The sequence below is a fragment of the Callorhinus ursinus genome, unplaced genomic scaffold (genome assembly GCF_003265705.2).
Source record: "Callorhinus ursinus isolate GAN/ISIS: 27379988/994484 unplaced genomic scaffold, GSC_fseal_2.0 scaffold2, whole genome shotgun sequence".
Lineage (NCBI taxonomy): Eukaryota > Metazoa > Chordata > Mammalia > Carnivora > Otariidae > Callorhinus > Callorhinus ursinus.
The window spans coordinates 99495511-99566044 of record NW_027397064.1 but is presented as its reverse complement, the minus strand read 5'-3'; the positions used below and the strand labels follow the sequence as shown (position 1 = coordinate 99566044).

The window sequence follows — 70534 nt, the reverse complement described above, 5'->3', positions numbered from 1 at the left end:
GCCAGGCTAGTGTGACCTTGAACTTGCAGTACCCCCTGGGTTTCTTTGTACACAAAGCAAGAATCTGGGCACCGGATTATGAGTATTCTTTTTTTTTTTTTTTCAATTAGCATGCTAATACAAGGCTACATTCCCCTTCTCCCAGGACTTCCCAGTACACTTCAGTTTTACCCTGATCTCCACCCAGCTGGTTCTGCACGTCCCAGACTCCGTATGTTATTACCTTGTTTTCCTCGGTACTGCAAATGATGTCTGCACTTTGCCCTTCGGTCTTGTTCAGTCTGAACCCGAACCCCACCCAGAGTTTGCCAATCAATATGTCTGTCTAGCAGCTTTTGGGCATGGAGAGGCCCCTGAGGCTCTCCTTCAGCCTCTGGTTTCAGCCCTGAAGGGTGCACCCGCCCCTCTCTTCTCGCAAACTGGGCCAGGACACCACCCAGGCATGGGTCCCATCCCCAACCAGAAAGCAACAAAAGACAAATACTTCAAAGAGTCAAACTCCTTACCACTGCCAAGCCCTTTACCTTCTGTCCTGCCTCCCTCTCCCACTTCACCCCCAAGCACACTCTTCCTGGCCCCCTTGCTCAGACACAGCAGCCCTCTTTCCAAACCCAAGGACAAGCTTAGAACTTTCTTCCTCAGACCTACTGGCCCCTCCACCTAAAAGGTTCTTCTTCAGGCTACCTCCTTTTCTCCATTCCTCATGTCTCCGTGGAAATGTCCCTTCCTCAGAGATCTTTCCTGCCTCCCCAACCCCATCCAAACCAGGCCTCCTCCAGTCAGGCGCCCTGTTTTCTTCACTCTTCTGACCACCAGTTATCCATTCCCTTTTGACTTGAACTTATATATTGCCTATTGCATGCAGACACTGTGCTCTCCAAGAGGGCAGGGCCTCCCAGTTCGGCACTGCTGCATCCCTGGTGCATGGTACAGAGCTTGACCTGGGCACTCAGTGACTGCTTGAGCAGAGCCGTGGGATGAATGAATGGTCATTGTGTCACCACTGTCACTGCTATCGGAAGCTCCCTCTCAATGAGTCTCCTACCCAGTCATAAATTACCCCCTTTACAGTGTGTACGGAAGCAGCCCAGGTTACACCCCAGTTTGGGAGGCAAGCAAAGCAGGCAACTCATGCGCGTCTGTCACCACAGGGGAAACCGAACAAGGACTACTACGGGGTGCACCCTATACCATGTGCAAATGGAGCCTTCCAGAGGCAAGTCGGTGGTAACACCTCTCAGGGACAGAAAGCAAAGCCATGCTCCTGGGAGACTCCTGTGGTCAGAGCCCCAGCAGGAACATCAGGCTGGCTGCTAACCTGCCCACCTGAGCAGGGGCTACTGATAAATTTCAGCCCGAGGGCTATGTGAATAAGGACCCGGTTTGCTTTCAGCGCTTCTGCCTAAGCAGGGCCCTATTTTCCTCAAACCTGTGAGGTTCATAAGAGTAGGGAGCTCCAGCAGGGTTGTATAAAGAGGGAAACTACGTCATGCAGAGGTCAGATGACTTCCCCAAGGTCACTCACCTAAATCACAGTAAAGCCTGTTACAGCTGCCGGGACAATTGTATAATGTGCTGGGCATGGGATGCATCCAGCCAATGCATACCTACGGGGGCCTTCCAAGTTCGGGGACTTCGTGTTAGGGGCTCAGTATGACTGACGAGGAAAAGGAGTAGAGTGCAGAGGGATGCCTGAGGCGGGGTCAGGGCCCCAACTCACATCCCCAAAGGTAGCCTGGGGCGTTACAAAGAACACCCCAGTGGAGTCAGCTGTGGTTTCTCAAACTGTGACCCCCTGCCTCCTCAGCGGCTTCCAGGTGCTGAAGCGGGGGGCGGGGGGGTAGGGGACCCTGAGCTGGCCAGCTAGGACGCTTCCCCACTTCAACCACAACAGGCCCTTCTTACCTGCTAGAGACACTGGTGGCCTAGGAGTCTGTCTTGGATTCCATCAGAGAAAAAAAACAAAAAACAAATCAAAAAAAGGCTTTCCTGCTAAGAAACAGACTAAGGAAATCTTGAAACCTCTGCTTCTACAAACCATTAAAGGTGTTTGTCCTTGGGTGGCTTCTGAACCTCTTTGGCCCTGGGTTTCTTTCTCATCTACAAGATGGAGTTGGCGACCCCTGCAGGACAGCAGGGGCCATGAAGTTACCTGGCCAGGTTACGAGGCCCCCAGAAGTTGGTTGGTAAGGTCCTAGGATGGGAGAGCCCCAGATGCAAGGCCCCAGTCAAGTCACGAAACCCAGGACCCAGGACCTAGAGAACAGGTACGTCCCGTCCCCGGCTTGGCCCCACCTGCCTTGGGCACAGACTGGACTTTAGTCTCCAGCCCTTCAGACACCACACTGGGATCAAAGAGAAGACAGCTCACATCAGTTCATTTCTTTCCCCTCCCCCCTCAACGCAGGGCTTCGTGCACCAAGAAAACTCCCAAAGATTAAATGAGATCACGTCCATAAAGGTGCTTGGGGGCTGCTGACAATATGAGCAACAAGATGAATGCATATTGGAGTCTTCATTCCTAACCACCCTGCCCCACACTCAAGCTGCCTGCACCTGTGCTGACTTCCAGTGACCCAGGGCCTGAAACCTTCTCCTGGAGGGCAGCCCGCCGCAGTGTGGTCAGCGGAGGGCCAATGGACAAGAAGGAATGAAGGCTGCTAGTCCTGCCCCTGCCCTGGCCGCCTCCAGCTGTGGGACCTTGGCCAAGGCACTCTAATCTCTTTTCCTCCGCAAAAAAATGTGTTTCTCTTTCCCATCTCTAAACCTGAATGATTTCTATGATCTCCAGGACAGGGTCACTCGACACTCCTGGGCCACTGAGTCCAATGCCAAGGTCTTCTTTTCCTCTATACCCCAGGACCACCCCCCCCCCCCCGCTCCCCTCAACCCCAGAGGGTCTGCTCACAATTCAGTCCTCATATCCCCAACATTACCTCCCACCCCATGCATGCCTCCAGACTCTGCCCACTCTGGGCAGGCCCAAGTCAGGCCCCCATCATGATTAACCAGAAATTTCTTGGCCAGCTTCCTGAAGAGTTGGCCTGCACGACCCCAGCCAGCCTGCTTTTTGCACGCATGTCTGTCCTCTGGCACGCATGCATCCCTTTTCTCTGGGTTTTCTCGCCTACGAAGGAAAATACAGCATCTTCCTCCCGGTGGTTGTGGGTGGAGCTGGAATGAGTTATCACAAGATCTTAGAACAGCCCCTGGCACGGCTTTAAGGGGCTCCTGAACAGCAGCGACGATTGTCGGACAGGGACAGCACCCACCCCGCAGCCGCGCCCCACCCTCGCGGCAGAGCCTGGGGTTGAGCTCCTCTCGCCCACGCGCGCCCCACGGCCCTCCCCCGCCTCCCCCGACGCTAACGAGGACCCTCACCTGCTACCAGTCTTCTGCACCCCCGCCCCGGGGCCAGCACACAACGCCCCCGCCCCGTTAATCCAGCCTGCCGATTTTGCACCTCTTAATTTAGCACTCACTTCCCCACACGTCTTCTAAATCCTTGTTTACAAGTCTCTCTCCGCAGCTGGACCGCGGGGCTTCCGGAGGGGAAAACCACACCCTGTCCCACCCTTCTCACGGTGGGTCCCCCTGTTCCCAGGGCCTGTCCCGGACGCTCCCTCCTCAAGACTCAAGGTGCTGATCCAGAACAAAAAGGAGGGACTCGCTGCAACCCGCCCCTCCTCCCCCAAGCGGCTGTGTCCTGGCCAGATGGGGTTTGGGGGGTGCCCGGCGGGTAAGGTTAGTAAAAAGCAGAAAGGGCAAGTAGGATTCGGAGCCAAGAAGTCCTGCTTTGAATCTCGATTATGTCACTTAGCCGGCTGCCGTGGGCTGGCTACTTCACCTCTGAGCCTCAGTTATTTTGTCTATAAACTGGGCGGAACAGCATCTACCAGAGTCAGTGTTGGGGTGCGGGGGTTTGGGCACTTGCATGCAAAGTCAACGAGCCTCTGTAATCGTTAGGACGGTCGGGCCAGTCGGGACGAGGCGAGCTGCTGAGATGCCTCCGTGGAGAAGCTCGCTCGCAGGGTAGCTAGCGGTCCCGCCACCCAGTTGCCTTCGGACAGCAGCGCGCCCGAAGGGAGGGGGCAGGAACGGGGTAGGTTCTCAGCCAATAAAAACATCTTTCTCCAGTCTGAGAAATCAAACCTTTGGGGATGCGGATCCCCCCTCTCGCTACAGCCTTCTCTAGTAAGTATCCGCGCGCCCCAGCACCCGAGACGCGTCTAGGAGATGGTCTTTCTAGCCCCTGCCCAAGAAAGTTCTGGCTTTCCCCGGAGACGCATCCTCACGTTACATAAGACATGCCTCACTTTGCAAGCGGACTGTGTCCATCCCTCCACCCCAGACGCGCCTCTCCTTTTTAAAAAGGAGGCGCCCCTCTGGTGAGCCTAATCACGGTTACTGGTGACCCCCCAAGAGAAAAGCAGACAAATCCACCCAAGAAGCTTGGGAGCCACGGGTGCTTGCAGGGCCGCAAGGAGACCGCGCGCAGGAGCAGCACTGGGGGGGGGCGCCCCCAAGTTGCTTCCGGCCCACCTTCCTCCGAACCCCGCAAGCTTGCAACAGAGGGCGGGCACACGGGGCACTCCCGGCACCCCCGTCCCCCCGCGGCTGGATCTGGTGCTCCGCTCAAAGTCCCCTCCCGCCCTCCGGTGGGGCAGAAACCCCGGGCCGCTCGGGGGCAGCGGGCTCAGCGCCCCGCCGGGTCCCCGGGGTTACCTGCACGGCGATGGCAGTCATGCTGCGCCCGGACTCGGCCGCGCGCTCCTCCTCTAGCCCTCCGGCAGCTCGGCTGCGGGCGCCTGCTCCCGGCCGGGCCCTCTCCCCGGGGGCGGAGCAGGGCGGCTGGAGGGCGGGGGAGAGGGACGGGGCAATCAAAGCGCAGCACTGGAGCCCCGGGGCGGGCGCGTCTGGCCCCGCCGCCCTTCGCGGCTCGGTTTACGCTGAGTCAGCGCTGGCGGCCTGGAGGAGCCCCCGGGCAGGGGCGGGGAGGGGGGGCTCGGGACAGCGGGGGCGCGGACCAGGCCTGAGCCGGCAAGGGTCCCCCACGGTCTGAGGGAGGAGGATCCGGCACTCGCGGGAGCGCTGATCCGGCTGACTTCGGCGCCGGGAGTTAACTTCCTTGCTGCCGAACCTGGGGGGACGACTTCTCCTGGGGCTTATTCCTCAAGGGAGGGCCAGGCCGGCGCCAAGAGGAGTCAGTTCCAGCCCCAGCTTGTCCGGAGGAGGCAGTAAAGTCCAGAGAGACGAGGCACGCTCCCGGCCTCTGCTGTCTTCCTCACCCGCTGTGTGGCCTTGGGTTGCTTGTTTAACGTCTCTGAGCCAGGGTCAATAAATAATATCTGAAAGGTCGGGGCCTTGCGAGGCCCTCAGTAAGTATGAACGGAGTGGAACTTTCTGGGGCAATCCTTGCATCGTTTTCTCTCCCCCAAAGGGGGATGTACAAACCCGCTCCCTTCCTGGCCTCAGGGACCACTGAAAAGGCAAACAGGACAAAACAAAAGTCATTGTTCTTCCTTGACTTTTTTTTTCCTTGATAACTCTTCCTTGACTTTTGATGGGGCCTGAGTTCTAGAGGAGGCAGCCCATAAAGTCCCAACCAAAAAGAAGTGGGAGTGGGGAGAGGGTCCAAGGGCAACAGATTCCAGCTAAGACCCTCCTTTTCCCTCCTGGGCTGTAGGGAAGTGCGTGTGGATTAGGAGGGGGACGTCTGCTTAAAATAAAGCAAGATCCTCTTTCTCCATAACTAAGTGGGATCAATTAAATTATTTGGCTCAATTAGGCAGGCAGGCAGCTTCCCTGTGACTTTACCCAAGGACATTCCAAATAACCACACTTCTCCTGGACCAGAGAATTTCCAGATGCTAAGAATGAAACAAAACCAAACACAAAAACAACAACGACAACAAAACCAGGGCACTTCTCTCTTTTCCAAGAGCCGTGCACGATAGGGGGAGAGTTACAGTAGGTAGTCTGCATCTCCCTGTTAGATGTTCATCTGACTCCCATCACTGGCAGAGAGACTTTTTAAAATCCTTTCACCCAGTCCTTGGGCGTAGGCACAAGAGGGCCTCGCTCAGCCTCGCATACTGAAGTTCAGTGGAAAGCCAGGCCTGGGCTTAACTGCCCATGCCAGTCTGGGTTTCACCCCTTTCCACCGTGCTGCACCAAAATCACCTGGGGGGACTTATTAAAACAGCGATTGCTGGGCCCCACCCCTGAATTTCTGATGGAGTAGGTGGAGGGCAAGGCCCCACTGTGTGTGCGTGCGTGCGCGCGTTTCCAGCAGGGGACTGTGGCCGCTCCTGGTCTGGGAGCCCCGCTTGGAGAACCACTGAGCTAAGGCGAAGGGCAGCTGGCCAGGCCCAGCCAGGTCGGCCCCTCTCTGCTGGAGGCCTTCCCTTCATGGCTCTCACTTGCCTTCTCTCCCACTTACGGCTCCCAGAAGCCAGGGCTCTAGAGGGGGGGTTTCACACAGGAAAAGAGGACCTGGCCCTGTTGGGGTTCCCTTTCCAGAGCCCTAGGATGCTCTGTGGGAGCGCCTTTCTGGGGTTTCTGGGGCCTGAAGAATTTCACATGACCCAGAGGGGAGTGCCTGGACTCGAAATCAGGAAGAACTGTCAGGTTGGCTGATCCGTCCCCACCGTGTGCTTTCACATGCCTTCTAAGATTCCATGTGTGGTCAGGCATGTTTGGGGATCCATTGCCTGTTATGCTTCCCTGGTAAGAATAGAAAGTCTTGAATCAGTGGAATTTAGAACATGTCTTGTCAGCCAGACTGCTGAAGAAGCAGAAATGGCTTAGAAATCATAAGGAGGAAGTGACGGTCATTTTACCGTCATAGGAAGGCCCAGGCACAGCCAGGAGTCTGCGTGGAGTTTGTGCTGAGAACCAGGCGTCAAAGTCTGGGAGCTGGTCACCTGGTCTGGTCCTTTGCATTCTAGAATCCCAGAGTTTCTTAGGTACCTCCTTGGTGCCCAGGGCTTGGAGCCGAGTGGGCGCACAGCATCCCCTTGGTGTACCCTTAATCCCTGGAGATGGTGAGAGAGGCAAATAACTCTCCAGGATGACCATCTGGAGGGGCGAGGGGTTCCCCATGCCATGGGGGCCATGGCAGGGCCAGAGGCGAGGGGTGGGGTGATGGGGTGGGACCCCCAGGAATTAAAAGCAGAAATAGCATGGGGGTGAGTGATCGCCTCTGGGACAGCACAGAACCCGCCCTAGTCCTTAACTTTCTCTGCCTTTCCTCCGGACCATGTGACAGCTTCAATACCCGTCCATCCCACTTCCCTGCTTTTAGGCCTGGCCCGTGCTGGGAAAAGAGGGATGGCATAAAGAAAGGAAGGAATTGGCTTCCATTCTGCCCTTCTGACCACTCTTTCGGTGGAAAAGACGCAGGCATTGTTCTCAGAGTCTTCCAAGGCAGAGACACAGGTACTGATTAATGAATCAACAAGTAAAGATCTACTGATTGGTCAACAAGCACTCCCCCAAACCTCTGGGCCTTTGTACTTGTTGCTTTCTGTCTGAAATGTACTTCCTCAAGATACTCACATGTAAGGCTCCCCACCTCATTCTTTTCTTTTTTTTTTTTTTTAAGATTTTATTTATTTATTTATTTGACGTAGAGAGAGATTACAAGCAGGGAGAGTGGCAGGCAGAGGGAGAAGCAGACTCCCGCTGAGCCGAGAGCCTGACCTGGGGCTGGATACCAGGACCCTGGGATCATGACCTGAGCTGAAGGCAGATGCTTAACCGACTGAGCCACCCAGGTGCCCCCCCACCTCACTCTTTTGAGGTCTGGGCTTAGAGATCACCTGCTCAGAGAAGCTTACCATGACCACCACATCTAAAACTAGCCCCCTCTAGTCACCAGTCACACACACGCACCCACAAGCACGCATGCACGCACGCACCTGTCCCCTCTCTCTCTATAGTGTAAGCTCCAAGGGGCCAAGGACTGTGCCGTGCTCACTGGTATATCCCTGGTGCCTAGGACAGAGCCAGGCATATAGTGGGCGCTCAGTAAATATTCACTGAATACACCAATATGTTGATTGAATACCTACCATGTACCCACCACTGTCCTGGCCAATGAGGGACAGGGAACAAAAAGACAAAGTCTCCGTCAGTGGTAAAATGCTTGGGTTTTAGGGTCAAATTCTGCTTCCCCCCCTTTTTTTTTCTGCTCCCTCTCTGGCCTCCCCAGTTCAGGCCACATTCTCCATCTCTCTAGTCCCTCACACCTTGGGTCCAATCCATCCTCCCTACCATAGGCCCTGTCATCTCTGAGCCTGATGCCTGTGGACTAGCCTCCTACCTGGCCTCCCTCCTTCCACTCCTGCCTCCTCTATTCCCTCTTGCAGCTTCCCATCCCCTTTCCCCAAAGCCCATGAGGCTGGAGTTATCTGATTCCCTGCCCACCCCTCTGTGCTCAGGTCCAGCTCCCCTCGCCTGCTTGCCACTCTCGGGCCCAGGGCAGGAAGCTCCAGCTGGTCTCAGGGCTTCCGTGCTCACTGTTCCCTCTGTGCGGGAGGCCCTCCCACTTCCCTACTTCTAGGGTGTCTGCTGGGCAGGGGTGTCTGCTGGGCTGGGCTGGGGCCTCCCTTGACTTCCCAGCCTGAGCCGCAGCCTCGCCAACACGCTTGCCCCTCTCTATGACCTTTGTCTGCTCTTCATCATTAGCTCAGCTTCTATTTGCTTCTTGGATTTTCTGTCTTCCCCTCTAAAATACCAGAAGCCCCCTGAGGGCTGGGACTGTCTCTCACTGCTGCATGCCCAGTCCTAAAAATAGGGACCCTCAGTAAAGCTCGCAGAGTGCAGAGCGATGGACCAGGCTTCACATGCTTCTGGGCCCATTACTTCCCTTCTGGAAGCCTCTCTTTGATGTCAGATGGGGAAACTACCCCTCCTGGTGTCATGAGTGTCACAGGAGGCAACTGTCGTGAAGTGCCCTGCAGACTGCTTGGCATACAAGTGCCTGACAATCTGTGGTCCGGACCATCCAGTGTCCCCAACCCCAGGGACGCTTAGATGGGAGAAGGGGCTCCAGCCCCGCTGTTAGGGAGCTTCAGCCTGCGGAGGGAGAGCCCTGCCCTGGAGTTTTCTCCCTTGAGGGGTTGGGGTTGGGGGGCAGGGGCTCCTGATCTAAGGCACAAGACAGGCAGACACTCCAGAGACTCGAAGGCACTAAGGGAGGCTTCCAGGAGCACCACGGTTCACAGGGCAGCTTGAAAGCTGATGACTAACCCTGCCTGCATGCACCTCCGCGTGTACTTCGGACCTCTCCAACTCTTGCCTGCTTTCTGGCCTTGGAGACGGAACAGCACCACCCACCGCCTCTCCCCTCTCCCCTCCGTGCCGCCTCCACACTGTCCTGCCTTCACCCACTGGGTCTTCCTCTTCTCCCAGCTCCCTCCACACCAGGCCACCTCCTGCCCTTTGCCTCCTCCTCGGCTCTGCACTCCAGCCCCGCATTCTGACCTCCCCATGGCAGGCGCCACAGTTGCGACACACAGACCTTGTTTACCGCATTCTAGTGCGGCTGGGGGCCAAGGGGCTCGCCTCTGTCCCTCCTTCCTTCCAGGCAGGCCGCAGGTGTAACGTTAACTCTGCAGCTTTAGCAAGTCCCGAGGCACCAGCTTCTGCTGGGGGTTGGTGGGGAGACCTGGCTGTGGTCGGAGCCCTGAGTGAATCAAGCAGGAACCACACACACACACACACACACAGATGCACATGCGTTTTGAAGGTGGTGGGGAGTGATGTCGATGGGACTTCTGATGGCGACCTTTCTATGGGTTCTCTGCTTTCTAAAGCAAGTCCTTCCTTGAGATGGGAGGCCTCCAGGGCACCGGGACTCAAAGATTTCCAGGCAGACTTCATACCTGTGCTGGGGACGCTTCTAGCACCTTCTTTTCAGACCCGGACACTGGACTTGTCGGCATACTCTGAGACAGCCGGTGTCTTGGGGACGGTCCCCTACTAACCAAGTACACTCAGAGGTTGTATAGAGCAGCCTGCCAGCCCAGCCCTGAGAAAAGTGTGGGGTTCTGCCCTAATCAGGGCACCCCACTGAGATCAAAGTGCCCAGAAATCAAGATTAGGCCGCAGGAATGGTTGGTGAGCACAGACTGATGACAAGGGGGAATTAAATGGTTTAGACAGGGCTTTGCCTAAGCTCTGGGGAAGCCCAGGAAATGCCCCTCCGCCCAGGTTATTAGATTTGATGTTTACAAGAAAAACTGGCTGGGTCAAAGGATCTGGGAGGAGTGATAAGGGAGACAACAATCTCTAGGGAATTCACAAGGGGAGGATCGTGTCCCCAGGAAGGGGCAATAGCCTCTGTGGACTGGCTGCTCACCATCCTCCTGTGGACACGTTTCATCCGCAGTGTTTTCTAATTAAAAGCAAAAAATGTCCGTTCAAAAATTGGGAGGCTTTCTACTAAATCCTTGATTTCTGGCTTTTCTACAAAATGTACTACCTTGGAACCCTGAGGGTCCTTCTCCCACGTGGGAATGATGGCCACTTTGGGAGGATGTTCTTTGGACAGACGGCGCTCTGCAGGCCCCACCGATCTTACCCCGGGTTCTGTCCACTCCCGTGTGTTGCCTGCCTGGCCCTCCTCGTAAGATTTCAGTGTGTAAGCCCAGCTCTGCGTTGTGCTCGTAAAGTAGCCCAGCCGTGTTTTCAGTGTTTACATATTTCTACCCCCCCACCACTGCCTTCTCTTGCGTGGCCCTGGGTTTGTTTCCCTGTAACTCTGGCCTGCCTGAGACCCACCCCAGTCTCTCCTGCCCAAATTCATGACCGTCCTGCAGCGGTTCTCACTCTTATGGCAGTGATCTCTCTCGTTTGTGCTCAGGATCTGGAGACAGAATCCCCTTAGTCCAGGAGAGCCAAGCTGCTTAGTTTAAAGGGAACCTGACAGCCTAGTGCTGGTTACTCTGGGGCTAGGGGTTAATCCAGTCCAGAAAAGCTGTGACCAAGGGCTGGGGACAGGGTCACAGGATATAAGATATGGCCTCCTGGGCAGCAGAGGCTGTGGGTAAGGAAGGGATGGGAGCAAGGCAGGGTATATATACTGACCAATCATGCCTCTGATTCTCCTCTATGCAAGCTTCCAAGCCCATCGCCTCCTTTTCAGAGGGCATCTCCTTGTTGATGGTGAAGGGCCCTTCTTCCTCATTTCCAAGTGTGCCCTGGATGATATTTTGTCTCTGACCCTTATAAACTGATTTTATTAATGCATTTCAAGAATTCTAAATTTAGGGCGCCTGGGTGGCTCAGTTGGTTGAGCGACTGCCTTTGGCTCAGGTCATGATCCTGGAGTCTCGGGATCAAGTCCCACATCGGGCTCCCTGCTCAGCGGGGGGTCTGCTTCTCCCTCTGACCCTCTTCCCTCTCATGCTCTCTGTCTCTCATTCTCTCTCTCTCAAATAAATAAATAAAATCTTTAAAAAAAAAGAATTCTAAATTTATGTATTTCTGGAGATTTATGTGATTCTCCAACTTTTCCGGCAAGAGACCTACTCCCACCCCAGTTCTGTTTTGTCAGACCCCGGTTGAGGGGCACAGTCAACCATTCTGCTCCAAGCATGGTACAGTGGCATGATCCTTGCACTCAAGATCCACTTGGCATTTACCTTCTTTTTGTTCATTTCCCTATTGCCACCCCCTTTAATGTGTTTGCTATGTATCCTTAACTACGTGCGGATCTGTGTGCATGTGCGTGCGCACAGATGCGTGCTTTTGGCTTTCCTAAGTGGCATTGGGCTATAAATCTTGTTCTGTTTTGGGTGCCTGGGTGGCTCAGTTGTTAAGCGTCTGCCTTTGGCTCAGGTCATGATCTCGGGGTCCTGGGATCGAGCCCCGCATCGGGCTCCCTGCTCAGCGGGAAGCCTGCTTCTCCCTCTCCCACTTCTCCTGCTTGTGTTCCCTCTCTCGCTGTCTCTCTCTCTCTGTCAAATAAATAAATAAAATCTTAAAAAAAAATCTTGTTCTGTTTCCTATTTCTTTTCTTTTTAAGATTTTATTTATTTATTTATTTATTTGAGAGAGAGAGTGAGTGCACAAGCAGGGGGAGCAGCAGAGGGAGAGAGAGAAGCAGACTCCCTACTGGGCAGGGAGCCCGATGCGGGACTCAATCCCAGGACCCTGAGATCATGACCTGAGCTGAAGGCAGACGCTTAACTGACTGAGCCACCCAGGGGCCCCTGTTTCCTATTTTTTTTTTTTCACCCAGCAGCTTGATTGAAGACCATCCCTGTTAATATAGATCTAATTCAGTGTTTTCCAAATGGTAGGTTAGGTTCCAATAGCGGCTACTGGAAACAATTTGGTGGAGGCATAACCAGCATTTATAAGAAACGAATAGAACTTAACCGAGGATGTCAGAGTGCCTCAGACAAAATTAGGAGAAATTTTGCTTCGTGAATTTTTTTTTCAAAATAGGCAGACAGACAGATAGTTACGAATTACAATGGGAAGAGTATTTCTTACTGTGGGTCTCAGTAAAAAAAAACCTCCTAACGCTCCTGGCTGAGGAGAATACGGAGCGCAGAATCCTACCCCTCCACCGCATTGCATTGATCTCCTCGATGAGCAGGTCACTTCAGAGCCCCGCCCCCTGCCGGCCACACTGATGAATATCCTGATTCATGTTCTGTTGTGTGGGGAATTACCTTTATGCCATGTAAACCTCCAAGTACACTACCAAGCATGTTGAGCCAAAGATCACCAAATAGAAAGGTTCACAGACCAAATTAGGATGCCCGCATCACAGGGAGTATTAAATCAACTGAAAGCACACAGAGAGAAGACAGGAAGAGATGGAGTGCGTTAACCTACCTAGGACAGGGTGTGAGAAGGCTGGAAGGCATGTACTATCTGGATCCTGAGTAGGCAATGCTCATTTGTCTTATCTCTCCCTCTCTCTCTCTCTCTCCCTGACATTAGCCTTTTCTACTGAAGGTGAATTATACTGGCTAGAGTTTAGAGGCTTGAGCAAGGGGCCCAGTGGACAGAAGGTGCCCTGGGGCTAACTAACACATACCCTTGCTCTATTGGAGTCAAAAGAATCGTGGGCCTGACCCAGCTGTAACTCACCAAGAGTCTGACAAACAGCCCTGGGCTTTCTCTGGGAGAGGACCCCTGGGGCAGAATGGGTCACCAGTGGGAAGCCCCATCAAGATCGTGAGAATCAGGTGCCTTGTGTGCTTTGTGTATATCTAGGTTTATAAACAGTCTGTGCCCCTGGGGAAATGTAACATACCGGGAATAGCTAGCATCCTCCGCAGCTTCAGCCCCTCTCCGTCTATATTCATAGTACCATCTTTTGGTTTGTTTGTCAGGTCCTATTGCTCTATACTCAACACCTTCTGAGTTTCATCCTTCCCATTTTTCTGGCAGAACTGAATGTTCTCAAATAACTTAGCAAACGCGCGTGACCTGTTCTCAAGATGCCGGGGCACGAAGCCCAGGTATGTACTTGAATTTGCTCAATGTGCCTGTCGCTCCCCAGAATGAGTCCTGGGTGCGTACCAGCGCCAGCAGCTGTGTCAGCCCGATCTCCCCACATCCTCGTTGACATCTGATTTTATCCCCTTTGTTAAAATTTGCTATTTCGATGGGTATAAACCAGGGCATTTTTATTACTCCAAAAAATTTTCAGAGTCCTACATGATAGTTTCTTGATTGAGAAAAGTACACGTTTGCGTGGGGACTCCTAGACATTCATTGCAAAAGGCTCTTCCAGTTCTGCCTCCCCTGATGATTGGTGACCCCTGGGCTAAACTATTGACCCCATCAAAGAACCGCTGTTCTCAACTTTTATCAGTCTGAAGACCTGCTGATGTGCTCTGTGGGGGTGGCGGGGTGACAAGTACATGGTAGGGACTGAGAAGGCCCCCAAACTCCAACTTCCTAAGGTGTATATTACACATTTACATATTTACTTATAGGTATAAAAAGGTTTTCCTAACCATGGAGGTAGTATGTTCCAAACTCTCTCCCCTTGTGTTTTCCAAGCTTTTGGGGGGGTGGGGGGGGCAGGACAGTTTCCTGCTTTGACTTGGGTGTGTCTCTCCTAGAAGCTGGTTAATCCGTGGTGGCACGGTGAACAGGCCTGGCCCACTAGAGCTCTTTTACGGCCCCAGGGCTGCCATCTTGGAGAACTGGGGTACAGGACGAGAAGAAGAAATTTTCTATCATTTTCCCAGAACACAGGCCCAGGTCTCAGAGAGGTTAGGGGTTTCATATTGAAGTGATCCAGAATTCACCACTCAGACATCAAAACCCTTTGGAGCTGAAGTTGTTTGAGAATAGGTTGTTCTGTTTGTTTGGGTGTTTTTCTGATCTGCTGGGCTTTTAGCCCAGCCTCAAAAGAATTTGAAGGGAAGGAAAAAGTGTTTTCCCTCTACCCACCTTTGGTTCATTGTCTGGGGCCCTGTCAGTTGGACTGACAAAAGACAGATAAACAAAGGAAAAACAAATAGAAGTTTGTTAGCATGAGCATCACCCACATACACTGGGGGGGGGCACTCAGTGATTAGTAACTCAAAGGGGTAGGTTAGAACTTGGCTATGCAGCATTTTAACGAAAGAACAATACATTTTTATTTTATTTTGTGATTTTTATTTATTATTGAAGTATAATTGACAGATAATGTTAGATTAGTTTCGGATGTACAACCTAGAGATTCAACAGTTCCGTGCCCTGCTCAGTGCTCACCATGATAAGTGTAGCCACCATCTGTCACCATACAAACAATATCATTGACTCCATCTATCCCCTAAGCTGTGCTTTTCATCTTCACGATTTATTTGTCTCACAAGTGGAAGTTGGTACCTCTTAATCCCCTTTACCTAGTCCATTCATTTCCCCTCCCTCAGCCACCAGTTTGTTCTCTGTATTTGAGTCTATTTTTGTTTGTTCATTTTTTTTTTCTTTTTAGATTCCACATACAAGTGAAATAAAAAATGACAAGACAAAGGAAAAAGGCTGAGTTTCCAGAGCAGTGAATTGTGGAGAGGCAAACCCATGGGGGAGATTAGGGGAAGGTAAAGGCTAGTCAGTAAGCTTGTAAGGTAGCTTCCTCTGGGGCCATGTCTGGGCTGATAAGGGTCTACAGTTGACCCCTGTGATGCAGTTTTATCCCTCCCAGTAGAGAGGGGAGGACGGACACCTTTGTAAATGTATGTTCTGCTTTTAGGGGAACAGGGGACGGCAGTGAACTTGTCTAGTCTCTGCTTTTTCTTCGTTGCCTTCAGCTCAAAATAATCCTTATGACAAAGTGGCCTATTATGGGGTGGCATCTTCTGCTACCCTTCTAACCTAATCGTCATAAATCCCCTCCCCGGGAGCAACAAGGGAGGATGGACTCTTATCACTAGAGAAAGATCAGCATCCCACCTAAACAGACATTGTCACAATATCACATCTCCCATCTGCTCTCCTAAGAGCCTGTTTATCTTTCCCAAAAGTCCTTTGTTTTCCCATAAGTGCCCTTTCTCTCCTACTTCCCCTCTTAAGAAGTCATTTGTTTTTTCCAAGAGTACCTTCTTCCCCCCTCCCTTCTCTACTTAGTGGCATAGAAGCACCAAATTCCAACTACCTCTTTCAGTCATGTTTTGTGTGTGCGTACTCCTGTTTGTACCTGATTAAACTCTTGTCTTTGCTCTTGCTAAGCGGTCATTTATCTCTTTAATTCACAGACCCCATCACTCGACTTAAGAGGGTAGGGGAAAACTTTTTATTTTCCAACAATATCTTCTTTCATTACCAGTCTGCTTCCTGGTGACTTTCTCCCCCTAAATCAGTGGTCCCCAACTATGGCTGCTCAACGGATGGAAGTTTAGATGTAATGGTCTGGGCTGGCCAGTTAAAAATACTGTCCTAGACTCTAGAGTTGTGGCTGGGGCACACCCTGCCAAGGTTCCCTCCCCAACATTCTCTACTTCCCGTTTCCCCAGCTTCCTTCCTTCATTGACCTGGAACTCAACTGGGTGTGAGGAACTAATTAGCATTAAGTGGTAAATGGCCAATTTACTTCCCTCGAGGAAGTAAACTTTTTTTTTTTAAGATTTTATTTATTTATTCATGAGAGACAGACAGAGCGAGCGAGCGAGAGAGAGAGAGGCTGAGGGAGAAGCAGGCTCCCAAGGAGCAGGGAGCCCGATGCGGGACTCGATCCCAGGACCCTGGGATCATGACCTGAGCTGAAGGCAGACGCTTAACCATCTGAGCCACCCAGGCGCCCCTCAAGGAAGTAAACTTCTAACATGCAGATACTGGTTTATGGAGACAGACCCCCAAATATGGACACTACCAGGCCCTGTAGAAAAGTGGAACTACAGAGCGTTTTTAGGCTGACGCTAGACCTTAAAGCAGGATTGTCAACCTTACCTGCATATTAGGATCACCTGGGGAAGTTTTAAAAAGACACCAAGGCCAGCCCCCACCCCAGACCAATCAACTCGGTGTCTCTGTGGGGCCAGGCATGGACATTCTTTCTTAAGGCTCCCCACATGATCTTAAAATGCAGTTGAGATCGAAAATCTCTGTCCTAAGGGCTTTCTGCTTTCCGTAGTTTCTCGCCTACTTTCTTCTCTTCTGGGTTCATAGAAGATGTTTTTGATGAAGGATAACTGGAAGGCAGGCAGGCAGGAACAAGGACCCCCCCTCCCCCGCCCTAAGAGGAAACCACCCTTTTATTTCCAAGATTTTTTTTTTTTTAATTCATTTGAGAGAGAGAGAAAGAGAGATAGCATGAGCAGGGGAGAGAGGCAGAGGGAGAAGCAGACTCCCCACTGGGTGGGGAGCCCAACATGGGGCTCGATCCCAGGAACTAGAGATCAGGACCTGAGCTGAAGGCAGACACTTAACCATCTGAGCCACCCAGGCACCCACAACAGGAAACCACCCTTAAAAAAGGATTTTACATCACCCTGGAAGAAGCCCTCCACCCTTTCCATGTGACAAAAACCTGATTGGATGATGGGCACAGGGAGGGTTAATCAGACTAAAACAGCCTGCCAACAAGCCCCTAAAAACCCCTAGACTTAGAAACTCGGGCGCAACCCTCTCGGGGGCCCTCCCTCCTTGGGAGCTTTGCACTATCACTTTGCTATCGCTCGATAAACCTTGTTTTGCTGCCCACCACCACTCTGTCTGGTCTACCTCTTCATTCTTTGAAGTGGCGTGACCAAGAACCACAGGCAGCCACGGAGAAAAAAATCCTATAACATTCTGACCTTAGAGTTTTGCTTGTGTGTCTGCTTACCACTGCTTACAGAGCAATGTGGGTTCAGAAGGGCAGGGTGGGTGTTGGTTCTTCATTTCGGTAAATGTTGTAAGTCAGAGACCACGTGTGTGTACATATGTACGGTGTGGATCCATATAGCTACATCTGTTTGCACATCTCTTGAGAGAGACAAGAGTCCTTGCTTATCCATTTCCTTGGCAGAGTCCCATATCTCAAACACAAGGGAGAACTGGGAAATCAGCCCTCCAAAAGTTCCCCTACAGTCAGAGTCCCTGCTAAATTCATTACTGAATTCACTTTTTTTTTTTTTTAAAGATTTTATTTATTTATTTGACAGAGAGAGACACAGCGAGAGAGGGAACACAAGCAGGGGGAGTGGGAGAGGGAGAAGCAGGCTTCCCGCGGAGCAGGGAGCCCGATGCGGGGCTCGATCCCAGGACCCTGGGATCATGACCTGAGCCGAAGGCAGACGCTTAACGACTGAGCCACCCAGGCGCCCCCTGAATTCACTTCTTACACTGCTTGGCATTCCTATGTTCTAAGGTCAATGTGAAACATTGCTTAAGAGGACAGGGAGCCCACAAGGGACCTAAAGGCATTGGTGCCTGGGCCCCTGGGTGGCTCAGTTGGTTAAGCGACTGCTTTTGGCTCAGGTCATGATCCTAGAATTCTGGGATCGAGGCCCACATTTGGGCTTCCCTTGCTCTGCGGGGAGCTTGCTTCTCTCTCTCCCTCTGCCTGCCACTCCCCCTGCTTGTGGTCTCTCTCTCTGTCAAATAAAGAAATAAAATCTTTAAAAAAAAAAAAAAGCACTGGTGCCTGATGGAGCCAGCTGCAAATATTTGGAAGACTGATTTATGTGCAGTCAAATAAATAAGGTATTAATGTGTGGTTTGTATTAGAGGCCTGATAATATAGTAATATTTGCTGAGCGCTTATGTCCTAGGTACCATGCCAAGCATGCTAGAATGTGTTGTTTGATTTATTCCTCCTCTCACCAGAAAAAAAAAGGTATTTATTCTTACCTCTCACTCAGAGAGGTAAAGCAACAGACCCAGGCACACAGAGACGGTAATGGCATTTTAGGGGTTTAAATCCAGGCCTCTCTGCAAGGTCATTACTCTGAACCTCAGCATGACACTCACAGCCCGGACTCACTGCTCACATCCTGGGTGCTCTAAAAAGAGCGCTTATTTAAAGAGTCTCCTAAGCCTACCATGGTATTTTCTAGAGCTTTTCCAGAATGCCTGGCTGCCAAGATGGCGAGCAGAGAACAAGGAAATGTCTCTCTCTGGGCAAAATGTCACTGGGAAGTGGACCAGGCGGGAGGCCTGTGGGTCTGTGGCTCTCGGTCTGCCCACCCTACAGCCCCCTGGGTGGGGTGGGGGGGTGGGGGGGGCCCAGGCTGGGCTGTTCTGCCACTTACTCCAGGTCACCACTGTAGGGGTTCAGAACAAGTCACCCCAAGATGTACCACTTTGCTTACAAATTATTTTGAGCTGGGGCACCTGGGTGGCTCAGTGGGTTAAGCATCTGCCTTTGGCTCAGGTCATGATCTCAGGGTCATGCGATCGAGCCCCGCATCGGGCTCTCTGCTCAGCGGGGAGCCTGCTTCTCCCGCTCACCCTCCCTCTGTGCTCTCTCTCTCTCTCTCAAAGAAGTAAATAAAAATCTTAAAAAAGAAAATTATTTCGAGCTGAAAATGATCAAGGCACAAAAGACTTAGGAAGAAATTTGGCCCTCCCCTTAACTGCCTAGAAGTACGTAGGTAGAGGACCTGTTCCAGGAAGGGGGCTATCCCCATAGAGAACCACAGTATGGTATGCACTGCGGATGGTGGACCGGGAGGAATTCAGCAGTCTGTTTGTTACAATTCCTCTCTATGTCTCATTGTTCCTGAGCGGGCCCAGCACACATCGGTTTACCAAACTTTTGCTCTTTTTCATCTTCCTGTGAATCGTCCTCCTTTTCTTTGAAGTCCCAGACCCCGCCCCACTTCTCCTTAGTTCGGTACGACAGGTATTCCTCATTCTGCCTGTCTTTGGGATCTTGTGTTAATGCGGACTCCCCACATGTCCATAATTATATCTGATTTTCTCTTGTTAATCTGTCGGTTTAATTCTTGGGTCACTAGAACCTTGAAGGGTAGATGAAAATGTTTCCTCCCTAATACCACCAACAGAATCGTCCCAGCTAGGCATAGATTGGGCTTCCCAAGCCCTGTCTCTGGGCGGAGGACCCCACAAATTCCAGAAAATCACAACATCTCCCTCTGCTGGCCTCTGCCTGAGATTACAGTCAAAGGATCAATGTTTCATTCCCCCACCAAAGTCTGGCACCCAACTGCCTCCCATACACACACACACACACACACACACACACACACACACACACACACACCCCTCCTGGTTACAGTTCTCTGGGGGGAGATTGGCTCTCTCCCACTGTCCATGTCTCCGCATTCCAATAAAGCCACAATCACAGAATCCCATGCCTCTTGCCAAGGGCAGTGGGCCTGTCACCCAAGGTAGTGACAGCGATGTGCCTGACGAGTGGGCACATAACCCAAACAGGACAGTCCTGCGGTCTCCCTGGGAGGAGCTGAGACCCTGGGCTCCCTGTGGGCTTGACCCCCCTCCCACATAAGGAAGCCTGCCCACCGCTGTAAGGCCAATGCACAGAGAAACCCACTGGGGATGGAATAGGAGCCTCATAGGAGTTCCTAGACTCAGACAGGGCTGGTTCCTTAATGGAATGCAGCCTTTGCTGTGGGAATTAAAACCAGTGGAGGTAAAGGCCCTGAAGGAGGAAGTTGGGCATTGCTTGGAGGGTTTCCCATCTTCACACTTCCCTGGGATATGGCTGAACCAACTGGCCACGTGTTCCTGGGAGTACCCTCGGTCGGTGAGCACACTACTTGTTAGCATTCACTGAATTTGTGTTTTTCAAACATTTCTTATGTGTGTCCTTTTGTGCACCCCTCAATGAAGATGCCAATTTCTCTCACGCTCTCCTGAGCTGGGGAAGATACTTTCCTTGCTTCCAGTGGTTCTGGTCCTGTGTGTTTAAATTGGGAGGGCCTCAAAGGAAGCCTCAGTTTACACAGTGATGGGGCTGAGGGCCCTACGGCAGGAGCACCTCTCCCCTCTTCATGTCCATACAGCTGCTGGCTGCAGTGACACGGGAACCCACAGAGGCAGGGTGTCCCACAAAGGCAAAGATTTGGCTTTCCTTGCCCTCAGAGCTGGCGTCCCAGATGCAGAAAGGCCAAGCAAGAGTGCAGATTTTAATTAAGGTCCACTTCATGTCTGCATTCTAGGGATAGTGGCAAAGCTCTTCTACAGGAAAAGGTCTTTCTTTCTTTCTTTCTTTCTTTCTTTCTTTCTTTCTTTCTTTCTCTTTCTCTCTCTATTTTTTTCTCTCTCTTTCTCTTTCTTTCATTCTTTCTTTCTCCTTAAAAATAAATTATCTTGGGGTGCCTGGGTGGCTCAGTCGTTAAGCGTCTGCCTTCGGCTCGGGTCATGGTCCCAGGGTCCTGGGATCGAGCCCCGCATCGGGCTCCCTGCTCAGCGGGAAGCCTGCTTCTCCCTCTCCCACTCCCCCTGCTTGTGTTCCCTCTCTCGCTGTGTCTCTCTCTGTCAAATAAATAAATAAAATCTTTAAAAAAAAATAAATTATTTTTTGTCCATCGACAGATGAATGGATAAAGAAAATGTAGCATATATACACAATGGAATATTATGCAGCCATCAAAAGGAATGAAATCTTGCCATTTGCAACGACATGGATAGAACTGGAGGGTGTTATGTTGAGCGAAGTAAGTCAATCAGAGAAAGACATGTATCACATGACCTCACTGATATGAGGAATTCTTAATCTCAGGAAACAAACTGAGGGTTGCTGGAGTGGTGGGGGGTGGGAGGGATGGGGTGGCTGGGTGATAGACATTGGGGAGGGTATGTGCTATGGTGAGCACTGTGAATTGTGTAAGACTGTTGAACCACAGATCTGTACTTCTGAAACAAATAATGCAATATACGTTAAGAAAAAAAAAGAAGATAGCAGGAGGGGAAGAATGAAGGGGAGTAAGTCGGAGGGGGAGACGAACCATGAGAGACGATGGACTCTGAAAAACAAACTGAGGGTTCTAGAGGGGAGGTGGGTGGAAGGATGGGTTAGCCTGGTAATGGCTATTAAGGAGGGCACGTCCTGCATGGAGCACTGGGTGTTATACGCAAACAATGAATCATGGAACACTACATCAAAAACTAATGATGTAATGTGTGGTGATTAACATAACATAATAAAAAAATTTTAAAAATTTTCTTTTACTGCAGAGGTTGAGCCAATGATAAGCTGCTGAATTTCTGCAAAGCCATCTATTGTTAACCTTCTTTTTTTTTTCTCCTACTATTCTCCGGAAGGTTTGGAACAAGGATTGTTGGGGCAAGACACATCAGGGCAAGACCAAAATGGAACCTCCCATTGGTGGGCCCAACAGCAATTTCTACAATGGAAAGTGGAAATATGGTGTGGTGTTTTTTTTTTCCTTTCCTTTCTCTTTTTTTCTTCCTTTCTTCCTTCCTTCCTTCCTTCCTTCCTTCCTTTCTTTCTTTCTTTCTTCTTTCTTTTCTTTTCTTTTCTTTTCTTTTCTTTTCTTTTCTTTTCTTTCTTTTCTCCTTCCCCTTCTCCTTCCCCTTCTCCTTCTCCTTCTTCTTCTTCTTTCTTCTTCTTCAATAATCAGAAAACTAATTTTTTCTCACACATCCAAAACCTGGTGTTGGGATATCCAAGTTTGATACAGCAGCTCCATTTGCCACTGGGGGCCCAAACTCCATCTTCCTGCTTGGCCATCTTTATCAAGTGTGTTTTGGTCTCAAGCTTATCTCTTTGTGGGCCCATAGTAACTGCTCCACCTTCAACATGGAGTTTCCATTCTAGGCAGAAAGAAGGGGCCAAGCTAAGAGCAAAAGGCACGTGCCAGCCCCCTCTCAAAGGATTTTCCCAGATGCCTCATCTAACAACCTTGGCTTTTCCTTAGCCAGAACTGGCTATTTCTAGGTGTGAATGAGACTGGAATTTGTAGTTTTTCACTGTCACATCGCTTTTCCATACAAAATTGTTGTCCTATGGTAAGAAGGAAAGGGGGCATGGGTATCAGGTGGGTAATAGGCAGTGTCCACCACGGGATCACACTTGGTCCGTGCTGGAATGTTCTGAGATATGTGTGGCTCCTGGAGTCTCCACTTAATGGCTCCTCTCAGCATTAGCCTTTATTTCCATACTCGGTTCAGGTCCCAAATACAGATAGATTTTATGCAGGCGGCTGGATGGCATTACTGATCTGAGTAACTTACGCAAGGGAGACACAAGTACAAGCTGTTCCTCTGGATCTCACACCCATTAGGATGGCTGCTATCAAAAATGCAGAAAGTAACAAGTGTTGCTGAGGATGTGGAGAAATTGCAATCCTCGTGCGTCGTTACTGAGAATGTAAAATGGTGCAGCCATTATAGAAATCAGTATGGTGGCTCTTCAAACACTTCAAAATAGAATTACCATATGATCCAGCGATCCCACTTCTGGGTATGCACCCCAAACAATTGAAAGCAGGGTCTCAAAGAGATATCTGCACACCCATGTTCACGGGAGCATTATTGACAATCATGAAAAGGTGGAAGCAGCCCAAGTGTCCATCAGTAGAGGAACGGCTAAACACAATGTGGTGTATACATACAATGGAATATTATTCAGCCTTTAAAAGGAAGGACATTCTGACACACATTGCAACATGGATGAAACTCAGACATTATGCTACATGAAATAAGTTTGTCATAGAAAGACAAATACTGTGTGATTCCACTTATATGAGGTATCTAAAATAGTAAAATTCCTAGAATCAAAGAGTGGAATTATGGTTGCCAGGGGCTGGTGGGGGAGACGAAATGGGGAGTCAGAGTTTAATGTGTATAGTTTTGCAAGATGAAAAAGTGCCAGAGATGCATGGTGGTAACGGTTGCACAGTGCTGGGAAAATACTTACACTGAACTGTATACTTAAACATGGCTGAGATGGTAAATTTCATGTCATGTATATCTTACTACAATTGATCCGATTTGAGGAAATCTCGGTAGTGTTCAGGCGTGCCTCAGCCACTGGTTACTCCTGAATGTTTGTCCCTGGCACTCCAGCCACCATGGGATTGCCCAAATGGGGTGGAACTCCAGGGGAAAAAGATCAGTTCCTTTGCGTACTATGCTCAGACACCATGTCAGTGCTCTGATTTGGGACAGAAACTAATCATCCACTGTTCCTGGGTAAGAACTTTCCCATCAAAACATTGTACCGGGGGCACCTGGGTGGCTCAGTCAGGTAGGCGTCTGCCTTCAGCTCAGGTCATGACCCCAGGGACCTGCGATAGAGCCCTACATCGGGTTCCCTGCTCCGTGGGGAGCCTGCTTCTCCCTCCTCCCCGCTCCTGCTCTCTTTCTCTATCTCTGTCTCTTTCAAATAAATAAATAAAATCTTAAAAATAAATAAATAAATAAAACACATTGTACAAATGTTTGTCAAAGCCAGGGTTCTGTTCTGTCGAAGGAACATTTTGGGACCAGTTACTTGGCAATGTGCTCCATGAGCCCTTCTGGGGTGAATGAATCTGCTTTAGGATTCTTGGAAGAGTCTGTCTGTCTTTCCAGGTGTATTCCACCCCCAGTCACCCACACCATGGCATCTGTACCACTGTCCACTGTCACCAGCATGCTGCAAAGGCGCACACAAGGGCTGTGTCTTTCCATAATGTCAGCTTTATCCAGTCATAAAGCAAGGTTAACGTAATTGTAAAGCAGATCCAGGATTCCAAAGTCAATGACATTTCACTACCCATTTTAAATTGGCTTCATACAGGTCACACAAAGCAAGCACAAGACCAAGTCACATGACAAGCAAGACATGATAAGGGGTAAGAAGTTAACGACCCAAACGTGTAGGGAGTCCATGAGTGCGGTGCGGGGGAGGTGAGGCTCGAATCTGGTGCAGTCTGGCTCAGCGCTCATGGCGGGGTGGAGGAGCTCTGTTCTGCTCAGAGGTCATGGGGCATAGCCTCTGGGACAGCTGCCTTTCAAATGCATCATAGGACACAGGCCAGTGTCTGGAGAGCCCAACAGGTGGCTGCCAAAATGCTCTCTTTTTAAAGGAATTCAATCAGTCTTGGGCCTTTGCAGACTTCTCCTGGTTGTGGTGATTACCAGCTCTTGGTTCTTCCAGGCTTTGTAAGTTTTCCTACTTATCAGTTGAGGGTGCTGCCAACCTGTGCTGATTTTGCTGATAACTGGTCTTAACTACAACGCCCTTAGCTGCTTACATCACTGCTTGACATGACTCACTCTTTGACGTGAGTGATTCCATCTTGCTCTCTACAACCATCTTCAAGGAATCTTCTCTGAGGCTCTGGTGGCTGCAGCCCCTGGCTTGAAATAGCTTCCTGAACATTCCTTCAAACCCCAGAAATATGTTAAAAGAACCTCCAGCCTAGGAGAAAACTGCAGGAGTTTGGCAGGTTTTAAGGAGCTGGCAAGATTTGAGTAACTCAAGAACGTCCAATCTTGATCTCTTTTGCAAATCAGAGCCCTCTCAGAATCTCAAGAAGTCCGTTATGATGGATTTAAATATGATATAAAATGTGTAAGAAATATATATTCGATCTTTGGTCCATTCTGGCACAGAATGTGCCAGGCACATTCTAACACTCCTAACACTCTAACACAGGCTCCTCCTAACACTCTTGGAATTTCCTAAGTGATGAGAGTAATAAAGGTGTCCTTTGTTAGAGTAGTAAGTGAATTTTGGATGCACCTAAGGTTGGGGGCTGGCTGTCCGGAGAACCAACTGTGTGATTGGAGGGTTGGAACATTCAGTTCCACCTCCCAGCCCCCGCCTTGGGGGAGGGGAGAGGGGCTGGAGGTTGAACCAGTTGCCAATAGCCAATGATTTAATCAATCATGCCTATGTAATGAAGCCTCCATAAAAACCCCAAAGGACCGATCAAAAAGCTACTGTGTTGGTGCACAGAGGTAGGTGGTGGGAGACAGACGCCGCTGGAGAGAGACGTTGCAGGAGAGAGCTGCTGCTGGAGAGAGCATGCAGCACCCTGCCTTTTCCCCAAGTTGCCCTACGCGTCTCCAACATCTGGCTGTTCCTGACAACATCCTTTCATGATACAGCGGTGATCTAGTAAGTAACATGTGTCTCTGAGTTCTGTGAGCAGCTCTAGCAAATTAATTGAACCCGAGGTGGAGGTTGTGGGAACATCTGATTTATAGCCAGTGGTCAGAAGCCCAGGTGATAATCTGGCTGTGACTGGCATCTGAAGTGGGGGCTGGTGGGGGGCAGTCTTGTGCGACTGAGCCCTTAAGCTGTGGAATCCGACGCTGTCTCTGGGTAGTGTCAGAATTGAATTGAATTGTAGGACTCCCAGTCGGTGTCAGAGAATTACTTTGGATGTGAACCTCTCCCATCTTTCCACACATTGGAATTGGATGCAGAACCCAAAATACCTGTGTACCCTCTAGTCAGATTAAGACACAAGTGCACTGGTCGTCCATTTTAACGTGTTCTTCTAGGGGTGTCTTGGGTCCAGTTAAACCCAGGTTAAGGGCTCGGGCTCCAACTTCTAAACAAGTGTTGCACGGACAGAAATTGTCTTTGTTTCTCCCCTATATCAGGGAGGTGAAGTTAAGGAAGACAAGCAGAGAGGGTCGTCCCTGGGGAAAGGGCGAGCAAGAGATTAGGGAGAGTGGGGGAGGGGATCCTGCAGTGATCAGCTGGGCTGCTGGCCCTCAAAGACCTTAATCTTCAAAGCTAGGGACACTCTACCCTCTTCCTAGGACCAGCTTTGTCTCACCTGTGAGGATCAGGAGCCAGAGCCTGCCATGTTCCTGTGGCCACGTGTCACCGGAACGTGTGTCCGAGGCCGGTCCCCCACCCCTGCTGCTCCTGGAGTGGTGGTGACCTAGCTCTCTTAGTCAAGGGTCACGACGGACCCTTCCCTCTCCAGCCCGCATTCTGCCTTTGAGGGACTGGAATATTGCAGTCAAAAGATGGCCAGTGAGTGATACAAAGAAAACCACAGGTCCCAATGGTGTCACTTAGGCCAAGTCACCACATCCAGCTAATACCTAACCTAAAGGCAGCTTCAGCCTCTCCCAAAAATGTAAACCTTAAGTTGTGAATCAGGAATTTTCTGATAAATGCCCCAGGAGGTAATCTGTTACTTGGGCCTCCCCATCCCCTGAAGGAAGCTAAGGTAATCCGCGTAAAACCCCCTTGTCCTTCCTCCTAAGATGCGGAGTGCCTGGCATTTTTGCTAACACCAATTTTTATTTTTATTTTTTAAAAGATTTTATTTATTTATTTGTCAGAGAGAGTGCGAGTACAAGCAGGGAGTGGCAGGCAGAAGGAGAAGCAGAAGCAGGCTTCCCACAGAGTGGGGAGCCTGATGCGGGGCTCAATCCCAGGACCCTGGGATCATGACCTGAGCTGAAGGCAGACACTTAACCGATTGAGCCACCCAGGCGTCCCGCTAACACCCAATTTTAAGCTTGCCTAATTCCTACATTATAAATGCTTTCAAATCATAAGGTTTGTGGCCCATTCAAATCCAGGATTGGTCTGGAGAAGAGGGGGGACCACCTTGGGTCCACAAGTGGGACAAAGCAGAAGGCACCAGGGAAGTGCACAGAAGCTGAAAGAGAGATTATAAGTGATGAGGAACAGAAGGCAAGCTGAGGACAAAGCAGAAGCTGACACCCCACAACTGCCCCCCGACCCATGGGATCTGTGTGACATTCCTCAGGCACCCGTGGCTGCCCTAAGCTAAGGAAAGGAAAAACAAATAGTTAAACTTACAGCAATCACAATCCTGCAAGACGTGGGTCTCCCTCAGTTTACAAATGCTTTAGCGATCTACAAGAACAAAGCATTTCTTTTTTTTTTAATTTTTTTATTATTATGTTATGTTAATCCCCATACATTACATCATTAGTTTCTGATGTAGCGTTCCATGATTCATTGTTTGTGCATAACACCCAGTGCTCCGTGCAGAACGTGCCCTCCTTAATACCCATCACCAGGCTAACCCCTCCCCCCACCCCCCTCCCCTCTAGAACCTTCAGGTTGTTTTTCAGAGTCCGTCGTCTCTCACGGTTCCACTCCCTCTCCGATTTCCCCCCTTTCATTCTTCCCCTCCTGTTTTCCTCTTCTTTTTTTTAACAAAGCATTTCTATCAATAAACTAGCTTCCAGAAGGAACTGTAGATAAAATTAAATGCCCTTATAACCTGCAGCCCATCGACAGATACTTGAAGTGGGCAGAGTGTAATGTTCCTCCAGGAAGTTCCCAACTATTTTAATGATAATGCCTTGCTAGAGAGAAGACAACCTTACCTTGACAATGGCAAGGCCTTGGGTCTCCTGTGAATCTTCTTTAACATATGAGAATCCTTTTGAGACCTCCCTTTTCCTTACCACCCCCACCATAGTATATAATCACCCACCCTCCACTACCCGGGAGCAGCAGCTCTTTCTGCCCACGGGCCCTGTCCCCGTGCTTTTAATAAAATCACCATTTTGCACCAAAGACGTCTCAAGAATGCTTTCTTGGTCGTTGGCTCCGGACTCCACCCCACTGAACCCCACCTATATCCCAAAACCACATCGTAAGGATCACAGAAGGTGAAAACTCTCCCACGAACCCCAGGAGAACACAGGGCCACGTGCAAGTCCAGTGTTCGGTGGAGGCCAACTGGGATTCCTCGCCTGGGCCTGGGCACCTGCCAACAAGCACGGAGTAAGGAATGGCTCTTTTTTTTTTAATTTTATTTATTTATTTGAGAGACAGAGAGAATGGGAGAGAAAGCACATGAGATGGGGGGAGGGTCAGAGGGAGAAGCAGACTCCCTGGTGAGCAGGGAGCCCGATGCGGGACTCGATCCCGGGACTCCAGGATCATGACCTGAGCCGAAGGCAGTCGCTTAACCAACTGAGCCACCCAGGCGCCCAGGAATGGCTCTTAACTTGGCCACTGTCTGCGTCAGCCACAGGCCTCCACAGGCCTGTCCCTCCGGCACCCTGACAACCTGAGGTACTGGAGCCTCCACACAGTGAGCGCTCAGTAGGCGTCACCTTGCGCTTCACTGGGGCCGCCTGTTTCTGTCAGATGCCACTGGGCCCGAGCTGGCCCCAGCAGTCACAAAGCACCCCATGCTCCAGAAGGCCCAGGCTTGGTTCAGTGCTGTGCCGTCACCACCTCAAAATTCGCAGAAGTGTCTGAACAAGGGACTCTGCATTTCCATTTTGCTCTGGGCCCATAGCCTGGGCAGCCGGTCCTGCTCGGATAGGAGGTGCAGATACAAGGGCAGAGCAGGACCAGAGCCAGGACGTGAGAGGGGGGAATCCAGATCTTTCCTACCCCTTCGTTTTGCAGAGGAGAAAACAGGCTCCTGGGGAAAGACACGCGAGGGGGTTTGGTCAGTCGCAAGAGCAAGGTTCTTCGTGTCCAAACTAGACTCCTCATGGGCAGAAAGAGAGGCACTGGGGTTGAGGAGCAATTGATAATATACCATGGGGCTTGGGGTGCTAAGGAAAAAGGGAGGTTTTCAAAACTTTTCATATGCTAAAGAGGACGGAGGCCTCGCCATTGTCAAGTTAAGGTTGTTTTTCCCTCTAGCAAGGTATTAACATGAAGATAGTTTGGAGCTTCCTGGAAGAATGTCACACCTGTTCCACCCAGGAATGGGGGGTGGGGAGGTTGTTGGGTGTCAGCTTATGCTTTGTCTTCAGTTCACCTTCTGCTCCCTCATCCCAGGGACTCTGTGAGGCCTGGAAGGGGCTGATCACACCCTATAAGCCATTTTGTAAGTTAGTTCACCTTGCTCCTTCCTCCTCCTGGGGACAAGCTGCTCCGTGTAGAGCCCGGATGGCTGTTGCACCCAGAGCATTCACTGGGACTCTTGGACTCTCAGGGTCTGGGCTGGGTGGCCTCCACCAGGGGCTAGCCCTATGTCTGCACCGTAAGGCCCCCAACACCTTATGTCCAGCAACTGGGACAACTGCACAGAGCGGGCATCGTGGAGCAGGGCCCTGGAGGTTCCTCACTGGGCTGGCCTTTACCCTTTGTCACTGGATGTTGAGGACGCTTTCAGGAGGGAGGCTTCAGAGGCAGGGGCCAGGGGACCACTAAGGGGATGGAGGAAGCTTCCATTTACCAGCTTGTACTAAAAGCAGCTGATCCGTCTGGGCTCAGTGGGCCGGCACACAGCGGCAATCAGCAAATGCCTGAGGAGTTGAATGAATGAATGAATCTATGAATGAATGAATGGAGAACTGAATAATGCCTGGAAGGAGGAAAAAACACATTCCAAATGCCTTCAGGCTGTGCTTCAGTTTGGGGGTTCGGCTCTGTATTTCAAATGCTGAGCAGAAATTCCCTTGAGGCCCTGGGGCGCCTGGGTGGCTCAGTCATTAAGCGTCTGCCTTCGGCTCAGGTCATTACCCCAGGGTCCTGGGATCGAGCCCCGCATCGGGCTCCCTGCTAAGTGGGAAGCCTGCTTCTCCCTCTCCCACTCCCCCTGCTTGTGTTCTCTCTCTCTCTGTGTCTATCTCTGTCAAATAAATAAAATCTTTAAAAAAAAGAAATTCCCTTGAGGCCCTGGATGGAGTGGCGTGTAGCTGGAGGGGTCAGGAACCAGCAAACTTTGCCCAGCACTGTGGGTGCTCTCCAGACTCCCGGCAAAGTCGGCCACCTGTAGTGCTTAGGAAAGCACTAGCTTATCGCTCCTGCCCCCTTTAACCCTGGCCACCAGGGAGTTCCAGCTCCAAGCTGGTTTCTTCCTTCCTACTGGGTGGTTGCTGCGGGTCAGTCAAAGAGACAGCAGAGTATAGAGCAGCAATTCCCAAACTAGTAGAAAATCTGGCTCCATGAGGTAAAGACGTAGGTGAATATATGAAGGGGCCACGAGTCTATGAAGCCCACACAGAAAAAATGGGCTGTCGAACTAACGTTCATCATTATTTTCTCAGTTTTCCATTAATATTAACTTTTCCTTTTGTTTTTAATTGGTTGCCACAAAAAATAAGTGTATGGGAAAAGCCCTTAACATTGAGAACATTCTACGCATCAACTTGGGAGAGCCATGTTATGTGGTGGAAAGATGATGGGCCCCTCAGCGGTAGGCTCAGGGTGACCAACTGTCCAGGTTTGCTCAGGGCTGAGGAGAGTTTGGGCTTTTTTTAGGACAGGGGACTGTCATTGCTCATACCAGGACAGTTCTGAGCCAACTGGATGAATGGCTTGCCTTGTACGAGCTGCTTCTGTCCTCCAAGCCGGGTGTGCTCACCTGCCGAATCACCGGGTGTTCAGTGAACACAGGTAGTAGGTAGGGGATGATGCTCAGCAAGTGCTCACTGTTAGGGACTGGTGGGCAGCACGTGGGTTTGGCCTTCTGTTGGGTGTAGTCAAGGAATGACTGGGTTACTTACAGAATTCTAGAATTCTGTCTCCTTAAGAAGTCAGGGTGTCAGGAGACACAGAAGCCCCCTGGCTTCCCCAAGAGCGGCAGGAATTCAGGGAAGACTCAGCTCCTGATGGTTGGAGAGGCCTGGTTCCACAGATGGAGGATTCAAGCCTGAAGGCCGGGCTGCAGATAGGGTCATTGATTCTTTACACACCTGTGCCCTTAGACTTATATTTTACATGGTAACTTTTGAAAATTCTACACAAAGGCAGAGATAAAACCCCATGTACCCATCACCCCCCTTCAGCAACTATTAACTCATGGCCACTCTTGTTTTATCTATATGTTACTACCTACTCACCTTCCCCAGTGATTTTTAAGCAAATATGCCATGTTTCATATATAAATACTTCAGTGTATCGTTAAATGCAAACATAAGAGTTCTTATATAAAAAAAACATAACTCACTATCATTATCACACTCCCCCCAGAATAGTAATTCCTTAGTATCATCCAATGTCCATCAGTATTCACATTTCCTAATTACCTCATCATTTTTTAAAAAAGATTTTATTTATTTGACAGAGAGAGAGAGAGAGAGAGAGAGAGCGCCGCGCGCGCGAGCAGGGGGAGGGGAAGAGGGAGAGGGAGAGGGAGGGAGGGAGAGGGAGAGGGAGAGGGAGAAGCAGGCTTCCTGCTGAGTAAGGAGCCCGACGCAGGGTTCGATCCCAGGATCCTGGGATCAGGACCTGAGCTGAAGGCAGACACTTAATCACTGAGCCACCCAGGTGCCCCTCATCACTTTTTTTTTTTTTAAGAGTTATTTTGTTCACATCAGGATCCAAACACGGTCCATGCATAGCACTTGGTCAATTTGTCTCATAGGGGTCCTCCTTCCCTCCCTCCTCATTTTCCCCTAACAGGCATTTTTTGGAGAGAGCTGGGTTTTCGCCCGGTAGCATTTGTACACCTGGATTTTGCCGGTTGCATCCCTCTGGAGTTGTGTAACGTGTTCCTCTGTCTCCTGTGCCTCTTGTGAGCTGATAGTTCCATTTGGAGTCTTGATGAGATCTAGGGGAGATTGCTGGCAAGCAGAACCAGAGGTGGAGCAGTGGTTCCACTTGCATTGTCTTCTGGTGACTGAGAACTCTGGAAACCAGGGACAAGTCGGATTTATCAGTATGTGGCAGGATCTCTGTATACCTCTGTGTCCAAAGACCAGGCACCTCAGCAGCTTCCCCTTAGGGGAAAGGCTCTGGGTCCAGATACCTGGGTCACAGCCACTCTGCCTCTCACTGTGCACCTGGTACAACTTACTGAACTTTCTGGATCCCAGTTTCTGAACCTGTCAGGTGGGGATAATAGTATCTCCTCTGCATAAAAGCTCAGAGTAGCCTTTCCGGGACGCAGCTGCTAAATGCTCCCAAGGTTGGTGATCCTTCTTGCAATCAGCTATTCCATCTGCCTGATCACCCAGATGCACCCCTCAGATGGTGCAGGTGGGAGAGCCAGTGCCTAGCTTGGGAGGGGCCCTGGGAAGGTGACATCACCCAGACACAGCTTCCCTGGCTCTCTGATGCTTGCCCGAGGGAGGCGTGAGTCACCTCTTGAAGTCAAACATTGCTTTGTTCCTCATTTCTCCTTTTGAAAAGCAAATGTTCCTGGGCAGCATTAAATCCCAAATCATTTCTGGAGGAGGGTTGAGAGGAGGGGGAACAGTCCAGAAAACGGAGACGTGGCAGGGAGTGTCTGTGAAGGGAGTTCCCTCCCATCCTTGGGGCTCACAGGCCAGAGGCTCTGGGCTGACTGAGCTCAGAAGTGAATGGGGCTATCCCAGGCTGTCCCAGGACGTCTTGGAGAATGGCCACTGGGGGGAAACAGGCCTTCCACAGTCACTCTCAAGGTCCTGTGTGTGTAGCGTTATGCAAATCTCCAGGGTGGGCTGGGACACGAGTATTTAGAAACGACATCGAATTATAACATGTTTCAAAGAGGGAAAAAGCCCTACCGAATTGCAGCACAGCCTACAAAAGTAAAGAAGTATCGGTGAAGCTGGGGTAAGGTGGTAAGAACGAGAAACACTTCTTGTGGGGGGTGGGGGGACTGGGAGAGGGGGCAGGGGGTGGGAGGGGGGTGGCGCCACCCGGAACAGAGGTTTCAAGGAGGCTGGAAAAACGCGTGGCCAGCTTGGCGAGTGGAGGCGTCGGCGCGCCCTCTAGAGGCCAGGAGCCCAAAGTACAGTGCCAGCCACGGTCAAATCCCCGCCCCCCCCCCCACCTCGGCTTCCCTTGGCCCGCGTCCTCCAGGAGCCGCGCAGTCTACACTGGGCAGGTCCAACAGGGAGGCGAGACTTACACACAAGAAAGGCGCCGGGGGACAAGGCGTTGGCCCAGGCAAACGTTCGTCTTGCCTTAGATTGCTCTGCCCCCAGCGCACTGAGGGAGGGAACTGAGGCGGTAATTTGCAGGTTAAAGGTACCGGGTTTCCCCTAGTTTACAAGACTTTTGCAAATAGTTTTCAGATTTAAGACTCCCCATCAGGCCTCCTTTCTGAAGGCATCTGCCCTCCCACCCTTCCTAAGAGGTCAGAGGCAGAGGGTGGGCTCTGGCCCGAGGCTGTGTGTGGGCCGCCCCCCCCTTCCCTTAGTGTGCATGGGTGGCCCCGGGAACTCAGGACCTGCTGATGCCTTTTGCCCCAAGCCCAGCGCTCCTGGGCCCCTATGCTCATTTGCCCCAACTTCGTGCTTACTGGCATTGCCATCCTTGAAGCCTCGTGGCCTGGTTTACGAGTCCAGCCTGTGTCCCTCTTCCTCAGATTCCCTTTGCACCTTGCTGAGGGAATCAGCACCTGGGTTATCCTCCTGGGACCATGGGCACGTCGGCCCTCAACACGGGCACACTGTTTTCCTTGGCAGATGCCTTCAGGGCTTCCCAAGATCTCCCCACGGGGTGCCTGGAAGCAGGAGGAGCCACCTGTCTGATGTGTCACCACCCCCAGACACTGCAGTATTTTGCCCTTAGGAGACTTGATCTCCCTCCATAATCAGCCACAGGAGGGAAAGAGGAAGAAAAGATTCTCAGGACTCACCTCCTGCCCTCCCTCTCTCTACCACCTGTCTTCTCCCTTCCCCCCAGACCTACGTAGAGGCTCCTCCTTGTCCAAGGAAGTGGAAAAACCCCTTACTTAGGTCAGACTCTGCATCCTCTTTATGCTGCAGCTTATTTTAATGGTCGACTCTCTGTCCTCCAAGCTTTGCTTTTGGTAAGTAAGGGGAAGCTTTTGGAAATTGGAAAACCTTTTCTCTCCATAAAGTCAAGTTTTCAAGATTGCTGTCTTTCTAGGGCAAAAAAGAAATTAATTTGAAAGGTGAGCAATGACACATTCAAAAGACATGTTCTAGGTCTCTAACTTCAAAAGTGAAGATTATGATTTTGCGTAATTTTTAAGTAGCCAGGTTTGGTACTTCAATATAATTCTGCCCTAAAGGGAATCAGGACTCCATTAGAAGGTAACGAATTCCATGTACAGGGAAGAGAAAAGCAGGAATGGGCTTAAACTATCCTACTGTTGTCTTCTAACAATGAAAGATTGCTGAGATGTGGGGTGAGCCTGGGGGCAGGTCATGTTAATAGAACAAAGGGTCTGGTTGGCCAAACTGCAACAGCTGGCAACCACTTATCACAATTTGAGTGTCAAAGTTGAATAACAATTGTAGTTGTTAAGAGCAAGTCTGGTCTAAAAAGACCGGAGTCCATAATGGTAGTTCGAAATGTTTATATAAAGTATACAAAGACAGTATTTTAAATGCATTTCAATATTAAGAAGAGTGTTATGGGGGTGCCTGGATGGTTCAGTCCGTTGGGCTTCTGCCTTCGGCTCAGGTCGTGATCTCAGGGTCCTGGGATCGAGCCCTGTGGAGGGGGGGGTTCCTGTTCAGTGGGGAGCCTGGCTTCTCTATCTCCTGCTCCCCATGCTTGTGCTCTCTCTCTCTCTCTGTCAAATAAAATAAATAAAATCTTAAAAAAAAAAGTGTTATGTATGGCTTTCTTATTTCTTCGGATTCTGTCTGTTTATAAAACTATGTCCAACATGTTCTTTATGTTTGTAAGTGGGAACAGTTGAATATGGGATGTGCAAGCAGGCAAGAGGTGACCAGGAAGAGTAGCGTTGACAGTCACACAAGGTCACAAAATAGAAAGAAAGTGTGTTGCAAGATGAAGGATGAGGTAAGTCTCCAAAAGGAGAGAATCAATTGCCTAGACGTTAAATTCCTTGAGTTCTGGGAGATGAAACCTCTAGTTGTTCTACTTAATTAAAATGAGTCTTCAGAAAGCAAGAGTGTTTCCTCCCCTCCTTCCTTCCCCTTCTCCTTTCCCCCCCTTCTCTGGTTCTTCCCCTTTCTCTCCCCTCTCACTCATTTTCCAAGGTCTTTTGCTGTATTCCTAGAAGGTATCAAAATAAGCACTACCATAATTGTACAAACATAAAAGAACAAGTGTAAGAGTGATGGTTGTAAGATGAATCCCATGGTGCTGATATTTTAAAACATATTTCAACGTAAATGTAGTAGTTTTATAGTCATTGGATTTGTGGATATTTTATATCCGTCTAGATCTTTGTTTCTTTTTTTTCTTTTTAAGATTTTTCTTTTTGAGTAATCTCTACACCCAACATGGGGCTGGAAGTTACAGCCCCAAGATCAAGAGTTGCCTGCTCCACTGACTGAGCCAGCCAGGTGCTCCTAGATCTACTTTGCCTTTTTTTTTTTTTTTTTAAAGACCTTATTTATTTATTTGAGAGAGAGAGTGCATGCCATGGACTGAGCTGGGGGAGGGGAAAGGGGGAGGGAGAGGAATAAGCAGACAATGCACTGAGCACAGAGCTTGGTGCAGGCCAATCCCATGACCCCAAGATTATGATCTGAGCTGAAACCAAGAGTCAGATGTTCAACTGACTGGGCTACCCAGACACCCCATCCCTAGATCTTTTTCTTAAAGGGACAGATAGTAAATATTTTTGGCTTTGTGGGATTCATGGTCTGTGTTGTAACTACTCAACTCGGCTGTCATAGAGCAAAAGAAGCCATAGACAACTTCCAAATGAAGGGCATGGCTGTTGGCCATGAGAACCATGTTGTGTGCATATGAAACTATTTTTTAAAAGATTTTATTTATTTATTTGAGAGAGACACAGCAAGAGAGGGAACATAAGCAGAGGGGAGTGAGAGGGAGAAGCAGGCTTCCTGCTGAGCAGGGAGCCTGATACGGGGCTCGATCCCAGGACCCTGGGATCATGACCTGAGCCGAAGGCAGATGCTTAACGACTGAGCCACCCAGGTGCCCCTAAAACTCCATTTATAAAAGCAGACAGTGGGCCATAGTTTGTTGACTCCTGGGCTAGGGTATTTATTTTTATTTTTCATTTTAAAAAAATATTTATTTTGGAGAGAGAGGGATAGGGGAGAGGGAGAGAAATCCTCAAGCAGACTCCCTGCTGAGTGCGGAGCCTGACATGGGACTCCATTCCAGGACCCTGAGATCATGTCCTGAGCTGAAATCAGGAGTCGGACCTTAACCAACTGAGCCACCCAGGCGCCCCTGGACTAGAGTATTTAAAGCTTCAAATAATCAGTTTGTGATAAGACTATCATTTTAGTGTAAACCATTTGGGATATTTATTGAATTGAGTTTGTAATCACTGTTCAAATGTTTATGAAAAATTATTCTCCAGGTATCCCTGGGTGGCTCAGTTAAGCGGCTGCCTTCGGCTCAGGTCATGATCCTGGGGTCCCGGGATCGAGCCCTGCATGGGGCTCCCTGCTCAGTGGCAAGTCTGCTTCTCCCTCTCCCTCTGCCTGCCTCTCTGCCTACTTGTGCTCTCTCTCTATCTCTCTGTCAAATAAATAAATACAATCTTAAAAAAAAAGCATGAATTCCTATACAAGTGATGGGAAGTGTTCCTCTCTACTCAAAAAAGTCTTTCTGATACTATAATTTTCCACCCATGTAAATTCAGAATCTAAATTCCCACATCTTCCCGTTAGTAAAAGAATTCCCATTAAGATGGTGTGGCAGAGACTGGCCGGCTACTAAGCAAACCCATTTCCTCCTCTCCCCGAGCACACAGCCAGACTCCATTTCCCCACCCCCACAGTTTGACTACTGTGTGACTGAATTCCAGTAAATGGAATATCAGTGCAAGTGAGGCACATCAGTTCCAGAGCTGGCCCGCAAAAGCCTCCCCATCTTTTTTCCAGTCCACACTCTGACTATGGACAACTCAAAAGCTGGGGAAGGGAGGGCAGAGCCAGGATGTGGAGGGCCCCATCCACTGAGGGGGAAATCTGCTTTGGGCTTCCCACGAGTGAGCAATAAAATTCTCTTGGGTTGAGCTACCGAGATTTTTGACTTAGCTGTCACAGCCAATAATGTCTTTTTTTAAATATATTTTATTTATTTATTTATTTGAGACAGTTCATGAGAGGGGAGAGGGTCAGAGGGAGAAGCAGACTCCCTGCTGAGCAGGGAGACCGATGCGGGACTCGATCCCAGGACTCCAGGATCATGACCTGAGCCGAAGGCCGTCGCTTAACCAACTGAGCCACCCAGGCACCCACAGCCAATAATGTCTTAATTATGGTAATGGTGGATAGCAGTGGAGATTTATTAATTTATTTTGGAATATCTTTAAAGGTGGAGGAAGGCAAGAAGGTGGAATTTTTACATTTATCCATCTATTCATTCAACAAGTATTTATTGAGGATTTACGTGGCTAAGTTCTGAGGATACAGAGACAGAGAAGATGCAGCTCCTGTCTTCGAGGATTCGGCTTAGGTCATGATCCCAGGGTCCTGGGATCGAGCCCCGCATCGGGCTCCTGGCTCAGAGAGGAGCCTGCTTCTCCCTCTCCCTGTCTCTCTCCCTTCTCATGCTTTCTCTCTCTGTATCTCTGTGTCTCAAATGAATAAATAAAATCTTTTAAAAAACAAAAACAAATGGAGTGTCCTGTGATAGAAATATATCCAAGTGGGCGGGTGGGATAGAGGAGGGAGTTCCCATTTCGGGGGAAGGAGGAAACAGCTTTCAAAGGCAAACAAGGCTGCCATAGCTTGGAGCCAGTTGCCTCTACTTGAGCAGGGGGAGGTTAGGGAGGGCAGGAGGTAGGCTAGGGAAGCAGACATCCCTTAGATCCCACCAGGCAGGTGGCAAGAGGCAGATGGTGGGGTTCAGGACTGAGCTCTGCATAAAACCTCAGGATTCAGCAGAAATCTAGTCTCACAGTGCTACCATACGAAGAGGCCGCCCGGTGAGCTGAGCGATGGGCTTGAGTGAGCTTCTTGGGACTTTTACAGGTTGGCACCGTCATAGTTCTTCCCTTGGCCTCCAGAGGGCGCGCCAGTGCTTCCCACAAAGGTTCACTCTTGAATACAGTAGTCTCCACTTAGACCAGGTTTTCCTGCAGTCAACCACCCAGGGGAAGCAGATGATCCTCTTTCTGACGTATAATCAGGTCAGTAGTAGCCTGATGCTACGTCACTATGGCTGCGTCATTCCCCTCAATTCATCTCATCATGTAGGCACTTTATCATCTCGAAACATCACAAGAAGAAGGGTGAGTACTGGACAATAAGATATCTTAACAGAGAGACCACATTCCCATAACTTTTATTACAGTATATTGTTCTTTTTTTTAATATTTTATTTATTTATTTGAGAGAGACAGAGATAGTGAGAGAGAGCTCGAGCAGGAAGAAGGGGGAGAAGCAGACACCGCACGGAGCAGGGAGCCCGATGCGGGGCTTGATCCCAGGACCCTGGGATCATGACCTGAGCCGAAGGCAGACACTTAACCATCTGAGCCACCCAGGCACCCCTACAGTATATTGTTCTCTAAGTATTCTATTTTATTATTAGTTATTGCTGTTAATCTCTTTATTGTGCCTAACTGATAAATTACACTTTATCATGGGTATGAATGTATGTGTAGGAAAAAACATAGTATACATGGGGTTTGGTAGTATCTGTGGTCTTCAGGCATCCACTGGGCATCTTGGGATGTATCCCCCATGGATAAGGAGGGACTACTGTATACATAGAATGTGTACTGTGTGTCAGGTTCAGCTCCGATCCCACAGTCTAGTAGGCGATGGGGGTGACTGACGCAAACAGATCCTTTACATGTCATGCCTGTCATGAGTCCACCAAGAGACATACACGTAGGATATCATAAGAACCCAGAGAAGGGGTTGGCTATGTGTCCGTAATAAGTAAGGACTCCTTGTCCTCACCTTCTGGAATTTGTACACCAAGTCCTAGTTCCCTCCACACAAGAAAAATTGCCTGATTTATTAAGCAGATGCTGGACACCAAGCACTACATACATCTAAACACATCCGATTTCCTTGAATTCTAGTAACAACCCCCTTTCCGGATGAGTAAATGGAATCATGGAGAGGTTAACTAGCAAGTGGCAGAGCCAGGATTGCAATCCAAACTTGCTGGCATTGAAATAAATCTCATGCTTTTAGCCCTTCTGTTCTAGGGCTACCCGGGAGCTACACATTTTGCTCATCAGGCCCCCAGGCCTTCTTTTCTCCGGATCGGGGCCCATTCCACCCCAGAAATCAATGACACCATCTCTCTGCATGTCCTTCTGAGAACTGTAGTTGGCTCTCTCTGGACTGTCTCCACCCCTACCCTGCCTTCCTATGCGACAGTGGGTAGATCTGGCCAGCCTTTGCTTGGGACGCTGGGCGGTCAGGTCTCCTCACAGCCCAGCCTTCTCCTACCGCAGGTATATCATGGCCACGGTCACCTGCATAGCTTCAGGCTTGGCTTTGCTCCCCCCTCCAATGCCATCTTCTGCTTCTCGCACAGATTCTACTCCATGTAATGTCTGCCTCAAATTCTGCCTTCTCCAGGGTGATAACTTGCTGGCCCACAAGGACCTCTGCCTATTATCTTCATTTCTGAAACAAATTAAATCAATTTATCAGGTGTTGTCCCAAGACATATCTCTCCTATGATAATTTATTTTAGAATAGTTATCATGTATGTGATAGCCTTTCCTACTACAGGAAGATGTGAAGTGTGTCCAAATTTCAATAGGCTTAAAGTAAAGATGTAGGGCACCTGGGTGGCTCAGTCGTTAAGCATCTGCCTTCGGGTCAGGTTGTGATCCCAGGGTCCTGGGATCGAGCCCCGAATTGGGCTCCCTGCCCGGTGGGAAGCCTGCTTCTCCCTCTCCCACTCCCCCCTGCTTGTGTTCCCTCTCTCTGTCTCTCTCTCTGTCAAAAAATAAATAAAATCTTAAAAAAAATGTATAAGATGTAATTAAAGTACAACTTTATATTTGCCTCTAATGCATGTTTTTGTTACTTTAAAAATATTAACTTTATTGAGATATATTTTAATACTATGAAATGCACCCATTTTAAGTGCATATTTTGATGAATTTTGACAAATTTACATAACCATGTTAGACCACCATAATCAAGATAGAGGACATTTATAATCATCCAAAAGAATTTCTGTGTGTTCCTTCTCAATCAATGGTTCCCAGCTTCTGTCTTGGCCAAAGGCAATCACTGATCTGGTTTCTGACCCTATAGATTAGATTTGTCTTTTCTAGAGTTTCATATAAGTGAAATATAAAGTATGTACTCTTGTGTCAGACTTCTTTCACTCAGCATAATGTACTGGATATTCATCTGTGGACCAGTATTTCCATATTATTGTTGAATAGTAGTTTCAGTGTATTAATACACCACAATTTGCTTTTCCATGCTCCCATTATGGACGGTGGAGTTCTTTCTTGGTCACTGAGAATAGAACTGCTCTGAACATTTGGGTGTTGTGTGGACATATGTTTTCATTCGTTTTTTAATCAATACCAAAGAGAAGAATTGCGCAGTCATCTGGTAAGGTTTTGTTTAACTTTATAAGAAACTCCTAAATTACGTGGTCACACCATTTTACATTCCCGTTAGCAATGGATGAAAATTCCAGTTGCTCCATATCTTCAGCACTTAGTACTGTTAATCTTTTATAATCTGAGCCATTTTAGCAGATATGTAATGTTATCTAATTGTGGCTTTAACTAACTCTGATGACCAATGATGTTAAGTATCTTTTCTTGTGCTTATTGACCTTTTGCATATTTTCTTTTGTAAGTGACTATTCAAATCTTTTGCCAATTTTTAGAAATTGGGTTGTCTTTTTAGTGTAAGAACTTCTTTTTAGTAAAAACTTTTTTTTTAAGACTTTTTATTTATTTGAGAGAGAGAATGAGATAGAGAGGAGAGAGCATGAGAAGGGGGAGGGTCCGAGGGAGAAGCAGACTCACTGCTGAGCAGGGAGCCCGATGTGGGACTCGATCCCGGGACTCCAGGATCATGACCTGAGCTGAAGGCAGTTGCCCAACCAACTGAGCCACCCAGGCGCCCTTTAGTAAAAACTTTTTATATATTAGAGATACAGTTTCTTTGTCAGGTAAATGTATTTTCAATATCTTTTTCCAAGTTTCCAAGTTTCCATGTTAAAATGTATTACCCAAGTTTAGGCTTCCCCTTTTATTTTCTTAACTATGTTTTTTTAAAGGGTAAAGGTTTTAATACTGATGAAGTGCAATTTATCAATTTTTCTCTTTTATAGTTTGTGCTTTTTGTGTCCTATCTAGTCTCTGCTTACCCCAGTTTTCAAATATTGTCTCATGTTTTCTTCTAGTAGTTTTGTAGTTCTATTTTTATATTTGGGTCTATGATCCATTTTGAGTTAACTTTTTGTACATGGTATGAAACAAGGGATGGATTTATTAATTTTTTCCCCTAAGAACATAGAGCTGTTTCAGCTTCATTTGTTAAAACTCTATCTGTGGGGCACCTAGGTGGCTCAGTCGTTAAGCATCTGCCTTCAGCTCAGGTCATGATCCGAGGGGTCTGGGATCGAGCCCCGCATCAGGCTCCCTGCTCTGCGGGAAGCCTGCTTCTCCCTCTCCCACTCCCCCTGCTTGTGTTCCTTCTCTCGCTTTGTCTCTCTCTCTGTCAAATAAATAAATAAGTCTTAAAAAAAATAAAACTCTATCCTTTTCCCCACTGAATTATTTTGGAACCATTGTCAAAGATCAATTGACTAATAAAACTACAGTAATCCAGAGAGTGTGGTATTAGGGAACGAATAGGCAAGGAGAACATTGGAATAGAATAGAGCCCGGAAATAAACCCATATGAAAGTGGTCCATTTTTTATCTTTTGATCTTTGACAAAGGAACATCCATTTATGATAAGTCTCAACAAAGTGGGTACAGAGGGAATATACCTCAACATAATAAAGCCCACAGCTAACATCATAATTAACAGGGGAAAGCTAAAGGCTTTTCTTATAAGATTAAGAACAAGACAAGGATGCCCATTCTCACCACCTTTATTATAATGTTGGAATAGTATTGGAAGTCCTTGCCTGAGCAATGAGGCAAGAAAAAGAAATAAAAGGCATCAATATTGGAAAGGAACAACTAAAACTGTCATAATTTGCAGTCGATGTGATATTATATGTAGAAAACCTGAAAGACCCCACCAAAATACTATTAGAACTAATAAACAAATTCTTTAAAGTTGCAGGATACAAAATCAATATACAAAAATCAGTTGCATTTCTATATACTAATAATAAACTATCAGAAAAAGAACTAAGAATACAATCTGATTTACAATTGCATCAAAAAGAATAAAATAGCTAGGAATAAATTTAATCAAGGAGGTGAAAAAGCCTGTACACTGACTAAAATGCATTGATGAAAGAAATTGAATATGACACAGATAAACAAGATATTCTGTGCTCGTGAATTGGAAGAATTATAACTGTTAAAATGTATTACCCAAGAAATCTACAGATTCAGTGCAATTCCTATCAAAATTATTTTTTTTAAGATTTTATTTTTAAGTAATCTCTACACCCAGCGTGGGGCTTGAACTTACAACTCTGAGATCAAGAGTTGTATGAGCCAGCTAGGAGCCTTCCCATCAAAATTCTAATGACATTTTTCAGAGAAATAGAATAAATGATCCTAAAATTTTTATGGAACCACAAAGGACCCCAATTAGCCAAAGCAATCTTGGGCAAGAAGAACAAAGGATTTTGATGGATTCCTGATTCATATTTAGGTCTTTCATCCATTTTGAGTCTATTTTTGTGTATGGTGTAAGAAAATGGTCTGGTATCATTCTTCTGCATGTGGCTGTCCAATTTTCCCAACACCATTTGTTGGAGATTATCTTTTTTCCATTGGATATTCTTTCCTGCTTTGTTGAAGATTAGTTTACCATAGAGTTTGAGGGCCCATTTCTGGGTTCTCTATTCTGTTCCATTGATCTATGTGTCTGTTTTTGTACCAGTACCATACTGTCTTGATAATTACAGCTTTGTAATAGAGCTGAAAGTCCGGAATTGTGAGGCCACCTGTTTTGGTTTTCTTTTTCAACATTCCTTTGGCTATTCAGGGTCTTTTCTGGTTCCATACAAATTTTAGGATTATTTGTTCCAGCTCTGTGAAAGAAGCTGATGGTATTTTGATAGGATTGCATTGACTGTGTAGATTGCTCTAGGTAGCATAGACATTTTAATGATATTTGTTCTTCCAATCCATGAGCAAGGAACATTTTTCTATTTCATTGTGTCTTCCTCAATTTCTTTTTTTTAAATTTTTTTAAAAATTTAAAAAATTTTTTATTTTTTTAAAGATTTTTATTTATTTATTTGACAGAGAGAGAGATCGTGGGAGCAGGAACACAGCAGGGGGAGTGGGAGAGGGAGAAGCAGGCTTCCTGCCAAGCAGGGAGCCCGATGAGGGGCTCAATCCCAGGACCCTGGGATCATGACCTGAGCTGTAGGCAGCTGCTTAACCAACTGAGCCACGCAGGCACCCCTTCCTCAATTTCTTTCTTGAGTGTTCTATAGTTTTCTGAGTACAGATCCCTTGTCTCTTTGGTTAGGTTTATACCTACATATCTTAAGGTTTGGGGTGCAGTTGTAAATGGAATTGACTCCTTAATTACTCTTTCTTCTGTCTCATTGTTAGTGTATAAAAACACAACTGATTTGTGTGCATTGATTTTATATCCTGCCACTTTACTGAATTCCTGTATGAGTTCTAGCAGTTTTGGGGTGGAGTCTTTTGGGTTTTCCACACAAAGTATCATATCATCTGCAGACAGTGAGAGTTTGACTTCTTCTTTGCCGATTTGGATGCCTTTTATTTTTTTTGTTGTTGTCTGATTGCTGTAGCTAGGACTTCTAATGCTATGTTGAATAGCAGTGGTGATAGTGGACATCCCTGCCGTGTTCCTGACCTTAGGGGAGAAAGCTGTCAGGTTTTCCCCACTGAGAATGATAGTTGCTGTGGCCTTTTCATATATGGCTTTTATGATATTGAGGTATATTCCCTCTATCCCTACACTGTGAAGAGTTTTAGTTAAGAAAGGATGCTGTACTTTGTCGAATGCTTTTTCTGCATCTATTGAGAGGATCATATGGTTCTTGTCCTTTCTTTTATTTATTTAGTGTATCACATTGATTGATTTGCAGATGTTGAACCATGCTTGCAGCCCAGGAATAAATCCCTCTTGGTCATGGTTAATAGTCATTTTAATGTACTGTTGGATCCTATTGGCTAGGATTTTGGTGAGAATTTTTGCATCCATGTTCATCAGGGATATCAGTCTGTAATTCCCCTTTTTGGTGGGGTCTTTGTCTGGTTTTGGGATCAAGGTAATGCTGGCCTCATAGAATGAGTTTGGAAGTTTTACTTCCATTTCTATTTTTTTAAACAGCCTCAGAAGAATAGGTATTAATTCTTCTTTAAATGTTTGGTAGAATTCCCCTGGGAAGCCATCCAGCCCTGGGCTCTTGTTTGTTGGGAGATTTTTGATTAGTGCTTCAATTTTCTTGCTGGTTATGGGTCTGTTTAGGTTTTCTATTTCTTCCTGTTTCAGTTTTGGTAGTTTATACATCTCTAGGAATGCATTCCTTTCTTCCAGATTGCCTAATTTGTTGGCCTATAGTTGCTCATAATGTGTTCTTATAATTGTATTTCTTCAGTGTTGCTTGTGATCTCTTCTCTTTCAGTCATGCTTTTATTTATTTGGGTCCTTTCTCTTTTCTTTTTGAGAAGTCTGGCCAGGGGCTTATCAATCTTATTAATTCTTTCAAAGAACCAGCTCCTAGTTTCGTTGATCTGTTCTACTGTTCTTTTGGTTTCTATTTCATTGATCCCCACTCTAATCTTTATTATTTCTCTTCTCCTGCTGGGTTTAGGCTTTATTTGCTGTTCTTTCTCCAGCTCTTTTTGGTGTAAGGTTAGGTCAGGTATTTGAGACATTTATTGTTTCTTGAGAAAGGCTTGTATTACTATATACTTCCCTGTTAGGACCGACTTTGCTGCATCCCAAAGGCTTTGAACAGTTGTGTTTTCATTTTCAATTGTTTCAATGAATTTTTTAAATTCTTCTTTAATTTCATGGTTTACCCAATCATTCTTTAGTAGGATGCTCTTTAGCCTCCATGTATTTGAGTTCTTTCCGACTTTCCTCTTGTGATTGAGCTCCAGTTTGAAAGCACTGTGGTCTGAAAATATGTAGGGAATGATCCCAATCTTTTGGTACCAGTTGAGACCTAATTTGTGACCCAGTATGTGATCTGTTCTGGAGAATGTTCCATGTGCAGTCGAGAAAAATATGTATTCTGTTGCCTTAGGATGGAATGCTCTGAATATATCTGTGAAGTCCATCTCGTCCAGTGTGTCATTCAAAGCCCTTGTTTCCTTGTTGATCTTCTGCTTAGATGATCTGTCCATTGCAGTGAGTGGGGTGTTAAAGTTCCCTACTATTATTGTACTATTATCAATGTGTTTCTTTAATTTTGTTATTAATTGGTTTATATAATTGGCTGCTTCCCTGTTAGGGGCATAAATATTTACAATGTTAGATCTTCTTGTTGGATAGACCCCTTAATTATGATATAGTGTCCTTCCTCATCTCTTATTATACTCGTTGGTTTAAAATCTCATTTGTCTGATATAAGGATTGCCACCCCAGCTTTCATTTGATGTCCATTAGCATAATAAATTGTTCCCCACCCCCGACTTTCAATCCGGAGGTATCTTTGGATCTAAAATGAGTCTCTTGCAGACAGCATGTCCATGGGTCTTACTTTTTAATCTAATCTGATACCCTGTGTCTTTTGATTGGGGCATTTAGCCGATTTACATTCAGAGTAAGTATTGAAAGATATGAATTTAGTGCCATTGTATTACCTGTAAAGTCACTGTTTCTGTAGATTGTCTTTGTTCCTTTCTGGTCTATGTTACTTTTGGGCTCTCTCTTCACTTAAAGGATCCTTACGGAACTGGTTTAGTGATCATAAATTCTTTTAGTTTCTGTTTGTCCTGGAAGCTTTTTATCTTCTATTTTGAATGACATCCTTGCTGGAAAAAGTATTCTTGGCTGCATATTTTTCTCATTTAGGACCCTGAATATATCATGCCAGTCCTTTCTGGCCTGCCCAGGTCTCTGTAGATAGATCTTTTGCCAGTCTAATGTTTCTGCCTTTGTAGGTTATGGACCTCTTGTCCTGAACTGCTTTCAGGATTTTCTCTTTGTCTCTGAGATTTGCAAGTTTCAGTCTTATATGTTGGGGTGTTGACCTATTTTTATTGATTTTGAGGGGGGTTTTCTGTGCCTTCTGGACTTGGATGCCTTCTCCCTTCCCCGGATTAGGGACGTTCTCTGCAATAATTTGCTCCACTATACCTTCTGCCACCCTCTCTCTTTCCTCTTCTTCTGGGATCCCAATTATTCTAATATTGTTTCGCTTTATGGTATCACTCATCTCTCGAATTCTCCCCTCATGATCCAGTAGTTGTTTATCTCTCTTTTTCTCGGCTTCTTTATTGTCCATCATATTGTCTTCTATATCACTAATTCTCTCTTCTGTTTCATTTATCCTAGCAGTTAGAGCCTCCTTTTTTTTTAGAGCCTCCATTTTTGATTACATCTCATTAATAGCCTTTTTGATTTCAACTTGATTAGATTTTAGTTATTTTATTTCTCCAGAAAGGGATTCTCTAGTATCTTCTATGCTTTTTTCAAGGCCAGCTAGTATCTTTATAATCATTATTCTGAACTCTAGTTCTGACATCTTACTTATGTCCATACTGATTAGGTCCTTGCCAGTCAGTACTGCCTCTTGTTTTCTTTTTGAGGTGAGTTTGTCTGTCTTGTCATTCTGTCCAGAGAGGGAGAGATGAACGAGAGAACAAAATAATAAAATGGCAACAACACCCCAGAGAAATGTACACTAAACAAATTAGAAGAGACCCAAAACCGAAAAAATAATTTAAAAAAAGAGAATATAGGGGTGCCTGGGTGGCTCAGTCATTAAGCATCTGCCTTTGGCTCAGATCATGATCCCAGGGACCTGGGATCGAGCCCCACATTGGGCATCCTGCTCAGCGGGGAGTCTGCTTAACCCTCTAAACTTTTCACCTGTTTGTGATCTCTGTCTTTCACTCTCTCAAATAAATAAATAAAATCTTAAAAAAAGAGAGAATATAATCAGACGGATGAACAGAATAGAGTAATACACTGGATCCTGTGTCTATTTTGGTCTGTTAGAAAATTAGATCCCAAAATTGTAAAGGAAGAAAAACTTATATGTGTACAAAAATAAAATTAAATACAATGAAGGGATAGAATGTAACTGTAAAAATGAAAATTAAAAGATAAAAAAAGATAAAGAAAGGAGGAATATAAACAGATAGGTGTACAGAACAGAGGAATACACTATATCCTGAGTGTATTTTTGTTGGTTTGTTAGAAGAAACAACATCTCAAAATTATAAAGAAAGAAAAACATACATATACAAAAATAAAAGTAAATAAGTTGAAATGATAGAATGTAACTGTAAAGATGAAAATTAAAAACGACTTTAACAAAACAAAACACAAAAAAGAGAAAAAGAAGAAGAAAGAAAAAAAACCGAGAGAATATGATCAGACAGGTGAAAAGAACAGAGCCATACACTAAATTCTGGGTGTATTTTGGTCTGTTAGAAGAAACTGTATCCCAGAATTGTAAAGAAGAAAAACTTATATATATATATATATAAATTTATATATATAAATTTATATTATTATATATTTATATAATTTATATTATATTTATATAATATTTTATAATGTATAATTTATATATTTATACATATAAATTTATATTATATATTTATATGTATAAAATCAAATACAAGGAAAAGATAGAATGTAATTGTAAAAATAAAAATTAAAAAATACTTTAAAAAAGAGTTGATAAATAACAATTGGGTGAAAAAGGAAAGAGAAAAAAAAAATTGAAAGACTAAAGAATCGTGGGGAAAACCCCATGAATTCTATATCCTATATTCCCCTAGTGCTGGAGTTTTGCAGTTCTTGTTGATCGGTAAACTTGGTCTTGGCTGGATGTTCTTGCTGATCTTCTGGGGGTGGGGCCTGTTGCATTGATTCCCACGGGTGTTTGCCTGAGGCGGAATTGCACTGCCCTTGCTGGGGCAGACTAAGTAATCTGCTCCAGTTTGCTCTCTGTAGCTTTTGTTCCCTGAAATAATTACGTGCAGTTTTAGAGGATGAGAATGAAAATGGCAGCCTCCCAATCTCTGGCCCCAGAGCCAAGAGTTCAGGGCCCCATTCCTCAGCACGCCCTCAGGGAAAAGCAGTCAATCACTCCTGTCTCCTTCAGCTGTCTGTGTATTCTGTGCTCACCAGGCCTGTGACCTAGCTTTTCTATCTCAGGCATGCGACCCTGTTTTGAGTCTCCAAACCCTGCGGACTCCTGCAGTGGGCTCCCCCACCACTCCTCCCGGGGGAGGAAGGAGGGTCTCGCTGGTTCTGTAGCTTGCTGGGCCCCTGCTTGGGGAGCAGTCGCCTGACCATGTCAAGGTTCAGGGTTTATGGCAACACTGAGCTGAGAGGCCACTCCTAGGCTCACTGGTTACAGCCGGCTTCCCCACTCCAATACCTGGGAGCTCTGCCTCACTCAGGCACCCCCAGTCTTTCTGTGACTCCGAGGGTCCTGAGACCACACTGTCCCACCTAGGATTCCAATCTGCTTCGCCACCTGAACACCTTTCAGGCGGGGACATCCCTCACCAGAGCCAACTTCCTAAAGTTCCGATTTTTTTCTCCACCGCTCTATCACTTGCCGGTGCTGGCTGATGGAGGCTCCCTGCCCCCGCAGTTTATCTTCCCATATATCACCTTGGATTCCCTTCCCCACACCTTCTACCTTGCAGAAAGTGGTCGCTTTTCTATTTGTAGAGTTGCAGCTATTCTTTTCTTAGGTCTCTGGTTGAGTTTGCAGGTGTTCAGAATGATTTGATAACTATCTAGCCCAATTCCTGGGACCGGATGAAACCAAGGTTTCCTACTCCTGCCATCTTGGAATCTCTCCGCCTGATTCATTAATATTGTATACCTCTTTACTTGAGTTTTCTTTAATTTCACTCACGATGCTTTGATGTTTTCATTGTACACGTCTTGCAGATATTTTTAAATTCATTCCTAATTCATGTTTTTGGATGCTACTGTAAAGTTTTTAAAATTTTGATTTTCAGTTGTTCATTGCTAGTCCATAGAAATAGAACTGATTTTTTAATATTGTATCCTATGATATTGTTTCTTTTCTTTCCAATCTAGATGCCTTTTTCCTTGCCACATGTCCTTGCTAGAAGCTCCATGATGCTGCTGAATAGAAGTGGTAAGAGTAGACATCTTACCACCATAAGGAGAAGTTTCCTTATAGCGTTAGTTTGTTTAGAGTTTGTATCATGGATGGGGAACAACATTTGTTAAATGCTTTTTCTGCATCTACTGAGGTGATCACATTTTGTTTTTTCAGTCTTTTAATATGGTGAATTGCAGTGATTTGTTTCTGAATGTTAGGCCAACTTTGTATTCTTGTAATAAATCTCACTTTATCTTTTTTACATATTGCTGGATTTGATTTGCTAATATTTTATTAAAGATTTTTGCATCCATGTTATATTTTGTGTTTTTTTCCCCACTCACTGTAATATTTGTGAGATTCATCTGTATTATTGCATGAGTTGTAGTTTGTCCATTTATTATCGTATATTATTCCATTGCATGAATATTCCATATTACTTCTTCTGTTCTCCTGTTGATGGACATGTGGGTTATTTTCAGTTTGGGGCTGTTATGAATAGTGCTGTTATGAACATTTTTGTGCAGGTCTTCGTGATGCGTTTCAGTTGGGTGTATACCCAGGGATTGAATTGCTGGGCCCTATGGTATACTTATGTTTAGCTTTACTATCAGACAGTTATCTAAGATATTTGAGCTGAAATATTTGTGCTGATGGAACATCAACAGCATATGAGAGTTCTGATTGCTCTACATTTTGCCAATACTTGACATTTCTTTTTCTTTTTCATTTTTGCTATTCTGGTGGCTGTGTACTTGTATCATATTGTGGTCTTAAATTTCTCTGATGACTAGCAAGGTTGAGCACCTTTTTGTTTATTGGTCGTTTGCATAGCCTCTTTTGAGAAGTTCAAGTCCTTTGCTCTTTTCTCCCGTTGGATTATCTGCCTTTTTATTATTGATTTGTGGGAGTTCTTTGTATATTCTGGATACGAGTATTTTGTAGGATAGACATATTGCAAACATTTTTTTCTCACTCTGGGTTACCTTTGGCTTCCCTTAATGGTGTTTTCCACTGTCTTTTTTCTTAAATATTTATTTATTTGAGAGAGAGAGAGTGGGGGGAGGGGCAGAGGGGGAGGGAGAGAGAATCTCAAGCAGATTCTATGCTGAGCGCAGAGCCCAACGCAGGGTTTGATCTCACGACCTTGAGATCACGACCTGAGCCAAAACCAAGAGTCAGACGCTTAACCAACTGCACCACCCAGGTGTCACTCCACTGTCATTTTAAATTATATTTAATGGAAAACCTTTTTCCATGTTTGTCCCATATGAACACTGGGCTCCCAGTAGGCCTATAGTTTGCTATTTTTTTCCTACATCACAAAGTGTTCTTAGATAAGGTGGAAGAAACCTCCCACAAAGAATACAAATGTATGAATCCACCTATATGAAGTTGTAGAAAGGCAAAACTAATCTAGGGTAAAAAAAAAAAATGAGAGCAGCATTTGCCTCCAGGAGCATGGTGAGAGATACTGACCGGGAAGGGGCATGAAGGAACTTTCTGGATTATAGCAGTGTTCTATATTTTGACAGGGATCTGGGTTGTACAAGTATGTGCATTTGTTAAAACATATCTAGTGGTATGTTTAAGATACTTGCATTTTATCGTGGTATGTTTAAGATGCTTGCATTTTATCGTAGTTGAATTTGACCCCAAAGAAATAAAACTGTAAACAAATGTTGAACTCAAGTTAATAATATACCCATTTAAGTATTTAGGGGGAAGCATATTAATATCTGCAGCTTACTTTGAAATGCATCAAAAAGAGTTCAGGTTGCAGGATTAAGGGGTGGATGGGTTGCTGTATGAGAAAGCGACTGGTGGGTGCTTGGGCGGCTCAGTTGGTTAAGCAACTGCCTTCGGCCCAGGTCATGATTCTGGAGTCCCGGGATCGAGTTCCGCATCAGGCTCCCTGCTGAGCAAGGAGTCTGCTTCTCCCTCTGACCCTCCCCCCTCTCATGTACTCTATCTCATTCTCTCTCTCAAATAAATAAATAAAATATTAAAAAAAAAAAGAGAAAGCGACGGGTGTAAAATGCTGTGGTAAAAATCTAGGTAGCAGCTACATGGGTATTCACTGTAAAAGTCTTTCAACTTTTCTTTATTCTTTTTCTTTCTTTCTTTCTTTATTCTTTCTTTCTTTCTGTCTGTCTGTCTTTCTTTCTTTTTTTTTTTTTTAAGATTTTTATTTATTTATTTGACAGAGAGAGCGAAAGAGCACAGCAGAAGGAGAGGAAGAAGCAGACCCCTTTCCGAGCAGGGAGCCCGATGCGGGACTCGATCCCAGGACACTGGGATCATGACCTGAGCCGAAGGCAGATGCCTAACCATCTGAGCCACCCAGGCGCCCTCTTTCTGTCTTTCTTTCTGTCTTTCTTTCTGTCTTTCTGTCTTTCTTTCTGTCTTTCTTTCTTTCTTTTCTTTCTTTCTTGTGGGCAGCAAGGCAAAGTTTATTGAGCGATAGTACAAAACTCCTGAAGAGGGAGGGGACCCACAAGGGTTGTCCTCAACTTTTCTGTATGTTGGAAAAGTTTCCTAATAAAATGGAGAGAAATAAATAAGATGAAAGCTCTCAAAGTCCTTTAAAGTTGGGTGAGGCTGAAAGGAGGCTAGCTTTTCTTTTCTTTCTTTTTTTTAAGATTTTATTTATTTATTTGACAGAGAGACAGCGAGAGAGGGGATACAAGCAGGGGGAGTGGGAGAGGGAGAAGCAGGCTTCCTGCTGAGCAGGGAGCCCGATGTGGGGCTCGATTCCAGGACCCTGGGATCATGACCTGAGCCGAAGGCAGACGCTTAACGACTGAGCCACCCAGGTGCCCTGAGGCTAGCTTTTCTTGCTCCGTCACCAGCTCCTGCAGACCCTCCCTCCATCTGTGTGTCACGCTGTTCTGTCCCATGGCTATCAGTGCTGGAAAGTGGCTTCCTCCCTTGGAGCCTCCAACACATTTCCCTCTTTCCACACAGGAGCTCAGGCTCCTCTGTGAGCATTTGGGTCTTGATCATGTGCACGATTCAGGACGGTGGCTTTGTCACTGCAGTGACACCAAAAGGCTTTGCATTTGGTCCCCCAGCGTGGCACCTGGCCTGTGAGGCAGGGTGGGGATGCCCCAGTACCACTCTGCTTCCTGGGCAACTCAGGGCCTCCCTGGTTAACCCATTAACACACACAACCTTGGTTCATGGGAAACATCTGGCCTTCTGCTCCCTGGCCGTTGAATTAAACTTTGGGGAGCAGTGCTGGACCTGAGAAAGAGCCTCAATCTGCAAGACACCATGTTTTACCCTCCAAAGTATAAAAACAAAACAATTTTTAACGTGATACTACTTCAATGCTGGCAAGGATGTGATGATGGCAGGGCACATGGGTACATGACCCGTAAAAGCTTTTTTATGGAAATATTTTACATATGTATAGAAATTCTATATTTTGAATCCATAAGTTATATCCAAGGATTTATCTCTAAGTGAAAAGTCAAAATGTTTTCTTTTTCTTTTTTTTTTAAAGATTTTATTTATTTATTTGAGAGAGAGAGAATGAGAGATAGAGAGCACGAGAGGGAAGAGGGTCAGAGGGAGAAGCAGACTCCCTGCCAAGCAGGGAGCCTGATGCGGGACTCGATCCCGGGACTCCAGGATCATGACCTGAGCCGAAGGCAGTCGCTTAACCAACTGAGCCACCCAGGCACTCTCAAAATGTTTTCAAAGGTCTAAATATGAAGATATTTTATAAGTTATCATAATAATAGCAAAAATTGGATATTGCCTGCCAGGATACTAATTCAATGGCAGTTCAACAATGTGATACAAATATTACCTAGACATTTTTCACTATATACTTTTAGCGGGAGAAATGAGGTTATAGAACTTTCTATACAATGTGATCCTCACGACATGCTAAAGGACTACGAGAGATTATTTGTTCTCCTTTTTATAGTTTCTGGTATTTTCCAAGTTAGCTGTAATACATGCACATTGTTTTTCGAATTAGAAAAGAATTTTCAATGTGGCAGTCTGGAGCTGAGATATGAAGGAGAGGTCTACTGGGGATTCACGGTATGATGCATTTAAAGAGACTGTACCTTAAAAGGTTTGTTTAAAAACTCTTAAAATCAATTTGTCAAATCTTTTGCTTTAATATGAAGATAGTGCAGGACCCCGTTTAAGATCAAACTGATGGAAATGTTAAGTCAGTGGGTAGAGGGGAAAAAAGACTACTGCTAAAGGGTGGAACTTTGCCTGCACTGGGCTGGAGCAAAATTGCATTACAAAATTCCCAAGAGTATAACTGCAAGCAAGGGGTGTGAACTGTCCATCGTGGTAAAGGCTGCTGTTCTTGCTATCTTGCATCATTGATGGCATTGGCTGTCAGTTCCCACCATCCACAGGGGAAGTGAAAGGTCAGTGGAAGGGAAGGAATAGGGAGAAGGGAAATTTCACTTAGGAGGTCCTTAGAGTTCGCACTGTGATGGTAATTTTGCAAGCATTATCCGTCATCTTATCCCGAGAGTAGCCCCGTCAGATGTGCATTAAAACGTCACCAGGAAGTGACAGAAACCTGCATCAGACTAGCTCAAGCAAAAAGGGGATGTAATGGTTCAGTTATCTAGAAAGGACAGCTTGAAGGAGGCCTCATGTGATAACGTCGTGAATCTCTGACAGGTTATACCCCAGTCCCCCCCTCAAATGGCTGCAACAGTGTCTTCCATCCCACAGGCCTTTCCAACGATGGGACTTTGACACTTCTCTTATTAAGCAATGGGGCCTGTGTTCTCTGTCCTTGAATTTGGGTGTGCTTATGATGATGGCGGAGGTGCCACTATGTGGCTTTGGAGGTGAGGTGATACAGGTTCTGCCTGGGTCTCTTGGGACACCCGCTCTGGGAACTCGTGCTATTAGGAAGCCTCCCCCACATGGCGAGCCCTGTGTAGGGGTCCTGGCTGACAGCCAGGGTCAGCCACCAGGCACCAGCATGAGTGACGAGGCTCTGAGGGGACTCCATCCCCATGATCATCTAGCGGCAACCACATGAGCTACTCTGAAAAACAGCATCCAGCGAAAGCCCAGTCGAGTCCAGAACCGTGAGAATGGTAATGAAATTATTGTTGTCTTAAGCCACTAAGTTAGGGGGTGACTTGTTATACAGCAATAGATAACTTTTTTCTTCCAGTGTCCAAATAAAATCTATGGTAAGAGCTAATTCGCTGCGTCCTGACCATGCTGGATCATCACTGTGGCCCAAGGAATGGAGTTCTGTAACCTAGGTTGCCAGCTGTATACTTGCCCTTTCCCCTGTTAATGACATCCGAGTTCTATTTGGGTTGACAAGGTGCACAGTCTGTCTTGTAGCTAAGCATGTGGTTAAATTCTGGCCAATGAGACACAAGCAGAGGTGTATGTGGTTCTTTAGGGACAGATCCTGTATTTGTTTCCTATAATCTTGCCTAGTCTCCTGTTGCTGTAACAAATTATTATAGATTTAGTAGCTTAAAACAACACAGATTTATTGCCTTCCAGTTCTGGAGGTCAGAAGTCTGACCCAGATCTCACTAGGCTAAAGTCAGGGTGCCGGGAGGGCTGCATTCCTTCTGGAGGCTGTAGGGGAGTCTTTCTTTCCTTGTCTTTTCAGTTTCTGGAGGCCCTGGCTTAGGACTTCTTCAAAGCCATCAATATCACATCACTCTGACATTGACTGTTCTCCTTGCTTCTTCCACATTTAAGGACCCTTGTTATTATAGTGGGCCCAGCTAGATAATGCAGGATCATTTCTCTACTTTAAGGTCAGGTAATTAACAACCTTACTTCCATCTGCAACCTTAATTGCCCTTTGCTGTGTAACCTAACATATGCACAGGTTCTGGGGATCAGAACATGGACATCCTTGGGATATCATTTCTCTGCCTACTGGAGATCCTCAGATGGGAGGGGATATCATTTTGTCCTTTCCTCCTCCTTCCCCCATCTTTGTTTTTTTAAAGATTTATTTATTTATTTGAGAGAGAGAGGGCATGGGGGGGAGGGGCAGAGGGAGGGAGAGAATCTGAAACAGGCTCCACACTGAGCATGGAGCCCAACTCGGGGCTTGATCTCATGGCCCTGAGATCACGACCTGAGCTGAAATCAAGAGTTGGAAGCTCAACCAACTGAGCCACCCAGGTGCCCCATTCCCACTGTCTTGAATGGACTCAGATATGTCCACTTATGGAATGAGGTTCTGTGGTTGGCAGCCTACCAGAACCACCTCTTGACAGTTGCTCAAATGGGAGAGGGAGGGGATGCTGGATGGACAAAAACATCAAATGTCCTCTGTGAACATGTGCTACAAAAATGCTGCATAACCAACAACCCCCAAGACTGAGGACCTTACAACAACATCTATCATCAGTGTGTAGTAGCTCACAGGTCTTCAGTTGATGGTGGCTCTGCCAGGCTTCTCTGAGACCAACTGGACTTAACTTTAGGCTGTGGGTTAGGTTCAGGTGTGTTCTACCTTCTCTCACATCTACCTGGGACAGCTGCTCCTCAGGGATATTCTCCTCAGGAATATTCTTCTCGTGGCAGATGGAAAAGTATATGAGGGCAAACCAAGCCAAGTAAGCACATCCACAGCTCTTCCTTGCATCATGTCTGATCAAATTTCACTGGCCAAAGCAAGTTATATGACCATACCCAGTGTCAAGGGAGTGGAAATGAAAATTCTGCCCATTCTAGTGGGAGGGTCTTCAGAGTGACGCACAAAGTTGCATAGATATATAATTACTTGAAGCATGTAAAGGGTTGGGAGCCATCACCCACTTTGCCACAGTGGTGTAAACCAAATCATTTCTCTCACCAGTGGGGGAGTTTTGGAGGGATTTTTCTTTATGCCCACTTGACCTGATGGGCTAATTCCTCAGGAATAGTGGAGTGGAGACATTTCCTTAAAAAGAAGGGATGAGGGTCCAAGTTCACATGAGCACAAAAGATAAACAATTTAAGATTGAGAAAGAGTCTGGGCTACTTCATCCAGAACCTCTCAAACCTTAAAATCCTAAGAAAGATTAATTCATTTTTTAATTTAAACCCTTTTGTTGACTAATAATAGTTACCATGTATTAATTTTTCTTCTGTGTATTAGGCATTTAATCAGTCCTCCCTCATAGAGATTATCCTATTTTATACACAAAAAAATCTCAGGCTAAGGGAAGATAAGAAACTTGCTCAAGGTCACGAAGAACAAAAGTGGTCATGTCTTGATTTAAATTCAAATCTATCTGCAAAGCCCATGCTCTTTCCAGTCCGGTGTATCACCTGATGAACTGGCAGCATCCTTTAGGGCCACACTTGGGCAAAACTGTGCTAAGGGTGGGGTAATCGCCTCTCCAAAATTCCTCCCACTTTGCAGTCCCCCTTTCTTTTGACTTCTCCTGCTTGATGGTGATGCCCTGGGGTTGGTGTGTGATTTCTCAATGTGGTCCCCTTGGTAGCAACCCGAGCTCTAGCTTGTTCATGACTGCCATCAAAACTGCTAACTCCCATGCTTTTAAGGTCCCAGATCTCCAACACAGATGAACCCAATCAAGTGTTCCCAAGCGAGTCCTCCAGGTCATGAATCACGTTTATACTTGACAAAGACCTTCAGGGTCTTACTCCTAAAGAAGGGCTGCTGGTGGAAGGGACCAGCCCATGGGTAGCCACAGAGGAGTCAGCAGGCACATGAGTTTCCTGGGGTTCCTGCAACAAATCCCATAAACTGGGTAACTTAAAACAATAGAAACTTATTCTCCCACAATTCTGGATGCCAGAAGTTCAGGTTTAAGGTACTGGCAAGGTACCTTCTGGGAACCTTGAGGGAGATTCCATTCCATGCCTCTCTCTTAGCTTCTGGTGTTGCTGGGAAACCTTGGCATTCCTTGGCTTATGGCTGCATCAATCCAATCTCTGCCCCCATGTTCACATGGCCTTTATCTCTGTGCATCTCTGTGTCTCAAATTTCTCTCTGTTCCCTCTTAAAAGGACACCAGTCATTGCTTTAGGGCCCATCCCACGTCCAGGATGATCTTATCTCGAGATTCTTTTTTTTTCCCCCAAGGTCAAGAATGTCTTTATTGAAGTAGGATGATGGGACATGGGGGAGGGAGACCCTCAAAGGCCTAGGGCTCTCCCAGTACCTGGCTGTGTGTTCCACTGTAGCTGGCGGGTCCAAGTGGCTGAGATATCCCAGGGCCAGCAGCCAGCATCAAGGGCGGAGAGATTACCCATCCCCCCAAGTGCCACGGTCTGTGGTTGGTATTGCACCAATTTCCCTGGAAAGACTTTATGGGGCTTTACAGCTCCTAAAAAAAGAAAATACAGTCTAGAATTAAGTTCACTCATTACTTAGAAAAATCATAAAACATAAGAAAAAGCTATTGGTTGACCAATTCCTGGTCTTCCAAGCATTGAGTTGTAGCCAAGGCAGGGGTGTTGCAAAGCAGGGGGGGTTGATTCTCTGGATGAATGCAGAGAGGGCATCCCAGGGCACTTCTGTTGCCCTCCAGTTTGTGGTTTACAGATCTTTCAGGGCAAAGATGGTGTCTGAATTATCTTTAAATCCTAGGTTCCTGAAAGAGCTTTGCTTATTTTGTGGTCTGTTCTTAGCTGTTCCACGTTCTTTCAAAAGAGAGATCATATAAAATCACAAATAATTAAGAGAGGAAACATTCTGAAATCTTACTTGGGAGCTGCCAGGGACAGAAGCATTGACTTGCCTTGACTCAGGCCCCTAGGGCACAGCTCTGCTAAAGCCAGCCTCTACTGATTATTTTTCCTGGCCCATCTCAACTCCAGACAACTGTAATTTAATTTTAAACACCTGTAATCATCTGGTTACTTAAATCACCCTCTCAACAACTTCCTAGCCTGGCTCCCATCAAGCCAGCCATTTCTGGGCCCTTCAATTTCCCCTCTTCTGGCTTTCCTTCCTATCTATACTGGGCAATGACCTTCTGCTCAACCCCATTTTATTGATGAAGAAACTGAGGCTAACAGAGGTGACCTAACTTGCCCTGTGTCTGTGTAACTCAGGCAGCGGCTGAGCCAGGTCCCCTACTGGCCCCCGATCTACAGCACTGGTTCCCAGGCTTTTGGCTTTTGGAATTACTCTTGTGTGGGGAGAATGTTCTGGGACGACCCACACTTATTTGCATGGTTGACTTCCCACCTTTTGGAGCATGGCCAAGGTGGGGAGCAGCACTTTGTAACTCCAGGCCAGGACCTGTCTGGATGGTGGGGAAGGAAGTCTCGAGGGTGAGGATGCACACTAGGGAAGGCCCCCCGGGCTGCTAGGAAGTTGTGTTTGCCAGGCATTGTGTGAGGCTCTTTACCCATTTTGTCAGCCCATTTTCTAGATGAAGAAAATGTGGCTCCAAGAAGAGCCATGATCCAGCACCCGAGAGACCGCAGTTTGATTCACAGGTAAGTCTGTCACCAAAGGCAGATTGGAGGTAAGAAGTGCCGCTGTGGATGCCTCACAAGGGGGAGGGTGAAGACTGGTGCCCTGCCCTGCGCCCCACTGCCGATCTCATCTGTTCCCAAACGACAGCCTGTGAACCAGCCTGGGGCTGTACGTGCATTTCCGCAGGAGCCATCGGAACAGGCATGGTCCCTGAAGCCACTGGTGCCGTGTTCCCAGAACACCACAGCTTGTGGGGTGCCTGGGGGGCTCAGGTGGTTAGGCGTCTGCCTTCGGCTCAGGTCATGATTCCACGGTCCTGGAATTGAGTCCCGCCTTAGGCTCCTTGCTTGGCAGGGAACCTGCGTCTCCCTCTGCCTGCCGCCCCCCCTGCTTGTGCTCTCTCTCTCTGGCAAATAAATAAAGTCTTAAAAAAAAAGAAAAAAAAGAAAAAAGTATGGTTCATTGGGGGTCCCCGCTCCAGCCTGGGAGATGTGATCTGCTTCCCTGAGCTGCTCTTCAGGAAGACCTGCACAGTAGGCGGGGGATTTCACAGCACCTTCTGCTAGCCCAGTGGGGCAAGGGTCACCCTTGTAATCGGACAGACAGGGGCACTGCAAAGCTGAGTGGCAGCCGGTGGTCACGAGAGAGAATGTGACAGAAGGGGACAAGCAGGCCCTTCCTGGGCAGAGAGCCCTGGGTTTGGATCCATTCACATCACCTGAGTCTTAATCCCTTCATCTGAATAATGGGTCCGGTCATTCCCATCACAGAGCATTGAGGTGTAGTACTGACTTCAAAGCACCGCGGGATTAAATTCACCAACCGGAGTAATGAACCTGAACGGGAGGCTTGCCCTGCAGGTTCTCAGCAAACGACAGCCAGTAACTGGAGGTCACACCAGTTGTGGGCAAGTGGGCCTTTCCGCTCCCATGGTGGTTCTCTCCCATCTGCGTCCGGGGGAGAAGAACCATGGCGTAGTCCTAACACAGTCCTAGCCCACGTGACTGCAGATGGCCAGGCTGCCCTCTTTGTCAGGGCCTCCCTAGGCCGAGGCCCATTCTCTGATGCTGGCTGGCAGCTGGGCAGCAATACGGTGCCCAAGCACACAACCGCCTTGCTCCGGCTTCCTTTCACGAGCTCGAGTACCGGGCAGGCAGGTTCTTCTGTCTGCGCTCCTGCCACTGCCTGCACTCCTGCCACTGCCGCCACAGGGAGTGACCATCTGCTTCTGGGCTAGGTCCTTGACTCTGACAGCCATTGCAAGGGATGTTGCCAGGGACAAGAGTTGGTAGAGAACTGGCGGGAGAAAAATTCCTGATGAAGGGTCACACACCGGGCACCCTCGCTAGGGCAGGAGTTTCTCACACCATTACATATCACACTGACCGCCACCCTCCAGGTTAAGTGAGGTAGGCCTGACCCCAGAGCCAGGTCCGTCTGGACAAGAACCATACCCTGGACTCACTGAAGGTGGTTTTTCCTTTGGTTTTACCCCTGAAGCAGGCAAAAACTGATCAAAGGAGAGAATGTAGGTATGGGTATAGTTGAGTGGCTTTTACCCCACCTCAGGCTCAGAGATGCCTGGGAGTTCCGTGGCCTTGGCAGGCTGGGTGCCGTGAAGCTGGGTGGGGGGAGAGCAGAAGAGAGAGAATGGAGGGCCTTCTGCCCCATAGGCCTTCAGTCACATTGGCGCCCAGGAAAGGCTAACTCCCGTATAAATGACATGGCTGCTCAAGAAGTCACTTCACTCAGGGCGCACGTCTAGGTTTTGAACCTTGGCCCCATTGGGAGCGCTCCCCCGCCCCCCATCTACACCTGCTTCTACGCGAGCTTCTGGGGTTCATTTTCCATGCGCAGGCTGGGCTGGCACGGTACAATCACCATTCTCAGAACCCATGGATGCCATCAGGTCCACAATCTGAATGCCTCTGACCACATCTACTTCCCAGCAGCTGCCTAGCCCCTTTGTTGACAAATCTGTGCTTTTCAGCTTATCAAGACTTGTATCAGGTGCCACTTCCCACTGAAGGCATGCTGTACGCCAGGCCCTTCCTGCTGTTCTGGTTTCTCCCATTCCAGCACAGGGCACACCTGTGAGGCTACCTTGTGTGGTGCAGGCATCTGAGCCAGGGAGATGAGTGTGTGAATGCTGGCTCTTAGATTATTTGCCAGCTGAGTGGCCTTGGGCAAGTCACTCCAACTCTGATGCCTCCCTGTATTGCTGGCTGAACTAGGTCTAAGACGAAGGCACAGGCTTCGGAGGGAAGGCACAGCTGTCTGGCCTCAAGGAGCTTCTCCCTTGACCCCTTTCAGCCTCAGCATACTCATCTGCACAATGGGAAAACCACAACCTTCCTCCCAAGACTGTGCGAGTGAGTCGGGTAGAACATCTGGCAAGGAGGGCCTGCTGGCTGTCTTTTTTTCTTTCTTTCTTTTCGACAACCTACAACCCCCAGGGTCAAGCTCCAGCCTTTCTTCTCTGTAACCTTAAGCCCTAGCCTCCTGGGTCCTGATCTCCCTTCTCCCTGCTGAGCACCCACCTTCCCACTCGGTTTTGCCTGTCCAGCCGCCCCATGGGCCTGGAACTCTGGGAATGCCCCGTGGCAGATGCACAGTTCATTCCTGACTGGAGCTTCTAGTCTTGCTCCTTTGCTCTGGAACCACGAACGGGAGGGACTTCAGACAAACCTCAAATACTTGTCAACCCTGCTTTACTTGGAGCTTGAGGCCAGCAATGTCCCCAGCAGAGGGTTGGCAGTCCCTGCGGCCTGAGGTCTCAGCCAGCCCACCTGGTCAGTGTGGCTGAAAGGGGGAGGAAGGAGGAGGTAGGAAAGGCTATTTCTGTAACCCTTTCCCTCCCCACCAGAGGTGTGTCACCTGCCTTGCTCCCCACCAGAGTAGAGGAGGGTGAGCTCAAACACTTCCAGGCGAAATCTTTAGAAAAAGGAAGTGAGAAGGAGCGATTGGAATCGAGTAAACTATTTCAAGAACCCAGATTACTGAAGACTTAAAGTAACAAATGTGCTTTTAATAGATCTATGGATAAAAACTACTCAGCGCAGGTCAGTAACCATGATGGCCCTACTCTGTTGGAGCCATGTCCTGTACGGTCTTCAGGACCTAGGTTAACAGGCTATTTGCATTATTTCATGTCATCCACAGTATTAGAGAAGAAAGGCATTAGATCAGTTTAGATGAAATGCAATGTTGGCAGCCAAATCCAGTCTGTTATATTCCATATTTTTTCTTTAGTTCTTCTACTTTGTTGACGTAAGCTTTCATGGCATCTTCCTTGGAAGTCCCTGGAAGGAATCAACAGGATTATTTATCAGAGAGGCAGCACGGTAGAAAAGCAGCAGACTTAAAAGCCCTAGACAGCCCCAGTTTCATGCTTGGAGGCTCAGTTTCTCCCCTGTGAAGTGGGGTTTCTCTTACCTGCACCTCACAGACGTCCAGGATTCAACTTGAAATACTTAAGGAGCTGGGCCCGCAGCAGATGCTTCCGAAAGCACTGAACCCCTAATGTGTGGGCAGCTGTCCTGAGGCCCGTCATTGGCCTGCGGGCCGCATGAGTCCCCCACTGTTGTGAGTGAGTGGTCAACCTGAGCCTCGGGGGCAAGGCTGGACGCTCCAGACAGGTCGGAAAGCCTACTATGGGGAGTCGCAGCGACTTTCCTGGCCCTGTTGACTCTGACTCTCACGGTTGGCTCTGACCTATCTGTTGGCTCTTCTCTGCTAGAGCTGCTAAGCTGGCAGTGAGAAAGCAAAGCCAGGCACCCTCTTCTCCCCAGAGAGGAGCTGTGGGAAAAGTTTCGAGAACTGTGAGCAAAGGCAGCTAGCTCGTGGAGGTGAATGAGGCACATCTCTGCCCTCCTGCCACAGTCCAAAGGGCACAGACCATATCCCTCAGAGACAGTGAGCCCCGGTTTCCTGGACTCTGCGGTGAGGGAGAGATGCTGGGAATCGGAGCGCTTTCTGAAACACTGCAGAGCGCCTGGACACCGGTATGCGAATGGCCAGTGACGGTGGGCAGTCAGAGGCGCATTCCTGTTCCAGTTACTTGCAAATCCTAGGAGTGTATTGATTGTATCCTGGCCCTTTTTGAATCTGAGGGCTTTTCATTCGCAGAAAGACAGAGGGCTTATTCAGAAGCTAGCGAGCGAGAACACAAAAGCTGGTAGGCAGCTTCAGTGCCAACTGGTGGGTCTTGCTGCCGCAGGTGGCACGTGATGAAGTCAGAGCTGGGGTACTTCTTGGCTACTGCTGCTTAGCGTGTAGTAGCTCTGTTCATGGGGCCTACGGTGTGCCATGCAGTACTCACTCCTTTCCTTTATGTGCCTTTCTGGCTGGAAGGGAGCTGGGGAGGGCTGCTTGGGCTAGGGGATCACTGCCCGGCCTTGCGAGGAAGAGGAAGGTGCAGGCAGGAAACCACCCCTACTTTTTTTTAAAGATTTTATTTCTTTATTTGACAGAGAGAGACACAGTGAGACAGGGAACACAAGCAGGGGGAGCGGCAGAGGGAGAAAGAGAAGCGGAGCAGGGAGCCCAACGCAGGACTCCATCCCAGGACCCTGGGATCATGACCTGAGCCGAAGGCAGACGCTTAATGACTGAGCCACCCAGGCGCCCTGAAACCATTCCTTCTTGTGAATACACATAAAACCCAGGCCAACTATTTCACGCACACTCCCACACATAGTCTGTTTTCCAGTAACTTGGTCCCCAGCCCCTCCTCTCCCAACAATACCACTGCTCAGAGACGGAGCTCTTGGAGAAGGCATACATGGTATTAGGAGAAAAAGTAGGTGGCCCAGTTTTTTTCCATTTTGGCCAGGCCAGGCTGGTTTCTGGCATGTGCCCTATCCATTCTGTTTACTCTCCTCACCCTTTACACACTCCATAATGAAGAGTATTTCATTACTGGGCTTCACAGACTAGGGAAACTGATTACGAACAATTACCTTTCAGATGATTCCAGGCATCCCACTTGGCCTTGCCTTTGAGATCCAACAGCCCAGGCCGTTCTGAAACAAGGAAAGAAAAAGACATTAGACCTGCTTCAAGTTCTAATGGAGAACGTCATTGACTCTCTTGTCCTGAAACCCATCTTTCATTTCATTGGTTCCTTCCAAGCTCTGTTAGGGAGTTAAATGGGTCCAGCACAGTGGGTTCTGCCTTCAGAAACCCAGATGTACAGAAATCCAAACTTAAGATTTAGAGAAAATAGGAAGAAAACTGTTCTCATTACTAGGCAGACTTTGTCTTAGAAGTTAAATTTTAACTCCAAAATTTCTCCTTTTAAAAACCATACTTAAAAATTTTTTTTTAAACAAGTACTACAGATCCATTCATATGGCTTAAAACTGAAATGCTGTCACGGAGAATACTATAAAGTTTCCCTCCCACCCCTGCTCTCAGTCAGCCAATTTCTCTCTTTCACATTATTGCTATCCGTTTTCTGGGCTCCTCTTTCTGTGAATAGTCTGTTCATACCCTTGCCCCACTTTTCTACCAAGTTGTTAGTCTAACTCTTGTTAATCTGTGAGTGTTTTGTCTCCAAAGTTAAAGCATTCTTAAAGTTACACCATGATTTTGTGCTTCCAGACCTGTCATCAGCTGCACTTGGGAAACACACTGGCTACTTCCCTGCTGACCTATTTTACCGCCACGCTGAGAACAAAGGCAAAAGGAGCAATCCCAGGGCCCATGGCCCGGACCACTGTGCCTGAGAAACAGCAAGTCTCCTCAGATGCTTTCAGAGAAGCATTTCCAGGGATGCCGGAGAGGGTGCCTGCAGAGTCGTCATCCAGGAAGAGTGAGCACACTCCAAAAGCCATTTTTGTGATGATGGACATGTACATTTGCACTAACTCAGGGCCACTGGCCACTTGTGGCACTTGATATGTGGCTTCTGCCACTGAGGACTGAGCTCTGGATTTTATTTTAACTATTTTCAATTTAAAACTGAATGGGGCTAGTAGTGACAAGCTATTGGACAATGCAGCCCTAGAATGAGCTGAAGCCTCCCCAATGAGGAAGCGACAGATTCCCAAGCCGGTCTACATACTCATGTAAAAGCAGGGCAGAGGCCAGGGTCTAGGAAAATCCTGTTTGGCAGAAAAGCATCTCAGCCCCTCTGGCCACCCCCACTTCATCTCTCCTTTCCCTTCCTGGGAGGATATAAAGTTTATAAACCCAGTGCAGAACTCACCTTTGCCCCAAGACCTCTCTCAGCTAAGCCCTTCCTGGGAACTTCGATTTGGCACTGCTCTGGGCACCATTTCCTGCTTCCATATGGCTGGCAGCCACCACTTGCTCCACTGCCCACCCCAAGCACGATGGAATTGGCCATGCTTTCCCTCCTGAACAGAGGAGGGGGTGATCTCCTTCTATGCTGCTGTGGCCACTGCCTCTGAGTCCCTGCAGAGACTGCATTGTGCTGTTGCCTCAGTACACACCTGAGTTGCAGGGACTTAGGGGCAGAATAAAAACTGTCCAAAGCAGGAAAGACTATTCAGAATATGGTAGTCTAAACTACCACCTCAAAATCTGTACTAAGATTTTTTTCAATGGGGAAGAAACGGTCAGCAGAAACCACTGTCAGCAAAAATGCTTCTGACCGGCCTCAGGAAGCCAGCTTCTCTGCTCCTGCTATCAGACTTGGCCCGGCTGCCAAGTGCTCTGACTTTGATTCTGCCTGTCTATGGTGGAAGTAGTAGGATTCAACAAAGCTACTACTGAGCTGAGAGCTTGGACTAAGTCTCTTCCAGGCTGGGGTCTCTGCTTCCTCCCAAGCAGATGGAAAATGCTGGTGATAACCAGTAAAGTCCTTCCAAAAACTAGGATTTGAATTCTGCTACCCGAGCCACCAAGAACAGTTACAGGGTCCATGAGCCCCATTCAGGAGCATGATCTTGGCATGGGGGGGGCACGCCATGAGCCATTACCATGTTCCACCTGAAAAGTAGGACTTTCAGTGGTTTTGAGTGTGCAGTTCCCATAGATTAAGAGTTCCAGCACCCATCAAGGCCCTGAGTCTGCCTGGATGAGTAGGGGGCCTTCCCAAGTTCAGCAACCTGTTTTTTTTTTTTTTTAATTAAAGATTTTATTTATTTATTTGACAGCTAGAGAGAGCCAGAGAACACAAGCAAGGGTAATGTCAGTGGGAGAGGGAGAAGCAGGCTCACCAATGAGCAGGGAGCCTGACACGGGGCTCGATCCCAGGACCCTGGGATCATGACTTGAGCTCAAGGCAGATGCTCAACCAACTGAGCCACCCAGGCACCCCATACCTGTGTTTATGTCACCCACAGTTGCTTGTTTGTAGTGGCTGTAGATGAAAAACAACTCATCATCTGTTGGCTTGGTCTTGAGGTGCTTAACATCCTCAACAGCTTTGTCAAACTCAGCCTAAACATGAGGAGAGAAAAGGTCTAAATAGAGCTCAGTAATGGGGAGAGACAGGGTGGAAAGGCAGCACTCCTGCAATGCCTGTTAGGAAAAGCAGTGTGTGTTCTCAGCTCCCCAACAGGGCAGCCAGAAAGATTCAGCAAAACAAGGAGGGGAAGCACAGGGGTTCACTCGTTCGATGGATAACTATGTACTGGATGCTCTTACCATACCAGGTACCAGGTGCTGGAAACACAGTGGTGAAGGAAGCAGGCTAGAAGTGCCTGCAGTAGGCATATACTTCCGTGAAAAAGCGTGGTCAACTGCCTGACCACCCCTGGGTCAGGCCGGGGTCTCAGTAAAGCCCTGACTTGCCGATAGGGCTAGCACAGCGTGTTTCAAACAGTTGAGAAGGGGACGGGGTTAGGGGACGGGGTTTGAGTACGGAGGTGTCAGCGACTGGAGCCCGTTGGACCCCCGCCCCCTGGGACTGGGCGTCCAGCGCTGACCTCTATTTCAGTGTTCTGATTGGAGAGAGGTGAGATGAGTCAGAGGTCACCCCACACAGTTCAGTCTCCGAAAGGCGACTACATTCGAAGGAGGAAAGAGTTCTGGGCCAACTCTCCCCAAGCCCTCCCCTTCCCGCACGTTGAACACTCAGCCCCTATGTCCCGTGACCTCTAAGTTGTCAGCCACGGCTTTCTCGCTTCCCCACTCTGCATGGCGTCCCTACTCCTGCCCTGACCTTCCGGATGGGGAACTCGGTCTCTTTGCTCCTTCAATCCACGGAACCCTCTATCTGCCATCTTTCTACCTAGGACCCTCGCCTCCGACCCCTGTTCCTGCTTCATCGCGAAGTCCACCCCATGGGCAACTTTCTAGCAGTTGCGGATGGGTAGCAGTGTCCAAACCCTGCAAGTTCCGCTCACGAGGCTCCCTACAGAGTCAGGGCTGGGCACGGGTGCAGGAGGCACAGCGGGGCGGGGAAGGGAAAGACCCTGTGGAGTTCTTCCTGGGAGATACCCCCTCTCCCCCCAGCCTGCAGCCTCACCGCACCTTCGCAGCCAGGCTAGGCACGCTTTATACCTGAGACATGCTGGCGGGGTTGCGAAGATCCGGAAAACCCGCGGACGCGGCGAAGAGCAGGTAACACACTACTCGACTGGCAGCGCCTTTAGAGGCGCAGCCGCAGGAGACTCCAACACTGCCAGGAAGGCCAGGCAGCCAATCAGAAGCCAGCTCTACGCTGGGGGGCGTGTCCAGCCTCCGCAGCGCCGCCAAACCCCGCCCGAAACCACGTGGGTTTGCTCGCACACGCGCAGTGGGGAGCCGAAGGGGACGCCGGGAACAGGTGGGGCCCGCGGAGGTAGGGGCGTGCTTGCGGGAGAGGGCCCGCAGGTCCGAGTCAGGGTCAGGGCTCGGCTGCTGTGGGGAGTGGACCGCGGGGCAGAGCAGAGGGGTCGGTGACCAAAGAGCAGGGACTTCTTCATTCAGTCTTGTGTCTGCAGTGAAGAGCCCGGAAGATGCGCCTCCGTACAAGTAACCTCTCAGGCCTGGGGAGGACGAGTGGGCTCCGCCCCTCACGGGGGTCTAGAGCAGTTGGTTAGGGGGTTAGGGAGTTGGAAGTTTACAGTTTTACATGGAAGGTAGGGTAGGGGAAGGTAACATTTCAGAAAGCCTTTTAAGGAGGGGAAGGGGCATTCCAGGCAGAAAATGAGTGTAAAGGTGTGAGCAAAGAGTGGAGGGAAAGAGTAGAAAGAGATGAGACTGGGGAGTTAAAGAGGTGTCCGACTGGCTAGATGATGCAGACCTTGGCCTTTATAAGAACTATAGGAATTTGGACTTTTATTTTGAGATGGGAAGCCAGAGGCTTTTAAGCAGAGGATGTTGAGACTGAGGGGAGGCACATCTTTGCGAAGTTGTTGTAGAGGCTGGTCCTCTCCATGGGAACAGAAAGGAGCAGCACAGGTGGCTTTCAGAATTTGAAGATGATGAGAATTTTCTGGTGTTTACAAAGCTGGATGAAGGGAGGGAATTGATGGAAAATTCCCTGAAGATCATTTACAAAGATCATTCCTCTCCAATTCCTAATTTGTGTCAAGAGAACTAGACTAGAAATCCTCACACACACACCCCCCAACCCATTTACAGCCACAGGTATTTAGAAAGAAAGGCCAGGTGAAAGCTTTCAGATGTAACTTCTAACTAGTGGTAGGCCAGCCTTTATAAAATAATGTTTGGGAAGAAGTGGAGATGCAGCAGCAGGGAACAAATCTAGAGGCTTAAGTCTATGAATAACTTTGGTAGAGAAGGAAAGCCAAACAAATTAACAAAAAGATTGTAGTTAAATTTGGGGAGATTACATTTGAATCTTGGGAAATAGAGGCTCCCCCCCACCAAAGCGACAGTTCAGAGCTGTTCCCCCCCCCCCCCCCCGGCACACATGAAGCCTGGATTCATTTTTGTTCCATCATTTAGTGCTTACAGATTCCTTGATGGAAATTCAGATTATTGTCTATGTGGGTCAGATTTATAGTCAAATGTATCTTAGTCATTAGGTTTTAACATTAGGTTATTGTGTTTAGCACAATAGCACAATTAGGTAACTCTGACAATGTAACTTTATATTCCTCAAAGATTGGTTGATGTGGTTGAGTTTTGTCTGGATACTGTGGAAAGCAAGGCTAGTGTTTTAACTTGGCTGTCACCAGTCTAAGTGAGGTTGATTTGTTGCTTTCTTATTTGGAATATACTCCACTCTCCTAAACAAAAAACCCCAACTTTCCACATGGTAGTTCTGTGCCCAGGTGAGTCCACAAAAGTTGTCTAATGCAAGTGAAGTATATAACTAGTAAGGATTGTGGGACTCAGGGAGCAGGGTGCTAAAGGGTTTTCCTTGCTACAGGGCCCACCCTAGGCCAAGTTTTGAAATAGCTGAAGGCATGCTCTTTGGCCTGCGTCCTGCTTCCTTCCCCCATTCCTCAGGGACCCATTTTGTGTGATTTCCACCTATGGAAATGTTGCCTTAAGGTCTCCATTTACTGTTTCTATTCTAGGCAATTGGAATGGCATTTGGCTTTTAAAATAAAGAGCTAACAAGCCAGCATCTGAGATTTAATTTTTTGAAGTAAATTTTAGAGTAAATTTGGGGATCAATAAATTGTATGAATTTTTAATTCTATATTTCTATGGCATTTAAAAGGAAATAGTTCTTTGTATCCCCAGAAAATGCAGGTTCCTCAGCTGTGTTTATATCCTTGCTAACAACTAGCACACTTGGTAGTAATTTTATTTACAATCACTTTTACTTATTCTTCTGATTTCTCTCCCCTACATAAGCCCGGGAAAATAGGGATCACCTTGTATTGGTCAGTGCTCTATCTCCAAGTGCCAGGAACTTCTTAGGCACTGAGCAAATGGCGGGTGATGAACAGAGCCCTTTGCTCTCTTTGAAATATATTCATTTTGATTAGCCATGAACTTGGAAACTAAGTTTATGGAACTGAATGTGCAACTAAAGGCAATGGTAAAGTAGATGAATTCTGATGCAAGGACCAGGTAATCTCTTTGTGTCACTCCTAGCTGGAAGCAGAACACAAAACAAATATTAAGGGAAGATGGGGAACCTGATGAGCCACCCAGTTAGTCTAATTGACCCTCCCCATTTAGTAGAGAGGCTCTTGTCATTGCTGCAACCTGCCCTCACATCCTTGGGGTGCCACTTGTGACTAGTCACAGGCTACACTTGCTGGGTCTCAGTGTAAAGCCAGACGGGCAAGATACATTAACAGGTGAAAGCAGTTCTTGCTCAGTGGGTGTGAAGAGTAGTTTTCTTTTTTCCCCTATTTATTTATTTATTTATTTATTTATTTATTTATTTATTTATATTTTGATGTAGTGTTCCATGGTTCATTATTTGCATATAACACCCAGTGCTCCATTCAATACGTGCCCTCTTTAATACCCATCACCAGGCTAATCCACCCCCCCCAGAACCCTCAGTTTGTTTCTCAGAGTCCATAGTCTCTCATGGTTTGTCTCCCCCTCCGATTTCCCCCCCTTCATTTTTCCTTCCCTACGATCTTTTTTTTTTTTTTTTAACATATAATGTATTATTTGTTTCAGAGGTACAGGTCTGTGATTCATCAGTCTTACACAATTCATGGCACTCACCATAGCACATA

The 70534-nt window shown here is 47.6% G+C and overlaps 2 protein-coding genes and 1 long non-coding RNA gene across 4 annotated transcripts in view; 1 reads left to right on the top strand and 2 right to left on the bottom strand.

Annotated features, from left to right (window-relative positions):
* The window catches only part of TMEM37 (transmembrane protein 37), a 6109-nt gene extending 1260 nt beyond the window's left edge, over positions 1 to 4849 (bottom strand). Inside the window, exon 1 of the mRNA XM_025857438.2 lies at positions 4726 to 4849. Coding sequence (XP_025713223.1) covers positions 4726 to 4746 — 21 coding nt within the window. The 5' untranslated portion in view covers positions 4747 to 4849. The remainder of the gene's footprint in view (positions 1 to 4725) is intronic.
* Positions 4850 to 38340: 33491 nt separating this feature from the next.
* LOC112812594 (uncharacterized) lies at positions 38341 to 64674 on the top strand. 2 transcript variants are annotated; one of them, XR_012375959.1, is made up of 5 exons: positions 38341 to 38390; positions 49519 to 49579; positions 53538 to 53636; positions 58903 to 58981; positions 64566 to 64674. It is a non-coding gene; the product is annotated as an uncharacterized lncRNA (long non-coding RNA). The 2 variants fall into 2 exon arrangements; XR_012375960.1 differs by lacking the exon at positions 64566 to 64674 and adding an exon at positions 59109 to 59282.
* DBI (diazepam binding inhibitor, acyl-CoA binding protein) lies at positions 61958 to 67589 on the bottom strand. The gene is made up of 4 exons (XM_025857417.2): positions 67437 to 67589; positions 66254 to 66371; positions 63923 to 63985; positions 61958 to 62263 (listed from the first exon to the last, which is right to left on the bottom strand). The coding sequence occupies exons 1-4, from the start codon at positions 67443 to 67445 to the stop codon at positions 62190 to 62192; spliced, it is 264 nt and encodes an 87-aa protein (XP_025713202.1). The 5' UTR covers positions 67446 to 67589; the 3' UTR covers positions 61958 to 62189.
* Between the last annotated feature and the right edge of the window lie 2945 nt (positions 67590 to 70534).

Bases quoted from the DNA above. Each gene is read 5' to 3' on its own strand.
- DBI (XM_025857417.2), bottom strand. The intron at 63,986-66,253 runs GTATGGGGTGCC...TCCTTGTTTCAG, and splicing joins TGTGGGTGACATAAACACAG to AACGGCCTGGGCTGTTGGAT. The intron at 62,264-63,922 runs GTAATTGTTCGT...GATTCCTTCCAG, and splicing joins TGCCTGGAATCATCTGAAAG to GGACTTCCAAGGAAGATGCC.